At 47.4% G+C, this 72,089-nt stretch overlaps 1 protein-coding gene across 1 annotated transcript; it reads right to left on the bottom strand.

The window, feature by feature from the left end:
• Window positions 1-16,797: 16,797 nt before the first annotated feature.
• LOC142572985 (uncharacterized) lies at window positions 16,798-50,513 on the bottom strand. The gene is made up of 10 exons (XM_075682468.1): window positions 50,305-50,513; window positions 49,355-49,512; window positions 41,938-42,063; window positions 38,365-38,580; window positions 34,080-34,229; window positions 31,862-32,006; window positions 26,561-26,785; window positions 24,749-25,119; window positions 23,214-23,316; window positions 16,798-17,893 (listed from the first exon to the last, which is right to left on the bottom strand). Exons 1-10 carry the CDS (start codon window positions 50,473-50,475, stop codon window positions 17,873-17,875), a joined length of 1,686 nt encoding a protein of 561 aa, XP_075538583.1. The 5' UTR covers window positions 50,476-50,513; the 3' UTR covers window positions 16,798-17,872.
• Between the last annotated feature and the right edge of the window lie 21,576 nt (window positions 50,514-72,089).

The following is a 72,089-nucleotide window of genomic DNA, read 5'->3' as shown; positions in this document are numbered from 1 at the left end:
CGTTTCGCCTGCGACACGTGGTTTTGCCGGCGCGACTGCGGCGGGGCGGCAGACATTTTGGCCCGATCGTCGTCGCCGCAACGCTCATCGGCAGGTGTTTCCAGGCGCGACTGCGGCGATGCGACCGCAAAGGATCACCCTCGCATTCCAGTCATTGTGCCGGAACCAGGCGCTGCGAAAGTAGGGATCATCCTCTCATTACAGTCATTGTGCCCGACCGGCAGCGCTACAACAGGGTGCTACGAGATCGTGCTCGACATGGTGCTACGGCATCGCTACAACAGGGTGCTACGAGATCGTGCTCGACATGGTGCTACGGCATCGCTACAACAGGGTGCTACGAGATCGTGCTCGACATGGTGCTACGGCAGCGCTACGACAGTGTGCGTCACCATTAGCCCATTGTACATTCACGTGCTCGTCTTTTGAGGGGTTCCTTCTTGCCCTCAACTGCGAGAGTATAAAAACAGCTGCCCCGGACGCCAAAAGGAGGGCTCCGATTTCTTCTGTTGAGTAAAGTGCTCTCCCGTCTCTCTACTTCGGTCAACCTGACCGCCAACTCTTTGCGATGTTAAAATAAACAAGTTGTTTCGTTGTTACCAGTCGACTCATGCTTTGCCGGGACCTTCGGATGCTTCCAGTTGTACCCCAGGCCGCCAGGCCAACGCTACCCTTGGGGCTTGCGACCCAGGTACAACCACGGGCGTCAGCGCCGAGTTCCCAACCGATCGCGCCAGCGGTGCGATCCAAACAACACCTAAGTTTTCTCTCTCTTTCACTCCCCATTCCCCTCTCCACGTGTAGGGTAGCAAACTGGACTCAGTCTGGTGAACCTCCCTGCCTTTCCTTCTTCCCTTCCCTTCTCTCTCTCTGCTGGACTCCTTAGCCAATAGTAAGACCGAATGCCACTCGAGATGTGTTCATCCGCGCCGCGTCGTCATTTCACCGCCACAGTGTCTCGCGGTGTACAACGTGCATATGCAAAAAAATCCTAACATGTCGCATATCGCTGTAACGTATCATGTACAAAGCAAAATTAAAACTCTATAATCTCGTCAAACAAGAGAGTTACTAGGGGAACTGTATATCGCTGCGCAAGGACACTACCTGTGTAGCCGCGTACCTTTGGCTGTGCTGCAAACGCCTTGTTACGTGGAGTATATAGGTGTGACGAAAGAACAGTTCAAAGCTCAACAATGCGCTTCTTTGACAGGCGGTGTCATGGCGGTGACCAGCGACGCGACGCTCGTGACCTTGTCATCTTCCCGTGGCAGTGACGACGGTGGTACGATTGTGTCTCCAAAGGGCGCTGCGGCGGCGCTCTCCCGCTCTCTACTTCTTGGTTGCTGCAAAAAGGCGGCGATCGCGGTCGGACCTGTGTTACTGGTGTGTGCCGTCGCCGCAGCTATCGTCGCAATGGGGCAGCTGCTGGCCTTAGGCGACGTCATGGGCGAGGACCCTTCGTTCGATCCGTCGCTGCCCCTCGTCCGGGGCTCCTTTCCCGAGGGCCCGGTGCGACACGTGGCCGGTGCCAACGTTGCGACCACGGCGACGATGATTTCGAGCACGTCGGACGCTGACGCTAAGCCGATAACCCCGGCGGCCACTCAGAGAAGTGTGAAGTCAACACGGACGATGATTGCGGAGGCGGAGCGCCACGTTTAAATGCAGTTTCTCGTAGCAATACACGAGGACAGGTAGCGCGGGACGCACGATTGTCGAAGCTGCGCGCATCATACAATTACGAGCGCAGTGGGTAAGGGTCTTTGATTGCTAAGTTCGTCGAGTGCCCGGGCCGTTACACTTCTTGGCTTTTGAAGCCTATACTTAGGCAAGGTGCACATAGCCGACGATCTAATTATGCCGTCAACGTATATCGCGAAAATAAAACGTTCTTTCTGCAACACGCGGGTATTTGGCGCAGCGAGATTAAAAAAAAGGGGTTGTTCGATGTCGTGACATGTGTCCTGGTTAGAAAACTAGGCATTTTTCGTAACGCCGCGTTATCAACGTCGCGGCTACCACGCTCTACTCTGATTGGAAATCTTTTGCCAGAAATGTTATTCCACTGAGATGGAACGGTAACTATAGACCAACCAAAATTTTATTTTCAGTCGTAGAGTTCAATATCTTGCTCACAATGTGCTGGGGTCCCCGTGACGACAACAGTCGTTTCTGTCAGCGTTGTAAGTTGCGGCTACGTGAAGTAACTTCAACTTTCAATGCAGACTCTGGATAGTAAAGAAGGTGGGGTTGAATGGACGGAATAAGGCTCACGGCGGGGATGGAGGAGGGGGGGGGGGAGTACAAGTGCTACGCATGCGTTAGGAAGCCCTCGTACGCCTTTTAATGGTTGGATCACCCTATTCAACTTGGATTCGACAAAAAGAGACAAGACCATCGTCATTGAGCGAAACATTATTAGGATAGCATTCCTGGGCTACAAAGCGCCTACACAACATTGTGTGGATGACATTGTGTGCAGTCAGCACCAAGAAGCAACCATAAATTCCAACACGGCAGAATAAGTAGATAATGTCTAACTATACCTAATGAACGACAATGAAAGAAATTAGACTCATACCACCCTGTGAAGGTGGTTGGCCAGCGAAGCTGCTATGGTGGCATAAATGATGTTAGTGTAGTGTTTTGTCGGCGTGTAACTATACATATAACTGTATACATTGTCGCAGGTCGCAAAGCACAGGGGCTTCATTGCGGCAAGTAGCAGTACCGTGTTGCACTCGAAAAAGACGTGCAGGATGCAGGCCAGCACAAAAGAAAGTCTTTTTCTTTTCTTTATCGGGCTCATACTCTCGAGCGGCCCGGTCGTCGTCTTTGTCGCCGTCAGCGTGTAGCTGGCATTTATGCGAAATACAAAGAAATATCAGGCGCGCACGACGTCGCGCACTATGTCATACATACACAGAGCTGCCACCGAAGGGCTTTTACGACGCCGCTCTAAAGACACAGGTGTTGACGACGCACCTGCGACGGAGCGCCGTTTAGACGCAGGTGGCCGTTAAACCGAGCCTAGACGCGAGCGACGATATGCGGTGACGGGGGCGCAGCCCAAAATAGTTAACCGAACAAAATACGTTTGTCTATAACGTGCGATTGAGCATACGTGTACCTAATTAGGTGAATGAAACTAGGAAGGAGTAGAGTTTCACTCTAACGGACAAACGTGGGGCTGTCCGTTTTCCTCCCATAGAAGTCTATGTATTGACAGCAGGCGGGATTTCCAAGATATATACAACTTCACTGCGACTTACGTAGTAATTAAAACTAAATGAAACTCGGCGTAATGTTAGAGTCGTCTTAGCGGCTAATTGTCATATAATTTTGTTATCACTTTCTTATGAAGCTGTGCAACTTTGATGTACGCCCCCTCCCCCCCTCCCTTATGTAGTACCTTCGGGCCCTTAAGGTTCAATAAATGAAATTAAATTTGTTACTGGAATTCTGTAACGTTTACACCTTTACTGTGAACTAATTATGACAAGTAAATGAAACTCGGCGTAACGATAGAGTTGTTTTAGCGGCCAATTCAGCATGATTTTTTTCAAGATAACTACAATCAATTGAGAGCTACACAGCATTCGCGAGAAAGTTATCTTTGCCACAAGGCGTTTTCTGTACGTCACCACGATTTTTCCGGAGGGTAGCCACGGGCAGTTGTAAAAATTGACTCGCCATCCCGGACCTGCGAAAATGGGTCCAGTGAAGCTGTTGAGAACCACCACAACTACTAAGGGGGGTACGCAATACTTTTATGGCTTTAGGATAATGTTAGTAACGGGAATTTAGAGTAATGGTAATTTTACCAGCACGGCGTCGCCAATCGTGGTGCTACAACAAGATTGAAAGTAATTGCTAGGTTATTTTGTATACGAAAGGCTATGGAAGTCACTCCCCACGTCGCAAGCTGCCGTCACCGCGGCAGCTTGTGCAACAGTAATCTTTAACGGGAAACGTATGCGGGGAGCGTTACATGCTTCGCGTTGTTATCAGGAGGGCCTTATTATCAATTATGTAGTTCGGATGCTTGTTTTGAGCTAGTTTTTTTATTGAAACACACGCTGTTCTATATTCTGCATGCGCGATTACAAAGAATGTGTGCGTTTTTCGCTTCATTTTGCTGAGTAGCCTTTGCCCTACCGGGGGTACGAGACGCTGCTCCTGGCCTGCGCTGCACTGCACTGCCGCCGGGATAGGCCCACGTTTTTGCTAACGGACGTGGGCACGAAAAACGCCGATCACCGAGAGGCGACGAGCTTCGCTGTACAATGACAACAGACTTGAGCGACCTTGCGGAATTTCAACAGAATTTGCAGCTAAGTTGTTTCGTTCGAGCAGTTGAATTAACAATTTCAGTTGCCTGTAACTAAGCCCCACACAATTTAAAGCTTTGCCCGCATATGATTAGCCCGTATAAAACCTTCTCCTTACGTAACGCTTTCGAGCACTTGTTAAGGAATGTTTTACAAAGACATTACTTCATCCGCTTCATCCGCATACATTTCGCTTCACGAGAACAGCGGTCACAATGGTTTCCCCATTTTCGCTAGACATGATCTCGGTGGCACTCATAGTTCTCCCAGGCAGAGGCAGTGTTGCGGTTGGGTACTCAATGAAAGGCATCAAAACTTAAGTCAAAAGTAGCCAAAGGTAGCCAAGTTCATTATTCTTGCGCCAAATTTGTCGCCATATTAGAAAAAAAAAACGCTGAGCACTGTAAAATGAGGGCTGTTAATGTTCATCATCGTCGAAGCTAGACGTGGCTGCTCAATCCGCAGTTCAGAGTTTATTCTGATTATTGCTGTTAACAGGTTCAGCGTCATTTTGTTTCTAAGCTTTGTTATTGTTGACAAATAGGGGTGTGCAAATATGCTAATATGCGAAACTTTCGAATAACGAATCGAATAGTGTCGTGTTCGATTCGGTCTTCCTATTCAATAGTCACTATTTTTGAACACGAATATTTTTTAATACTTTTCGAATATTCAGAACGTCAACTGCGCCCAAATAAACGTAAAATTTAGCAAATGTACAGTAAGGTTTCTCCCCTGCGGGTATAGTATAGACGTAGAGCGTGAGAACTTGCTTAGTGGAGCAGGCTACGTATCTTAGGTAGCCATACTTTACGGGCTGTACATCAATCATTCGCACTTTCTGAAGAGCTCTGCGCATGCGAAGAAACGAGTCATTTGCGCCTAACGGTCTATCTGTGTTTTTATTGAGCAACGCTTCATAATGTACCATATAATGACAGAAACTTGATAACTTGAAGAATACTGGGATTTCAACTTTGTTTTGTAGGTATTGTCATAACGGCTGGTCAATAGACACTTTTAGCGTGTCCCCTATTCCGGCAAACCGGGGCGGTTTGGGCGATTTACCGGATGGTCGGGAACGTAAACGTCAGCGGCCGAAGCGGTGCAGCCGCCTGGTGTTGTAGAGCTCAACCAGACAAACACAGAGCTAAAATTGCAGTAACCTACTTTATTCTGCTTCGCTGCTGGTGCAAGTCTTCGGCAGCGGCGTAATTATGTTCACAATTACGTCACTGTCGAAAGCTTACACCGCAACTAAGAAGAATATAGTAATTGGCTTTGTGTTTAGGTGGTCGAGCTTTGCACTACCAGCTGGCGCCACCAATCTGGCCGCTCACGTTTACGACCCAGACCATCCGGTAATCCGTCCACACCGCACCGGTTTTCCGGAATTGGGGACACGCTAAAAGTCTCTATTATTTGAAAACTATTCGAAAACTATTCGATCTGATTCATTTCTGGCACTATTCGATTTGTATTCTATTCGGTCTCAAAAATCACTGTTCGCACGCCCGTGCTGTGAAAAAACACGCGCATATTCAGCATTTGAAATCAGGAGACACAAGATCGCCTTACGCGAGGAGAGAAAAAGAATATGCGCCGGTGACATCACTGCAAGCAGCGGCCGCGTGCTGTAAGCCTAATCAGCATATCCGGTCTAATGTACTCACAACCATTTGTAAATACTGAATTTCCTACTGCAACACCAGAGGGACCTATTCAAATAAATGACGTGGTAGAGCCATTATGTCACCGCGGCTTCTTACGCTTCCTATGGTTACTGGGTTGATGGCATCCTGCCTGCGAAGTGTCGGCGAATCATTTGGCAGCATCAGTTACAGCTGTATTGCCATTTGCTTCAGAAAATGCAAACAGCGCTCTCGAATGCTTCTTTGAGTTTCACTTGAAAGACTACGCCCTCACTGAAGACATCTCCAAAGTCGAGCTCCTTCCGAGCTCGAGAAGATTCTTGCTTCTTGTCTTTGCGCCACTCTTGCCTGAACCTTCGCTTTGCACTTGAGTGTTTCTCCATGATCACTGCCGCAATAAATGTGTGCAACGTCAGTCTGTTCAATTTTTTTGTGGCTTAGCTCAGACCTCGGAATCTAGACTTGGGCAGTCCAGCAAGCTCGTGAGTCGGCGTTGAGGCAGGGCCTTGACGTTCCCCCGTGGGAGACCTGAGCCCGGGTAGCGTTAAACCTTGCCGGACGTACAAGAAAGTTGTATCCATCCATCCATACATCCATCCATCCATCCATCCATCCATCCATCCATCCATCCATCCATCCATCCATCCATCCATCCATCCATCCATCCTATCACCCTTTTAAATGCGAAGCATTTCTTGGCGAACATTTACCACTTTGACAGTATCTATCTCTCTAACCGCCTACGTCTTGGTACTCTCATGGTCATTTCGTTAACTTCGTATGTACCAAATTGGCATAGTATAACAAGAGTGTATGATGGACATAAATGATAGGTCATGACATCACTGTCACGACATGTGTGCCATGTAGGTCATGAAACAGCCGCCTACGTCTTGGTGCTCTCATGGTCGTTTTGTAAACTGTTGTTCAGAGTGCGAACGTTGAGGGGGTATATACTCAGCAAGCGGCGCAGCTGCTAGCGGGTGTCTTCGTGACTTTTGTAGCGGCTGTATGCATTTATTCTGATTCCGCTGAGTAGCTCGAACGGTGCTGGTTGACGGACAATGCCGAATACCTGTTATGTGAAGCAGTGTCTCTCCGACTACAGAGGGAGAGACGAAACGAGCTGCCAACCGTAGCGAAATCAACCGCTGAAAGAAAACATCGCACAGCCAACGCGATTGTAGAAGCATCTGTTCTTGTATAAATACTGAATGTCCCAGCTAACGGTAGCCAAGCTGTTCAATTGTATCAATAAGCGAGAATGACGATGATGGCACGATCGAGACGGCATGGCGAAAACAGTACGACAAAGGATGCATGACAGTCTAAGTTACGACGACGCAATGACGACAATGGCATCGCGACGGCGGTATTATCACCATTGAATAACGAAAGCATGATTACGATAGAATGACGAACAAGACTGATGTCGGTGGATCGACGACAGTTACATGACGACAATGGGATGCTGGTACTGAAGTTATGACGATGGTGAAACGACAGCGTGACGAAGACGGCGGGGCGATAATGTTATGACGGCGATGGCATAACGAGCATAACGAGAGTCGGATATCGAAGCTACAATGATGACGATGGAACAACCGCAAAGGCATCCTAACGAGAGTATGATAATGAATACGGGAAGACGACTGTATGACGATGATGCCTTGACAACGGCATGACAAAAATGGGGTGACGACGAATGTGTGATGAAAATTGAGTGAGGATGACTGTATCAAAAAAAACCTGTATGACGACGATGGCGGGACGACGACGGCATGACGAGAGTCAGATGACGAAGCTGCAGTGACGATGATTGCCTGATCACGATGACGTTTCGACGAAGGTCTGACAATGGAGGCATGATAGCGACTGTCTTACGATGGCGAGATTAGAAAGAATACATAACCATGATTGAATGACGTCGGTATAATTATAATTACAATGAAAAAGAATGATTGACGTCAATACAACAACGAAGGTGGTATGACGACGATGGCATGGCGAAGATGGGAGGACGTTACTGAAGTGATGACAATAATAAAAGGACAGCGGGACGACTACAGCATGACCACGACTGTGGCACGACCATGGCGTTTTGGCGACGTCATGACAAGACTCGGATGACAAAGCTGGAATGACGACAATGCGACGACCACGACGGCTTCACGATCTAGAACACCCATCCACGATCATTGAACGATGGATCGCTAAGAGGGTGTGACACCGAACGCACGATGGTTTATGACGACGACGGCGTGACGACGAAGACGCGACGAGTGTCGGCTGGTAAAGCTGGAATGACGATGGTGCAGCGAACACGACGTCATCACTACCACGTGCCCATACCCAGTGTCCCAAGCTATTAGACAACTTGGGCCGCTGGGTGGGTGTAGAAGGCATGACGACGACGGCATGTCGAGAGTAAAATATCGCGAAGCTGGAATGTCAACAATAGAACGACCACAACGGCATCACGACCAGAAACACATACGTAGTGGCCCAACCAGGTAAGCAACTTGGGCCACTGGGTCGGCGTAAGAAGCTAGATAGATAGATAGATAGATAGATAGATAGATAGATAGATAGATAGATAGATAGATAGATAGATAATAGTCTCAAACGACCGAAGTAGTCAAAAAATGCTATTCGCTTAAAAAAATTGGACTACACCTAAGCGCTTCTTATAGTCTAGTTGAATGCCGCTGAGCAGTCCGAGTTATCAACTGCTCGCGGGCAAGTGAGCGCGCTGAGATGCTTGGCGCGTTTCGATTTCTCCTGAACGAAGCACAGTTAGGACGCAGGCGGGAGCTTGCGCGGACAGGGAACACGCGATAACACATGCTTCCGAGAGCGATAGCGAGGGTGATTTGACGTCGCGGCGATGTCCTCTCCCCTCACGTAACACCTGCTGCGCTATTGCGACAGCAGGCGATTCCCTTCGCCCGCTTTGCTCCGTCGCGGCGAGCTCGTGACGTGACGTCGCAGCTATGGGTATGTATATAGGTGTTCTTTCGCTGTTACAGACGCCGAACGCCGGCTTTATCGCTTAATAGGGAGTTTTAGAATAGGGGCCCCAATAGTTTGGGGCCCCAAAGAGCTTTGCGGGTGTAAGCGTTGGGGCACGTAGGAGTGAAGAGTTTTAGAATAGGGTTTGACGTTTGCGGATAGCGTCTTGCGCTGACAGCGCCACTACGGCGTCAAAGAAAAACTATTAGAAATAATTAAATAAAATAGACCATTTTATGATAGGAATAATAATTTTTACTTGCGTGTATTCGCGTTTAAGTACAATTTAGAGGTTATTCTCTGTAAGCAGCAAACAATTAGTTGCGCTTAGTTTTGAGCAAACCAACTTTACTAGCCTTCACCAGCCAAGCTTAGCCGTGTTAGGCCTACGAACCATAAAATCCACAATCGAATTTAAAATCAGCGGTGTCTAATGAGTCAATCTTCATAACACACGCTAGTTGAGAGAAAACGATAACCGCACTCACTTCTCCTAGCTTGCGAACTTCACGCGTTACCGCGAATCGAACCCAGTTTTGTGCTAGGTTAGAGCCGTCGCTTCGATGGGTGCCGCCATGTTTGCCGACGCAAAGCTTTTGGGGCCGCTATTTGGGCTCCCGCTAAATCGGTGAAATAGCGTTCCCAACGCAAAACCCAAACGGAGTTTGCGTCTTGCGCATGCGCAGTGGCTTCGACGCTATTTCTTTGGGGCCCCAAAACGTTTGGGGCCCCTATTCTAAAACTCTCTAATGAGCCATTAGAAGCTTTCACATAAAAACTCGAAAACCAGCTATCAAAGAAAGTCCTCCCTCCCCCCGTCTCCCTGTGGCTGCTTTCAGAGGGGCCCATGCAGCCCCCGGTCGCTCACATTATGTCGCTCACATTAGACCGAGAAAACAAAGTACACGCCTCGTATAACGCAAGAAAATTGGGAGAAAAATTTGGAGGACGCTTAAGCTCCGCCTTTAAAACTAGAATACAATAGCATTCAAAGATCCCTGACTGCTTCTCGCGCCTCCCGGCAACTGCAGCTTATGTAACCGTAATGTTTACCGGGAAACTTGGGGGCGAAGGCTATACATGAAGACGAGCTTTCGGGTAGAAACGCGGCACCTTGCGTGGGGCGCCATGAGGTGGAGGCGAGTGCGATTTGGAGGTGTTGCAAGGAACCGGGTGCGCCGCTTTTGGCATTTGAGATTTGCGCGCGCCAGAACGCCATAGCGCTAAAACGGCAATTGAGCAATTATTTTAAAACACATAAATAACTCACACACTTGATACTTTCGGTACACTTCACCCATAAGATGGCTTTAATTCCCTAGAAATGTGAAATTAGTGCAGTCTTTGGTCTTTCAGAGAAGCGAGAAAACATTGTAAGCGTTTCATCTAATGCCCATAAACAGGTCGGAAACGAGGGTTCAGAAATTTTCGTTCCACACCTAATTAAAATAGACACTTGAAAATTTGGCTACGTTTTGCCCTTAGAGTTCCCCATTCTTGCCGAAAATATAAAATTCGTGAGTAATTTATTTTACAGAAGGCTTGAAACTGGCGTATAACCTGATGGAGGGCTTCTGGCCGCATCAACAGCTTCGATCATAAAAGAAATATCAGCTAGTCCAGCAGTTTCACTCATTCAGTTCGTGCTTCTTTGTTTCCAGTTTTCTTGCCGTACTTGCATAATCACGTGCCGGCCAGCCCGGCTTCAGGTTAACTCTTTATTAAAAAATTGTTTCCACAAAGGACCGCGTAAATTAAAATTTGGAGGACTCTTAGGGGTGGAACGCAATAGGGTTCAAAGATCCTTGATTACTTCTTACGCTTCCCGGCAACTGCAGCTTACATAATCTTAATGGTTAGCGGGGAAACGCTGTCGGCGAACCCTATGCACGAAGGCGAGCTTTCTGTTAGAAACGCTGCCTTTTGTGCGGACCGCGGATGCGCGAAGGCGAGCGCCATCTGGAGGTGTTGCAAGGAACCGGGCACACCGCTCTAAGAATGGTAGAAACGCTAGAAAAGAGGTTTGTGTTTGAATTTTCACGTATACGTTTTCTCGTATATTGAAGTTTCAATCCGATGTTATCATGTTTGTAGGTTATGTGTAAGTCGTACTTCACGATTTTTCTGAGGCATTTTACTTTGAGAAATTCAGTTAATTCAGTAACGTCTCTGCGCTACACTGTGGACCTGCGTGGTTGGGTATGCGTGGTTCAGAATGATTTTTCGCGAAAAAATGGTCCACGATGGACGCGGGACACCGACGCCAGATTTTCTGCTACACGGGGCCCTTAACGCTATCGCGTTAGAACAATGCTGTGATTTTGGTATTAGCATGACATGATAACAGGAAAAGAACACTCCATATAAAAGAACTTGTTTGTTTTGCAATAGGAAAATAGCGACATGTTCACGAATAAAAAAATTACTTGCTTTCCCGTAATCGAGAGTAGATGTAAGCATAAAGTGGCAACCAGCACTGCAGAGTGTTTGGAAATTATACTAGCCACAGTCTTAGAATGGGTGTAGTGCATGTTCGCGAGAGCACACCCCACCACACTTCACCACGCCATGCTGTGCAATGGTACACATGCACGCTGCCTAGCAAGAATAAAACCGGCTTAAGGTGGTACGACAGGCAGCGAAAGTCGCCTGGGTGAAAGAGCGCACTGGCCAGCTAGAAGAAGACAAGCGCCTGAAGCGTGGCGCCATCTTTCGAGGTGACACGCAAAACCCGCGCCTCGGAACTCACGGACCGCTGGCGTTCAAAGGAGCACAGGCAACCCTCTCTCAGCGCCAAAAGATGACAATCAAGTGTACTGTATCTTGCCTTTTGAACGTCGCCTATTGGAAATGAGGAATAAAACTTCAGCGTAATAGAAGTTACAGCTTGAGTGACTATATGATCAAAGATTAGGAAGAACTCGGTATCAGTATTCTTGTAATTTATTTGGGCAGTAACAGTGACCGGATTTTTCTTACGCTTTGACTGGTTGCCCGAGTGTTCTCGTATGTGACGGAAATTAGATGGCGCCGACCAAAAAAGGAAAGAAGGAATCACGTTTCGGCTCCCCCACGGGAGCCTTGTCCACAATGAGGCAGAACGATTTTGCGTCGCTCTTAAGTGCGGCGCATGAGCGGACCCTGGCATCTTGCATAGATTGGAGGCAAGTCTCAGTCATTGCGGTTAAGCGTATGTGCTGTCGTCTGGATGATCAATGATTCGAAATAGAGCCGCGAGTTTCTGTCCTTTTCTTGTGCAATCACACGTGTCTCTGCCCAGTTTATTTTGTGTGCGGTAATTATCGAGTGCTCAGCAAGTGCAATTTGATCCGTCTGTCGATTTCTGAAGTCCCTTTGGTGATCGCGTAACCTTCGTTCATAGTCACCTGATTGGCCGATATACACAGATGGGCAGTCGGTGCAAGGAATAGAGTACACCACACCAGGAAATTTTTCTTTCTTGAGTTGGTACTTGACTTGGACTAGCTGATTCTTCAGTTTTCGAGCTGGCACACGTGCGGTCTGTACGTCATACGAACGAAATACAAGCGCCTGAGTTTCACTGATGCCTGGAACATATGGAATGGCAGCTTGCTTCCGGGTACCTGGTGTTGGTTGCAACTTTGGATGGTCAAGTTGGCGTTTTACGGATTCAATTAGATGATGAGGATAGCCATAGCTGGACAGATCACGGCATACGTGCTCAGCTTCAGCCACCTGATCGTCCCGCGTGGAATAGAGATTTTTTCGACGGAGGAGTGAAGAAACAACCGAGCGTTTGTGACCATCAGGATGCACAGAACTGAAGTGAAGGTAACGTTTGGTATGCGCGAGTTTACGGTAAATGGTGAAATTTAGACTTGAGGATTGTCGGGAAACTAGCACATCACGAAAGGAGAGGCGGCCGTCAGTTTCCTGTTCAATGGTGAACTGTATGGCAGGCCCCATGCTATTCATGTGAATTGTAAAGTCATGCAGTGCGTCTGTCTTGACAGTACAAAAGCAGTCGTCCATGTATCTGAGGAAAACTTTGGGAGCCGGCTTGAATGATATAAGTGCGCGGTTTTCGATGTATTCCATTGGTAGGTTGACGACCGTAATGGAAATGAATGCCCCCATAGCCGCTCCGTGAATCTACTTGAATGGGACATTTTCAAAAGTAGAATAGGTATTTGATAGGCAGAAACCAAGAAGTCGGGACAGATCATGCACGTCGATCGGAGTTCTTGCGGGTGGCGTTGGGTCGGCCTCAAGGGCGGTGGCACAGACTTCCATGGCAGGTTCAATTGGGACGCTTGTGAAAAGGGATACTACATCGAACGAAACCATCACTTCGTCTGAGTCGATTTCTATGTGTCGAATTCTTTCGATGAAGTCTTGGGTATTTCGTATGTGTGTAGGGCTCCTTCCGACGAGTGGAGCGATTACCCGATGCAGAAACTTCGACAAATTTTGAAGAGGTGGCCGCCTGAAATCGACTATGGGACGCAACGGGACATCAGGCTTATGAATTTTCGGCAGTCCGTAGATGACAGGGGCTGAACCATGTTGGCACAGCGAGTAGTAGTACAGTGACTGGTGCTGCGGGGGCACCATACGAAACACGTCAGGGAGTAGTTTTTGCATTTCTCTTCGCACCTTTGGCGTCGGATCACGGGAGAGTCGAGCGTACGTGTCACCGTCTTCCAAGGGGGCCAACATTTCGTTTTGGTAATCGCACTTGCCCAAAAGCACCGTGGCATTTCCTTTGTCGGCCAGTAATATCACAATATCTGGATTAGTACGAAGGCTTGTGATAGCTTCTTTGCCTTGGCGTGTCAGTGCGGGAACAGAAGGCTGCGAACGTAGCTTTGAAAGGACGTTGACCACGCGTGTATGCGCTTTGTCTCGGCGCGACGGCTCGACCTGGCTCAGAGCATTCTCCGCTGCACATATGAGCTTCCTTCGTCGGAAGCGGGACCAGTGTTGAAATTTAGGCCGAAGGATAATGCAGACAACTTTGCCTTATTCGGTTTATAACAAGACAAGTTCCGCACAAACGTGTTTGGGCCATCCGAATACCTGTCCTTGCGGCATGTTTTCAGTCTGTCCAGTTTGTTGTCGTGAGTAAGCTTAGCTTGTCGCGATCATAATCCTGCTTGGAAGTTTGCGTGCAGCTGAATGCGGAAGAATTCTTCAGGAAAATTGGGCTCTAGCCATCGTCTTGCGACGGCTAGAGCACCCGACCAGGCGGGATTCTGTCATACCCTTGACTTCAATGTTCTCGTATGAGTGCCCCGATAACGGCTCTGGCTTTTGGCTCAAGGTCACTTGACGGTCGCCGACAACGGTAGCTAAAAGCATTTCATGTTTAAAAATAAGAATGATAACCTCAAATAGCAGTAAAATAGCACAATTACATCGTAATAATCCTAGCTGCCACCTTAGATGGAATTCGCGCATTAATTTTTCCACTGCAAAATACCTCCTTATATGGAATATTATCTTCAGTGACTCTTTTGTTAAGCTTTTGTTAAGACGAGGTGTCTGCGAGCCAGGACGCTATTTCTATAGCTCAGCTGTTTTCTCCTTATTTCTGCGTACATCTTTGGAGAGCCATCTCATCTCTTACATCTCATACATCTTTGGTTCGTGGCGCGGGTGTAAGTTGACGTCCCCATGCCTTTGTCGGTAATGGAGACTTCAGCGGCGGCAGCGTCTAGTAAGCGGACCGGCCTCCAGAGCGACACCGACGGCGATGACACCAGCGTTTACTCGCTCAGCAGTGAGGACTTCTCTGATGACAACTTCGAGCTTGTGCGGAGCCGCAAGGCGAAACGAAGACTTGCCACCAGGGCATCCATGTCTTCGAGCACGCCGACGGTAGGACCAACTCAGTATACCACAGTCCGTACGATTCTCTTTGTACGAGAACTCGCTACAGACAACCTGAGGCGACTCAACAGGCAATCCGTATCGGTGCAACTTGAAGCGGTGGCGCCAAATCAGATAACAGACGTTAGAGTCAACACACGAAAAAAACTGTTGGCTATCAACGTCAAACATGACACTGCGCTGAGAAATTTGGCTAAAGTTACAGAACTAGGTGGCGTTAAACTCCGCTCATACATCTCCCTGAAGAATGGTTCCACTACTGGTGTCATCTGTGACGTGGACGTCTCCATCTCCAGCGCTGACTTGCCGATTCTAGTGAAGCCTGCCGTTGATGGCGTCGCCATAACACATGTGTATCGCCTCGGCACATCCCGCTGTATGAAAAGTATATTCAAGGGCGAGACTCTCCCTTCACACGTCAAAGTGGGCCACTTTAGACACCCTGTGCGACCATTCATCCCAAGGCCACTGCAATGCCGCAATTGTATAAGACTGGGACACATGAGCGCCGTGTGCGAGAACACGAGAGTTTGCTCACGCTGCAGCGTGAGCAAAAGCGGCTGTACAAGAGCCGCAGTCCCATGACGCTTCCTCGAAGGACTGCCTCAAGATGAAGAAGGAAAAGACGATCTTGAAGCAGATGGCGAGAGGCCATTCGTCTCGTCGGGAAGCTGTTGCGACCGTTAGAAAGCGACGCTCCCGGCGCCGTCGGACTTCAAAGAACGCTGATGCCTCTGTGAAGAGTACGCCCCATATCGACATCTCCTCCTCTGCCCCCTAGGCCTGGGGCCATTCAATATAAATCTGACAAGGTCATGGCGGAGAACAATACAACTTGGTCCTCACTACTAAAGCAACAGGCAAAGCTAGAACAACAGCGGAAGTCACAACCGAAGCCACAGATGATGCCACAGCGGATGCCACAGTCGGTGGCACAGCCGAAGCCACAGCTGATGCCACAGCCGGAGGCGATGCCGCAGCCGATGCCACAGCCGATGTCACAGCCGGAGCTGGAGTCACCTCAAGGAACACAGCTGCGCGCGGCTGTAGAGTGCACAGCGCGGGTTCCTGACAAATTGCCCGAAGAAGACCGGTAAGTGGTTATGATGCTCCGGTCTCTGATGGATACTTTTCGAATGCTCTCTCCTGCACACTCCGTCAGCGCGAAGTTCAATGTAAGTGCTGGATGCTCTCAATTCCGTACTTGCAACTCTTGAGTAAGCATCATGGCTCATCCGCATCATTATATTCGCACTAAGGCTGTGGTTTAGCTTAAAAATATACTGCCACGCGCTGCAACATACTGCTGACGCCCACCGGCTCCTAGGTCTTCACTGGTGACTTCAACGTGCATCACCAGCTATGAAGCACCAAGATTACCTTCAGACAGCAGAATGACGGCAGCCTAACGTATCGACGGAGCACTTGCTTTGACTTGACTGATTTTCAGGCGCTTTGCTGCGTGCACAGACAGTGTTCTCTCTATCCCGCTTTCCTCTTTCTGTTCCCCCTTTCCCTTCCCTCAGTGTAGTGTAGCAAACCGGTCGCTCGTGTGGTTGACCTCCCTGCCTTTCTTCTCTTTGCTATCTCTCTCTCTCTCTCTTCTTCGCTCAGGACCAAGCAATAACGGTTTCGTCACATCAACCACAAGAAGGCAACATACAAAGTAGGCATAGAGAGCATCGGAGAAATAAACCGTTCTTTCTTTAGGAAAACAGAAATGAAAGTAGGACAACAGCTGCCGGTTGGAAGGCCATACTTACCTTGTCGCTTGGTTTCATGTAGTTGATAGTAACGGTAGAATTGGTTGTTCTCGTCCGATGAGTACAATAATGCATAATAAACATAGCGAGCTACGAATAAATAAGCGACTGATCAAGCAGCTCCTGTTGCTTTCGTGCCAGTGAAAGCAACACGTGCGCAGATAAATGATGGCCGACCTTTATTGGTTACTCTCTGCCAGTCAGATCAAACAATCTCAATGTCAACAACTATCATTTGCTCCACGGGCAGTGTATCTTGTCGAATAGCTTCATCCAATACCTTGGGCTTTGATCCAAATATATTCGCGCAGTCATCAGTTTCACAGCTGTCCAGACGACATCCACACAGCTCAGCAACCGCGTAAAGTACATTCAAAGGAGAAATCCACGGCCTGTTATAGTTTCTACGTTCAAAACAATTTTATCTTTATGACAACTTCCGTCCTGTTGGCACTTGTACTAATACGCATGCAATGCACCCAAGGGCATCTTGCAGTGTGAATGTAACATGAAACAGCAATAGCTTTCGGAGCATGAAGTCGCAAAACAATCATCATAATGGTTTCCCCACTCAGCCTGTCCTTCAGCAGTGTGATATGGTGGTAGGAGAATATTATTATGCAGTGAACCCTTCTGTTGTAGCGAGAATGAATTGCACGGAACAAGACGACATTTTTGTGTTCAAAGGTGTTGCTTCGAAACAACTTAGGTCAAAGGCTAGTGTTTAAGCCTACCCATTCTTGCATGGCATCTCATTTTGTTTGCCATTGGATGAACAACAGATTATAGTTCAACAAAAAACTAAAGTCTGACATAGCAGGGAAGCGGTAATTCTGCTGTTATTCCCTTTCATAGCAAAGGTGCATGGTAACCAAAAGCATACCACCTCATTTGTCTCAGTTAAGATGCTCGCTTTCAGGGGAGGAAAGCTTCGATGCAGGCACTGCAGCATAACTACACGGGGCTCGCGACGGGTATGCCGTGGGCGAGCAATGTTCGCGTGTTCTCCACTGGACTGATGCTAGTTGTGAGCGTTGTCCTGGTGTGGTGGTGGTTGCAGCCCGCTTCCGGTGGTACGCGGCCGCGTAGATCCACTCGTAAGTCTCTGACAGGCCTTGGCTTCTTCTCTGGCCTGTGAATGACCGGTACGGTCAACAGGTGATGTTGCTGGGACTGCTGCTGCCGCTGATTTCTAGTGGGGTCACTGCCGAGACGCGTATCACTGCACGGTCGTAGATCACTGCATCCTCTTGGTTTTCTGGAAGGATCGCTCTGGTCACAATAGACCAGAGGGAAGGAGGAAGGAAAGAAAGCGGAAGAAAACAGAGGAGAACGCGTTGACATCCGTGCTGTATTTCAGCAGTATCTGTTAAGACCACAACATGCCACTCATCTAGGCTTGATTAGTGACAGCTTTTTTTCAGGCGCTCAATAAAAATTTGCTGCTGGCAGAATTGTATTGATTTGTTATTTGTTTGACGAATGTTTGGTCCATCTGCCATGTTATCTTGTCTTAATAATATTTTTTTAATAATAAGGGAGAGCGGTGTCAGTAGCAGACATCAATCTTTCTACAGGGATAAGCATTAAAAACAGACAAAGAACTTGAAGATGCAGCAATTTTTGGTTTGACTTCTTTTCTTTGTGAGAAATTACTATGTATTTAGGTATACTAATAACTACCATTTTGTCTTTTTGTTGCTGTAATTTTTTTAAACGATGGATTTCTCAATCTTGTAGCGGCCTGCTACAAATTTAGGCCCACCGATGTAGAATATTTAATTAGTTTTCAAGAAAATAGCAAAGAAGGCTTCACATTTCAAGTGACACTCCTTTAGGCATTCAAGCATCAATGCTTTAGAGAAAGCGGGATGTAGCATTAGTATGTATAAAGCAAGGAAGTTTATTTACATACTCAGGGTGCATTTGATGCGTCACGCAGACTGCTTCACAGAACAAAGCCCATCGGCCGCCACAACACACCACAAGACAAGCGCCACTATAACACATGCGACACCCAGGGTAGAGAGGAGCATGTCGATGGAACGAAACGCTTGCAGGCATTGCTCTTTGTAAGGGTTGTGATGCCGCTGAATGCGCGCATAAACAAACAGGAAAAATCGATATTGCTTGGTTTACTTCTGCTATGGTCTATTCAAGGGCGCGCAGGATGATTTAACATTTCATCTGATCTCTGTGTATGGAACTGCCACAGTTCGCAGGAGGTAATTTATACTGCTCGATAAAAAGAAAAATTACGCCAGAACCCATCTTACGATAACTGTCGGCGTTAATGCGATATATAATAAATTTAGGGACAAGCTGTATTAATGAAACCATGTTTATTTAAAAGCTGCAGCGGTCATCCTGAGATTTTATTTGTTGCTTCAGCTACATGCAGCATACGCACTTGGCTATGACACTCGCTTGCAAAAGTGGACGTCATGACGACAAAGGTGTTATGACTACAATGACATGATGATTCTCAAATGATGACGATGTTATAACGACGACAGCGTGATGACGACGACTTGATGACAATAGAATGACGAGCGTATGACGATGATGACGTGAGGACGATCGTGTGACGACAACTGGTTGACAGCAACCACACGTATGACGACAATAGCTTTACAATGGCGGAAAAATCACGATTGAATGATGACAACATCATTACGATAGAGTGATGAACGAGGAATGCCGTCGACGAAGCGACGAAGGTGGTATGACGACGACTGTGTAACAATGATGGATTGACCCCGATGGCATCACGACAACGGCATGGCAACGAATACATGACGACGACTCTATGACGACGATTGCATCAAAACTAAATAAATGTGGTTGTAATGCTAACGTCGTGACAACGGTAAGATGACAATGGGATGACGAGGGGTGTATGCGACAATGGCGTGACGAGGACTCGTATCATGAAGACTGCATGACGACGATAGCGTGACGGCGGCGGTACGATGAGAGTCAAATTACGAGGCTAGAGTCACGGCGATGGAACGACCACGACGGCCTCACGACGGCGGTACGACAACGAATGCGTGATGACTGTGTGACGACGATGGCGTGAAGATGACAGCATGATGATAGCCGGATGGCAAAGCTGGAATGACGACAATGCAACAGTTACGACGACATCAAGACTAGGAACACATGTATAGTTTCCCACGCTATTGACAACTCGGGTCTCTGGGTCGGCGTAGAAGGAGTGACGACGATGGCATGACGTGTGTCAGATGACGAAGCTGGAATGACGGCGATGCAACGGCCACGGCGGCATCATGACCACTAGCTCATATACTTCCCCAAGCTGGCAGACAACGTGAGTCATTTCGTAAGTGTGAGGGGCTAGATAGATAGGTAGATAAATAGATAGATTCAAAACGCCTACAGTAGGCAGTGAATGCTAATAAAATTAAAACGAGCGACTAATAGAACAGCAGAGCAGACTGCTTCAAAGCCAACTCATTCCTGCATGCAACCAACATTGACTCGATTGAAATGTTCGGGCAGTAACCGAGGAACACGCGATGTCTGGAGATTTCCTATTGCTTTTTCTAGGGCTGTTTTTCTTTCAGAGCTCGTTATCACTTCTATATCTGACTAACGAGTGTGCGTGACAGCGCTAAGGTCACACATAGGCGCATCTAATTACCTACGGCGTGTTCTGAGAATAACATTACAGATACTTTCGTTTTGCTCAGCGCACATCTGCAAGATCGACACCTTTGCCCATCGCATTTCCTCTATTGCCTCTTCTTGAGCGTTTCTGTTCGGTTTGTGCTTCGCCCACGGTGTGCCTAGTCCAAATGACCCTACACTTCCACTGTGATTTCTGAATAGACTGACGATGAAGACAAAGCCCGATGGAGCATGAGTTACGGCTGCTTCAGCGTCGCCATGAATTGAATTCTACAGCACAATTCGCTAATGCAAAGTTTTTTGTACGCTTTGCTGGAAGAGTAGGAGAATTTCACTGCAGCAGCGGTTTCGATACCGCATTGAGTGAACTTGGAAAATGTAAAGTTGATGTTTTTATTAATTTTCAGCACAGCTGATAGCATCGCACTCATCAATCTCGCTCGACGCACAAAGAAACGTTGACGAGAAGAATCGAGGACGGCAGAATAGTGGCTGCAGGACGGCCACTGCTGTCCCCACCAAAATTTACCTCGTCGAATGTTTCTTGTGCAGCGAACAAAAGCAAACCGTTTCCAAACTGCTCATTTTACCATTCCTTCGCATACAGCCATTGTTGAATATCTTCTAAGATATTCGCTGCCGTCGCTTTACCTCCGGCGTACACAGGCATCGTTTCTCGTGGGTACAGTCTGGAATTGTTCACAAACTGGGGGAAGGCACACAAAGAGCAGCCACGCAAGCTACGGGAGCCAAGCCACCGACAACACCATGCGACACGACCGTGCTCAACACACAGGCGGGTAAACGGGGGCTCTCAGTGCGTGCGAAGACTCACTCTGGACCGAGGTGGCAGCATGTCTACGGTCAACTCATGCCGAACCGAGTTCAGCTCCTTAAGTATGAGGCTGCGCTCTGACCTCGCCCTCATCTGTGACCCGGGACAAAAAGCGTGCACGTTCTGGTTACGCTGCTCTTTTTTCTATTGGTATTAAGTTTAGCTATTGTCATTGTTAAGCACACTGACATTTTTGTAAAGTTTGGGGTGGTCACTTTGCGTGAGCCAAGAATGAACGAAAATATATTGTTCGAGACTTAACGCATACATCCGTGTCAACTGACGTGCACTGGTTATTTAAGTATTCAATCATATTTCTATGAATGCCTCAAATCTCCGTCTAGCTTTAACTTTGGTGCTGCAGTTCACTGAAGCAGTGGATTATTACAGCAGTTCTGTAATTATTCAAAAATACTGATGTTTTCCCGTAACAATATGAGGAAAGGAGGTTTGATTCAGGCCGCGTAGTGAGAGAGAGATAGAACCGGATTTGGGAAGTGATGGAACGTCAATAAAGTTTAACGTAAGGTAATGACATATAAGCGTTACTCTAGTCGGCCCACTGCTTCTACTTTGTCATATGTCCGCTTTCACGAAAGGTCTACAGTACGTAATTAGGCTCCAGTCTATGTCACCCTCAAATGGCTTTGAGGCAGGCGCACTCTAGCGTTTCAGTGGATGCACTATGTTCTTGCTGAGAACAATGTCGCAACACTAAATCCTAGCTTCGGAGGGACCCCACTGCATAATATGGCATTTTTCTTAGCTGCATGTTGGCGAATACAGAATAGCCAAAATTGCGTTAAAAGGTTACTATTTAGAACATCCCTGCGCCACCCAAGAGGCTCCTTTGAAATCAAAACCTGGCCAAACTATCAAAAGTGTTATGCCTTTGAGGCATCCTTAGTTTGAAGCCCAACGTATTGTCGCTTTTCAGGTGATTATTATAGAATTTATGTTAAAATCATGCGATCAGTGTTCTACCATTCGGGAATCTACTAGAGCTTATTTCGCCATGAAAGTGCTTTAGTTATGTACTTGTCTACTTTACGTATACATTCTTCAAGCAGCAATAATTCAGATGGAAACAGTAACTTAGGTCACAATGCCTACCGAATGCGTGTCACGATTTAATTTGTACCACATCTACCCGCCTCCCCCCACCCCCCCCCCCAAAAGAAAAAAGGAATTTCAAAAGTGCTTACAGTAAGTGTCGCTAAGACCTCGCTAACTCTTTGCCAGCTTATGACAATCTGCATGGTGCAGCCCGAAGTCACATTGTTCTGGTTGTTCTTCACGTCGCAGTCCTTCACTTCACAGCACCGGCTGAACATTAGGAAGTAATAGGTACTGTGTGTTGCGTGTGCGTGTATTTTCACTGATCAGTGCTCCCGGACAGCTAACAAATAAACAGGAACGTATTTTAAATCTAGTAAACGCTTCGATGCGGTCTCGTCTTCGCCTTTTTGCGTTACCTACAGCGACAATGCCAGGCTCACATCGGGCGATGACTGATCAAGCTAGTGCGCCCTTCGTTGCTCTGACAGAGGAGTAGTTTTCGCGTGCTAAATATTAACATGCCGTTTAGCTATTTAAGACGGAATCGAGATGGTATTTCCTTACTTCCGTGAAGTTCAAGATCGTGTGGAATGTTGCAAAAAATATTATCCGAGAATCAATGGTAGGAAACAATTTTTTGCTTCCCTGCTTCTTGCGTTCTGCATTTTACCTGGGTGTATCCAACGCAGCGTGCATGCGATGCCAGTTACGCCTTAAAGTAGTAGTCTGAAGTTTTTTTCTCTGTTGCATTTACAATTCTTTTGTTCTTCTAGAAACGGCTCTACAGGAATAATAAGTGTCTATTTTTCGCCCCTGCTTTGCCGATGCCGCGCTACTTAGAAAATAAATCTCCAGTTCAAGATATAATTGTAACATAAAGAAAAACTGCTGACGGGAAAGGGCCTGGGGATGCACTTCGCGAAGTGGTCGATAATGGCAGGCCATTGTGATCTTTGGCCGTATGAGCCAAGCAGACAACACGTACAGAAAATAAACTGCCGCGTAAACAAGCTGAACTCTGCCCACTTGCCTGTAATTGGAGTTTTTCTAGCCTCGCCTGTTCCTGCTTCTTCTGCTCGGCTCGTAAACGGTCACGTTGTTTCTTCATGGCCAGTTCCTGACGAAACTTCACTCTTGAAAAAGGAAAACAAAGCAAACGTCACAAGCATTCTGTTCAGGCTTCAGGACAACAACAATGACAACAATGCGATATTTGAGACAAAGTACAAAGTATATCACATTTTATAATGATGGCATTGTTCTACTTTTGAAGAACAAATACTGAGCCTTGTTCAGTTGCGTAACGTCGCTAGAGCAATTCCAAGTTTCGGAGGTAGCTTTTTACAGTTCAGACAACAAATCTAGGACGTCCTAAAAAAAAAAAAAAACATTGTATGAATAATAGTGTCAGGTTTCCGCCTGAGTGGTGATCTACCATGCAGAAAAAAGAAACTGACATCTTAGGGGCATTCGGTCAGATTCAGGAAAAAAGGTAATGTGTGTACAATTGGCTGAATTATTTCGGCAGATGCGGCGTCACTTTATACCCGTAATCTAAAACGAATCTGCTACAAAAACACAAATTCGTTTTCATGCTGTTTCTTTCAAAGAGCTGCAAAGCATTTTTTGACTATCCCCATGTTCAGTTATTTACCAGGTATATAAGTGTTTCATTGTCTTTACGGATGTGCGGATTGAGTGCGCTGATCTGTTTTGTGAATTTGGTTAAATTGTGCCTCGTACTCTGCTGCTCTTGCTGTTTACCCTTGTTTATATGCAGAGGCCAACAGCTGCCGCATTAACATAACTTTTTCCATTGTTTCCCTCGAAACATTCGTTGCAGTGTGTTCGAATACCCTTCACCAGTTTATGCAGCTATTGCATTAGAATGTCTGACGCACACATGTGTAGTCACTAGAGAAGGGAGTATGAAGAGACTATCAATCATCTAATCTGCCACTGTTCCCGCTTTGACGAACAACGCCAGGCTGCCCAGTGCGCCTTATGCAGACTGGATGATCGGCGCTTCACCGAATAAAAGTCCTGGAAGCCTGGTTTGACAGCTCTTCAGCCCGAAGAGCCACACAGAGCCTGACAGATACAGACTTGAGTGTCCGGCTGCAGACACGTTACGCCTTGTCCAATACACGCGATTAATGTTAACTTTTGCCTTCTCTCACTTTTTCACTCCCCCATCAGACTGCCAAAATGTATAGTAGCAAACCGGATAAGGTCTAGCTACCGTTACTGCCTTTCAATACTTCTCTCTCAGCGAAATTCGCAGATAAAGGCGTACCTTTTTGTATTTTTACTGTAGTCAGAATATATAACGATATACTTCTAATACAGAGCACGCGCCAAAGGCAAAGTAACATTACTCTTCGATCGAACATCTCTGCTGCGTTTGACGGTTCTGATCACGCGTAAATATACTACGCCAGCGAATTAGCGCATTAGCACTAGTGGGCACCATGTCTCGCCTCGTTAAATCGTATACGGAACCGCGTCCAGACGACTATCGGAGCTATCAGTATACACCCGCTGAACATTTCTGACGTAGAGTACCTTTCCAGGTTGAGCTTTCGCTGAACCTTGGCCAGTTCCTGAACTTCGGACGCGTCGTCCACACCGGCCACGACGATGGACTGCTTGCGGCGCATGCGCAGCACCTCCATCTCTCGCACCGTGGACAGCGAGCGCAGCCGCCACTCGCGGTTCCGCTCCTCCAGCGCCTGCCTCTCGGCCTGTCGGAGCTGGTCGGCCTTCGAGCCAGCCGCAGTTGCAGCCGCGACGCCGTCGAGACCGGCTACGGCGCCGAGATGCGGCGCAGATGAAGACGACATGGTGGTGGGATTGGGCGCGATGCGAACACGGGCCCTCGGTCGTGGCGCCCTCTGCTCCTTGAGCTCGGGCTCAATCGGCGGCAGACGGTTCGGCTGCACAAACCGAGCAGCGGAGACGTCCCGTTAAAGTAAGGTTCAAGGCGGGGAGAAACATGGATGAGGAGCGCCGAGCAAGTCGCAAAGTTGTTCTCTTTGAATGTTGATGGCGGCCAGAAGAAATGCATGACAACGCTTTCAAATTGGCGTCGGTCGTCGTTTGATATCACAATTTGCTACATAACGACAAGGCGCTAAGGGTATAGAAGCACCATTGGTAATGTTGTAAAAGCAGAGTAGTACAGCAGCACTACTATCAGGTATAGCAGTCATACTACTATCAGGTTTCCAAATTAACAGCTCCAGGACGGTATCTCTGGAGTAGCATAAAGGCCATTTACCCCTACATTGCCCGTATAGTTCAGCAAGTAACGAGAGCGATTATGACGATGCAGAGAGCTTTTTCTTGATCGGAAAGCAGCTATGAAGAACACTAAGCAGGAGAAGCAAGATTCGACATCATCTTGTACTTTATTGCAACGCTTGTAACAGGACACTCAGAAATGTTTTCGTTAAAATAAACCGCGGTCAATTTACAACGAAGTCACCAAGCTATTTGGGTGATATCAAGTCTGCTATAGTATATCACAATACATCACACATCTTTATTATATTTCATACCAAGTATATAAACGTCACTGCCCCCCGATCTACCGTCCAATCATAATCAGTCGTAATTACGTTTTATAGGTACACCGACGCCATATATACGCATGTCACTGAGGCATGTATGTGAATGCTTGCAAACTTTTAGTATGTGTTCCCACATGAGTGATTCCTGTTTGCAAATAAACATTGGTTTCAAAAACTTCTGTTCCTCCTATCAGTGTTCTTTCTAGTGGCAATTGTTGCTGGCGTGCGCACCAAAAAAGAAAGCCACATAAACTACTACTTAATCAAGGGTTCGCGAAAGTTCCTCTGGCCAATCTTGTAATGAGGAGAATCACGGTCACTGACCAAGTGTGATGAAATATATGATGTTTTGGAACCGGGTACGGGTTCTTTCTTCAGTGAATAAGGAACCTGTACGTGGTTCCGTAACGTCAGATATTTCATCAGACTTGGTCAGTTACCGTGGTTCTCCTCATAAACTGCTACTGCGTTATCGGTAGGAAGGTAGCAGTTGGCACACCGGTGTGCCTTCGCAATGAGACTTCTTCAATTTAAATTTATCCATACTGATATTTTTCGATTTCTAGCCTCGTAGGTCGCATTTCTATGGGGGACGTAATGCGAAAGCTCTCGTGTAAAGTGCTTTGGGCACACGTTAAAGAAAGCTTCAGTTGGTCAACATTAAGCTCGAACCCTCTACGAAGAAGCCCGACGCACTGTGCAGGTTAGGGACGTCAAGGCCCCGCAATTACGCTTTCCTTTCCAAAAAAAAGAGAAAAAGAGAGGACCTTGGAACAGGGGTGGTTTTTCGCTCAGATGTGGTTACCTTCCTTTGTAGCGACGGGGCAGGCGGCAGTGCAACGTGGTGCATGGTCCTTCGTCTCTGTGGTGGGCCACTGGACGCAGCCCCTGTGCCAGGGCCGTTCCGCGTGCTCGTCGTCTGCTTCGCCTTGGCAAGCCACTGAACGCGTGCGCGCTCCCACTCCTGCAGGCATGACTGCACCTTGTCCCGGTGGTAGCGCTGGTTTTGGCACCACGTCATGTAAGTTGACTGCGCAGCGAGACAAGCCAGAAACGGATACAGTTTGGCGAACCTGTCATAAGGTACGCGTTTACGAGGGCCATTGTAATACGTATACGTCGCTGTCGGGGCTGCAGCGCAACTTTTCCGGCAGGATCGACGTAAAAGTAGAAGGCCTTTGAAGAATAAGGTTGGATGACCCACCCTTTGCACATGTCACTTTGCCTTGGCATGCATTTGGTATAACTTTAAAAAACAGCTGCAGGTCTCCAGCATGTCGTCGTCGGCTCTAGAACAACGCAACGTATTCAGGTTAGTCCTCTACTACCTTCTTGCGGCACATGATCCATTGTAAAGCGAAAAGCGTGCCTTTGAAGCAGTGTGATCAAACAAGACATGTTTTGTTCAGCTTTTTCAGGTAAATTTATGCAATGCCTTGCTTATGTGAACAAGTATATGCCGATCCCACGCGCTGTACAAATTGATGTTGTGTGAAGTGTTTTGCAGCTAGCTGGCTATTGAGCATCATTTGAGCGTTGCGAAATGGACCACCATGGTTGCGGAAGGCGAGAAATTGTGTGGATGACGCTATTGCGATGGTGTGACGACAGTAGCAAGATGACGGCGACGGTGACAGTACGATGGCCTCGGCATGACGACTCATTAATTATGATTTTTTGTCGCGTTCCGGTGAAGGAACGTTATAACATGTCCGATTACGACCTGTGCCGATATCGAAGGCAGGACAATATCATGCTGATCATTTTTGAAAACTCAACGTTGCTCTTCCCTAGAATATGTCGAATTCTCAAAATGTATTATAACACGATGCTACCCTTACCTGAACATTCAAGAATTTCATCCTTGTTCAGACTATTCAAAAATAGTTTTCTTTTCGTGCAGTATAGACAAACAATTGGAATTTGATGCCTGGCAGTATTGGTGATTTGTCGCTTGGAGTCTCTAAGATATATTGAATGTTAGTGTATGGAACTTGTTTTATTTTACTTGGCTGCATCTCTTATTCCTCTGGCCCGCTTTAGGCCGTTGTATGTAGAAATTAAAAAAATGAGTCACTTAAGTATCCTTACGTGATTTCAACGTGAAATCATTATGACTTTTCTAAATAATTGGTTACGTCCATGAGAAGTGACGTCATACATTGTCAAGTGTCCTTCACAACTCTACCCTAATTCACCTTAATCCACTTTAATCCACCTTCGTCCACCTTGCTCTAATTTGTACCAAACTTAATCCACCTTGCTCTAATTTGTACAAACGTTAATTAACCTTAATCCACTTCAAATCAACCTTAGTCTACCTTGCTCTAATTTGCACCAACCTTAATTTGCCTTAATCCATTTCATTGCACCTTAATCCACTTTGCTCTAATTTGTACCAACATTAATCCACTTTAATTCACCTTCATCCAGTTTACTTCACCTTAAATCTCTTTACTCCACCTTAAGTCACCTTACTCTAGCGTGTTCTAGCTTTAATTGACCTTACTTCACCTTAATTTACTTTAATTCACATTAATTCACATAAATTACCCATAATTATTAACAATTGACGTTGCTATACCATTTACTATCTTCTGTATTACTGCTGACGTCATACAAGACCCATACCATTTACTAACTTTTGTATTACTACTGACGTCGTACAAGACGCTGATGACATCTCTGATGATGATTTCTGGTAAAATTGCTTGATCACGCCGGACTTTCTGCCTCTATTTCTGCCGAAAACATAATTTTTTTGCATTAATAAATAAAAATAAGTTAGCTGCTACGAGAAAAGGACTGGGGATTGCGGGCCAATCCAGAAAGCGGTGCGCCGTCTAACACAGCGCATTAACACACTAAGCGTCACGAGGTGGAATGAGAGAGCCTAGAACAGTCTCGCTTCTATTAGCAACGGTAGTGCTAAATGCACAGCGAAATAAGAACAGACGCGTGTAATCTCGCTCATGTTGTGTCACGTGACGCACGCACCAATGGCTTAAAGAATATGGAATTTTGGTGTTTTACTTGCCAAAACCACAAACCCGCCGTGGTTGCTTAGAGGCTGTGGTGTTGGGCTGCTAAGCACGAGGTCGCGGGATCCAATCCCGGCCACGGCGACCGCATTTCGATGGGGAGGAAATACGAAAAACAGCCGCGTGCTTAGATTTAGGTGCACGTCAAAGAACCCCAAGTGGTCCAAATTTCCGCATTCCCCGACTACGGCATGATAATGAGATGGTGGTTTTGGCGCGTAAAACCCCATGATTTAATTTAATGAAAAAAAGAACACGGTACGATTACAAGGCACATCGTAGTGGGGATTAATTGTGACCAGCTGTGGTTAAAATTAATAAGGTTGATAGGCATATCAAACCGATCGTGTGGTTATTACGTGGCATATGTACGTAGTGTGTACTCGGCTGAAGAGCCGCAGCATAAATGGAGGTATTGTTTGTTTGATTTCCCGCGTATTAACAATGCCTGGGCTTGCACAATATCCATAGCGATGTGGGCGAGTTGATTTAAGTCCATGATGGAAAATTTCTGCAGCGCTAATCCCTGAAGTGCGGAAAGAAAGTTAAAAAAAGGACGAAGGAAAGAAGGAATACAAGAGGACAAACACGAACACAAAGCAACTGGCCCACATCGCTATTGTCAGTCAGTGCATTTCTAGTACAGAGGACCCTTCCGCGATGTGTAACCTATCTTTTCAAGGCCCCTGCGCTCGTGTTTGTCCTCTTGCGTTCCTTCATCCCTTTTTACCTTTCTTTGCGTACTTCAGGGCTTCGCGCTGCAGAAAGTTGAACAAGATCTCTCGTGCAGCGATAGTGTATTTTTTATGCAATAAATAGATAGAAAAGTGAAATATTGTGATCTAGTGGTTAGAGCACCGGATTGTTGTTATGGAAGACCGACGTTCCATCCTACCGTCGGACAGAGTACATCTTAAGCGATAGTATTTCTTTCCTTTTTCTATATTTCGCGTGATTTAGTGGTCTTTCGTCTTCTGATTGCATACGCGAGCCTTTCATTGGATAAGAGGGTGACGGAATCTGAAGAAGCTAGCCTAGGGTGGGAGGAGAGCAGGATAGCACAAGGACGGAGCTGAGAAGGATCGATAGCAGGAAGGAGTAAGGGCGTGTTTACGTGGCGTTTGAGGTGGACAAACGTGGCGGGAACGGCGGCGTCAAGCCTAATTCCAACGTGAAGCATAGTCAGGAATTAACCCAAAATTAGTCCCAGTAAGCCCACCTGTTTTTGGGCGTAATAAAACATTAATCCTGACATAAAACATGTACCTATAGGGTCGTTTTATAATAATATTTACACCTCGAAAGCATTTCAATAAAAGAGAGCATGATATTCAACGACTTTATCTTTGCACGCCCGCGCGTGCGTCACTCCCTATCACGCCAGCTGTTTCCCTGATGTGTCGTGCGCTTATTCGTCAGTTTGCCCTTGACATGATCTATCAAAGGATGTGCACTAAACTCTGAGTTAGACCTGCTGAAATAGAAAACAAGAAGAATCATCGTGCGGAAGTAGCTCGTCGTCACCTTGCTAAAAAAGGCCTAAGTTAAGCAGTGTTGTGGGAAACCTCTGAAAAAACAGGGGCAGTGCCCCGTGAGTCAAGAGAAGTAGCGTCAATAAGTGATGAGTGATCGTTATCGCGATCGTCAATAAGCGGTGAGTGAAGAAAATTCTGGTAGTACTCATTGCTGATGGCCGCCAATGTCAGCGATAGCTTTCTTGATTTCCGATGGTTAACTATGGCATATTACGGTTGAACAAAACATATGGGTGGTGTTTTCAAGTTTTCGTCGAACACTTGACAACAAAAAATGTGGCAGAAACAACACGGAATAGTCCAAGTACGCGTGAGCACTGCACCATTTGCCCATCTCCACGCACGCCAGTGTCATTATAACAATCTTATCAAACTTGATCCAATCCTTACCAACTCTTACCGGTTGTTATCAACCTTATCGGTATAGATCCGAGCTTGATAAATCCTTATCGGTCGTTATCAACCTTATCTCAATCGAACCGATACTTATCAACCCTGATTTGTCTTTGTCAAACTTATCGTACTTGATATGACCCTTATCAACTCTTATCGGTTCTTATGAACCTTATCATACTTAATCAGGCCCTTATCAACCCTAATCTGTGCTTTAAACCTTATCAGAATTGCTCCGACCATTATAAGCCCTTATTGCTCCTTATCCATTAGCGTCGAACCATTATCAACCGTAGTGAGACATATAAGCCCTTATCACTCCTTATCAACTCATTGACTGCTTATCTATTTGTGTTGCGTGCCCAACGCAAAGCACATCAGCCCTCGGAAATTGGCGCCACATCGGTCGGTAAAAGAACGCCCCAACGGAAGGTGCATCCGACCGAAACGCATCGCGGATGTTGTGTTTTGCATTACAGTTTCGCAAATTCGCTATTTTCCTAATGTATTCCATGCTTCAAGTCGGGTCTACATGCGGTCCTAGAGATGGATTTTATTCCACCATCACCAAATCTTTCAAGAAAACCTTCACAGAAACTGTTCTCCTTTGACATTTCTTTTGTACCGCCAGTGCAGCATATTCATACGGTTGAGGTATAATCACCTTCTGCAAGAGTTTGTGCCTAGCCCAGTGCGTAAGACACTCGGCTTTTGAGCGTGGGGCTGCAGGTTCGAAATTTACCGTCGCTAATATTTTACCTTTCCAGTTGATTCTGTTTTCTATGTATTAATTTCTTTATGGCGATTCGTATTACCTGACTGACGGACTGGTTTCCTCGTTGAGTGGGCACAGAGATGCTTACGCATGTAAAAGGAAGCCCCATGTTAACGCAGAAAAATTCGCTTAGAAGTTATCGCGTGCTTTGATAATCTTAGGCCAACTTTCCACTGGCATTTTTTTTATTCAGGAGATAAAGGATAATGCGAGACACGAACCTACATACATATCGTAACACTGCATCGTATGAGCGAAACAATGCTCTGCTCTAAAACCGCATGGCTGTCACTTCGCTACAAGGGCATATATGTGGTTGGGCTTGCTGCATGGAACCAGTTGTAGAAGCAGCTGCGACTCACGATGTCCAGGATAGAGCGCTTTTTGAAGTGGCGGCGCAGCCAGTCCATGATAAGCGCCCTCCGGTTGCCCAGGTTGCTCGGGTATTGCTCGAGCACGTGGTTCACAACCGCAAAGTCGTCGGCGGTCCAGTCGGCAGGCTCCTCTCTGCGCAGTGCGAGCAGAAGCAGATAAAAAAAACAGTAACATTAAATTTTGCAGTTTTTTTTGTGCCAAACAAACGATATGCTTATGAGGCACGCTGTAGGGGAGGGGGGGGGCAGGGGCGTTCCGTATTAATTTTTACCACCTGGGGTTCTTTGACGTCCACCTAATGCACAGTACACGGGCGTTTCTTCGCATTTCGCTCCCATCGAAGCGCGGCAGCCGAGGCCGGGATTCGATCTTGCGACCTCGGACTTGGCAGCGCGATGCCGAAGCCACTCGCCACCACAGCGGGTAAATAGAAAGAAGAGAAAACGAAGGAGGGAGGGAGGGAGGGAGAGAGAGAAATTGAAAAAGTACGCGGAACAAACTTCCCTAAAGGAACTGCCGTGGTGCGACGCATTTTACGTATGTATAGTGGCTTCTTGTTTGCGCGTTTGCGGGCTAAATGCTCCTGCTTCTCTTCTTCCGTTAGATTAGGGTAGCCATACCTATCCCCGGCTGTTCTGGCGCATGACGTAAAAGCAACGCTTACCTCCTTCTCTGGTGAATGCATGTTTGCAGTCCTCGCGAGTGCAGGGGCAGCTGCGGAGAGTGGCGAGCGCAGTGCGGCGTCCAATCATTGCACCACTGAGCGCGCGCCTCTACGCCAGGTGCGCGCCAGTTCGCTAGCTCGTGAAGGGCGCAGAGCTCCGGACTTTGGTGCGGGCGGTGTGGCCTTCGTGCCCAAAAGACCCAGGACTCCCAAATTATTGTACGGTCACGTGACCCACCCCAAGCGAACCCTTGCTGCGTAGATAATTCAGATTGGTTATTTTCAAACGCTTACGTTAGCTCACTACCTAACACTCCTCACGAAACCTAGAAATTGAGATTTATTTAAAATTCAATAATTAGCTACTGCATGTATACTTTTGATTTTTCATTATTATACACGCTATTAGGTCTAGGTTAAGATTGTAGCATTATTTTGCCAGATATGTAAGCGTAAAATTAATTTGTTAGGCTGAACAGAGATACCGAAATTGGTCATGCGTGTCCTTGCCGAGAGCTTCCTATAGAGAGGTTTGCATTAAAATCTCGAGTCAGCTAAAAAAAAAAATGTCGCAGTTTCACCCGAAGGGCTATGCACAGCCAGAGGTAACAATGTTTAGAGTTGCGCTATGAGTATTTCTGTTAGGGGCCTCTGCTGCGGGATTCAGCTACAAATACATTTGCTTCACAGCCCAGTAATTTTTCACGGAGTCCATCGGAACAACCTGTAGAATTGTATACGTTTGTTTTTTGTGCGCTTTTCAGTTATCGATTACTTATTATTCCCACTGTCATTGCTTTCATTTTAACATGGGATTTCACCTTTCAACAGCACTTACTCTGCAGCAGTACTGGAAGTTTAATTGTGGTTAGAACTTGAAATATTCCGCTTATATCTCGGCCAATCCCACATAGTGAGTATGGGCCATAAGTTTGACGGCAGCAGCAAGAACGCCGTCCCCTCGAACCAGTGTTTAAACTACACGCGTACGCGAGTATGTTGGCGCGAGGAAGCACGCAACGTAACTCCAGCTGGGTTAGGAACAGCGCATCAGCAGATGCGAAACGTCTCTTGCATGCAGGGAAAAGGTTAAGGGTGTTCTATTTCACCTGCCAAAACATCCATGGCCTAATGGTTGGAGTGCCGGGCGCCTGTGCTAGATGAAGTACTTTGTTATAATCTAGGTGTCGGAGAATTTTATTCATGTTTATTTGTTTAAACGCGCACTCACTTACGCACGCACGCACGCGAAAATTCGAAAATGCGCATGGAGTGTCTACGTATTTGCTATCGCAATAGACGTCGTTCATTAAAAAAGATTTTTGAAACTCAGTGACAGTAATCGTCCTCGGAAGCAGTTTCAATTTGTAATGTGAAGGTATCTAGCTCCCACAAGCTTAGGTTTCTCCTGAGCACGGTTACAGTGCGAAGTAAAGTGAAAGCAGGATGACTTAGTTTACGAGGGACTGGCTCAGGTCGTGCAACAAACGTGCCAACATCGATTGAAAACTCAGCCACTGAAGTTGTTCCGTGCCACTCACTCCAGTTTGTGCGCCTTGTCGATGTCCTTGATCTTGGACTCGAACTTGTGATCGATCTGCTTAAGTTCGGCCAGCAGAGGGCGACGCATCCGCTCGTCTCCGTTCCAGGACGCTTGAAAGTCGTCCTCGACGTTGCGTGAGAAGGTGAACCTGTGCCGCACGCAGGACGTGTTGAATGCAACTATTACATTTCTTCTTGTGTCGTCAAAGAGCATTTTACTCGTAGCGGCAGCGCAGCGTACATTTTTGCTCAGCAGAGTTTTGCTTAGTGTGGCTGGCCGTCAGCCTTTCCTTAAATCCATCTGCACGTTTCTGATTACGCCTCTCTGTCATTATCATGATTTAGCCTACATGTTTTGAACCACATCGAGTCCTCATCTAGTGTTTTTTTTTGGTTCTTACTATCTTTGTGCTGGCTTTAGTGAACTCGCGACGTTTCTTAAACCTGAAATAATTCTTTCTTCGCTGTCAGGTGAGAACGAATAGCCTTTGTATTTTTGAGGTGCATTAATATCGTTTTTCTCTGTCATTCGAAAATTGAAATAAGAAGATATGTTTCATTGTGGAACAATGATCAGGGTAAAAATAAATTGCGCAAAAGGAATAGATATCTCACCCGATACGCCTCGTGAAGCGTACGGTGCAACTAAAACAATTTACGCTGCGCAAGAGCCGCGGAAAGATTAATGTCGTGCACGTACGTGCGCCTAAAAGAAAAAGAACGACAGCGCCGGCCCGATACCGTCGCTAGTTTTCTATTTATTGGACAGTTGTGCGAGCTGGTGCACCTTCAATGAAAAGCAAAAAAAGACAGCATAAAGCGAGCGAGCGTACTAGAAAGTACAGCCTAGAGCACGCGATGCCTTTGCTGCGCTTGAAACGGCATCTCGTGATTCTTATGCTCACGAATTGCTAACGGCATTGAAACAATCGTAGGCGAGATTTATAGTGTTTCTCGTTTGTAAAAACCATTTGCCACTGGCCTACAGCCTTCGCAAATAATGTGTACGTACATCACGATTCGATGGCGCCTATCTTTAGGAACTGCTCTAGTGCACAAAGGGCCATGAACTGACGTTAAATAGACCCAACTCACTGCGGAGCTTCGCTTGTGAAGATTCAATAAGTGAGCAACACTTAGACCACTCTCCTCGTTACACACTACCCCGAACAGGGCTCGAGCCATCATTCAATTATTAGCTCTCTTTGCGAGCATGTCGAAAATTCTGGCGCAAGCTTCTTTGGTTTCTTTTGTTGGCGGTGTCTGCGTACTGTCGTTGCAGCTACTATGGCTGATACGTTGTAGAAGGAAGAGCGCCCACTATATTGCTCATCAATAAAAGTGCGCTGACGCATTGGGCCCATCACGGCCTGTATGTATCTTCTTATTCGCTAACTTTTCCATGTCGTTTCCACATATTCATTTAAACGAGGTAATAAAGCGTTTTGGAAACGCATGGTGACGAATGTTTCCAACATTCACAATACAGTAAATAAATAAATAAATAAATGGACGACGTTGCAATAGAGCTACGAAGATGCGACCTGTGGAAGCCTGGTTTGCGCGAATGACACCCTAGATTTGCATCCCGATTTTTTTTCGCCGCGCATCAATATCAACCTTCCAAACTCTAGCAGTCCTGCTTATAATTTCGTTCCATTAAGCAGCAACTTCTGCCAGGTGAAACTCTTCGTTCCGAGCACCACGCTGTATCACTTGGCAGTCGCGTTCTTTTTCCCAAACTTCGATTATTGCTCTTGCCGATGGTGCGCCTCGGACCAGTGGTCCTTGAACTCACGCCGATCGCACGCTGTACGTTGGCTATGTGGACGAGGCATGCTCCATCAATGCACTTCCTTCGAAGTATTAAAGACTGGACACTTCGGAAACACAGTGCATTTTTGGAGAGGCTTTTCAAAGCATAATGTATGTCGCTCGCATCCGTGCCCTGCTGTCGGGTTATATATACTCAGTCTACCACCTCGCTTTCGACTCCTCTGGTTGTTTTCTTCTGACGCTGTGTATAGCGCTTTTCCACTGGGCGTTTCAATGACCTCTTATTTCACTTTTTCACGGATGTTTGAATCTGTCGGGTAGCTATAGAGGCACACGCACACTTAACGGACAAAGCTCGGATGTCGCAATTGCACATTCGTTTTGAGCATCACACTCCGAATCCGAAGGGGGGAAAACGAAGGAGGCTTGCCCATGAAAAGAATGTCCAGCGTTCACGACGTCAGCACCCATATCGATGGTTTGGTACTCGTGAGACGAACGCACGTACCGGAGATAATCATTCAGCATCCTAAACGGGGCAATATATGCATACGAAAAACAAAGTTCGTTTCCCCCGCGCACGGAATATAATAACCAAGAAGAAGAACTTGCAATGGTTGACTTCAAACGGCTACTATTGTGTGCATTTCAGTACTAGAGGTGACAGCGGTTATTACAGGACAACGCCATAATAACAAGGGGTCACGGCACTACTGCTCTCATCGTTTGTGCTTGTTCTTTTCCTGCAGTTCGAGAACGTTCATTGTTCTCCAGAGTGTTCGTTCTGCGTGAGTCCGGCATAAGCCTTGGTCATTAACTTTGGCGGAAGCTTTCGTTGCGCCTTGGGAATAATGTGGGCCCGTAATCAGAGAATAGTACTTACGCATTATCTTTTTAGTAAGAGCAAATTCCAAGCAATATTGTTGTTGAACATAATAATAGCGGAGTGGGTCCGCCAACGACAAACAGTACTCTTCGTGAAATCGACTCCCGATTCGCCCTGTTAGCTTCTTGCTGTCATTGCGGTTTTCTGCGCAATATTACTTAACCATGTATTTACTTAACCTTTCATCAGGGCTTGCGCATTACAGAGAACAGGGCCACTATGTCACATGTGAGCAAGAACATGGCACATAATGTGAGAACAGTTTTATTAAAAATAAGAGACCAATCGGTCGAAATCAGTAATCAAACAGTGACATATAATGTGAGACAGGATACAAGGAACATTTCAGAACATTGGGCAATGCAGTCAAATGTATTAAATTCGCCTACACTTCCTGGTTTGTCGTGGCTGCTGGCTGGGTCACTCAGTATCTCAGGTGCCATATTTTTGGATATATATACAAACATTATATATGCACCGAACTAACGCACGATCGAACGCGCTAATGTGAAGTGCAAATATGATCACCTCTGTTCTGCATGACAAAAAGCAAATACATTCTTACACAGAACCTTAACATACAATGTCGGCTCACAGGTGTGTGCTAACCCACCGACTTGATAATTGAATGGTAAATTATATCGTCATGTTGCACACAGAAAACTGGAAACGAGGAGGCGTGTTACAAAACAGCCTGTTTAGGAGATAAAGCGCAGCGTTTTCTTCTTCGTCTTCGGATCTTTCACATTACGAGAAGGAGTCCACCAAAACTGTCGTCGTTGTCCTTTGTCGTCTACATAGAGCTGACGTGTCAATTTTTACGGAATGTTTCGATTTACTGCATATTTTTGTTTAGCCATTCGGTATGTGCCACTTGAAGAGTGCCTGTTCTTGGCCAACGCTTCAGAATGGGTATTTCCCACTGTGAGACAAGAGGTATAAAATCTCTGAGTGTTATTTGATACGTGTCGTACTTTTCTGTGCACACGCCTGTCATTGATATTCTTCCGTATAGACAAGCATCACACATGGCCTTCGTCCTCGTGACGTCGATGTGCGGACGTCTCACACTGTGCGTGCGCCTGAATGGGAGTTTGCATTTTGCCACAGCTTGCGAGCCATGTAGTGCTTAAACACAAATATTGGCTGAGAATAAGGTTGTCACTTTGTGGCGGATAAACATAAACATTGCAATATATTACACCTTGCATAGGATGGAAGTAAACAAAATTGTACGCATCGCCGTTAGCTGTGAAGCTTTACTTACCCACTTACTAAAGCTTCGCTTTACATAGATTGCAACATATGCATTGTATCTGCATATTTTTTAGCGTATAAAGCGATGACGTGACAAAAACTCGGGGATAAATAGGCAACACAATGACCGCTATGCTAGCTGTTAAACATAAATTAGTAGATTTCACAGTGTAGAATAAGGGGCGAGACACATTGGATAGCCGCACAAACTCAATAACTACATTAAACAATGTAGTAATCGGAAATCTTTGAAAAAATATCACATATTTATACACTGGGTATCAGGTTTTGCATTGTCGTGCGCGGTGTCGTGGCTAAGAGATCTCGGCTAAGGACTTCGCAGAGGAAGTTGGGTGTTGGCCCACCGTGTGTTGCTGAGGGGCGACGACTCGAACGCTCGCACCACCTGCTCGTCGGCCTCCCTGAACTGCTGCTCCAGCGTGGCGGTGAGCTGCCGCGTCTCCCGCTGGGCTTCCCGCAGGTCGGCCACCATCTGGGCCTCGCTGTTCGCCGAGGGCTGCGCGCCCTCTTCCTCGCCTTCCTGGTCGTCCATGAAGCCGAGCCGGCAGGCCAGGATGCGCCTGGTGGTGGGCGAAACGGCCACCTGCCGTGCGTGAACGGACACCAGGCTCAGTGCCGCGGTTCACAACACGGCGCACTGAACAACCGAGCCCTCCCCGGCGTATACCGTCGCCCGTGCGATTAGACAGGCCTTACTGTGAACGGGTGTCGCGAGCTTTGCTATTGGTCGGTCGTGTTTGTTCTTAGCGTTTGATTCTGGCACGGAACGACGTAACGCAAAGAAGAACACAGATAGGACGCTTGCGCGACAACACACAATCACGGCTATGCTTCTTGTGAGTAGTTGTATTAATAATATTGAATCCCTTAATTGTAAAGAACATACTTTAAACTATGCCCGCACATGGCCCGCAACAAGGCCCTCATTCCCTCCGACGCTACTACGTTCAGTTTTCCCAGGTCAGAGAAAACGAGAAAACTTGCGTATAATGCTCGTGCAACGCTTTAGGGTGCTGAAATAAGCAATTTATTGCAAGCACCACGAACAATTAGCATACTTAAATTTTTGCGCGCGCTTCAGGCGTAATGTACTCCCTCGTACCCTCCCCCCATCCCCTTCGCGATTGATACTAAATATGGATATGCTGCAAAATTTTGTTCGCCCAGGACAGCAGCTAAACGGTCTACGCCGTTCGGTAAACACGCGTGTAAAGCTTCCGAGCGCTTCTATAGTAATTTACTGCAATGCCCGCAATTAACCCACAGACTTTAAACTTTGCGTGCACGTTGCACATAACGTAAGCCCCTGCGCTGCCCCACATTTAAACCAAGGGAGAACTTAACACCAAATTCATTTTTCCTGCGATCGTGGGGGCAAACATTCTACGCGGCTCGTAAAGCATGCCGCTAACGGCCCCTAGTGCTTGCATAAGTAATGTTGAAGAAATGCCGCAATTAACCTGTGTCCGCTGTGAAAGTCTGCTGCTTTCGCAGGAACTGAGTTCCATGCTAAAACAATCACTGAATTGCAATGATGTTTCTTTCATTAGCTTTTAAAAGTTTGGGTCAGTGGTTTATAGATCTGACGCTAGGCAGGCACGTTAATTATTATAGACTTGAGGTTGCTGCACTCGTTAGGCTTATGCATCGAAATAATTTCATTCTTTCAACTAAAGTTTTTGTTCAAGTCATAAATACGTGTCACACTTTTGGTACTGCCCACTTGATTTGGGCCCCCGCTACTGAAACAAATCTTCAGAAACTTAACATTGGCCAGAAGAAAGCTCTGAGTATTCCACAACAAATCTAATAATTGCCTCACTGCGGACCATTTTGCTCAAGTCAAAAATAACAAAGGTGCTTTTCCCTGTATAATTTGCGGCTCTCCCTGTGGTAGAAACAAGAGATAATGCACGATGTAATGACACTGTGGTATCGACTTGCTGTTCAACGGGAAGACCTAATGTGATCATCATTGAATGACATTCACATACACTATCAATAATTGAATTCTATACGAGTATATTTCGCATAATTTCACAAAAGACGTCATGCAAAATAGAGTCAGTTTAGGCAGTTCTTTCGAATGCACATCAGAGCTCAATGCTCACTTCCTGAAGACATACACCATGAACTGACCATGAGAACGAGAATGAATAGAACATACGAGATGTCAACGTTGCAATTAACTTAATTATATTTTTAATACGAAGCCTCTACGCGGTTTGCTCGTTCACATACGGGCACTATATAGTCTAGCTCTTGATGGTTGATTGTCGATTACTCTGTTACGCCCCACAACCCCCTCGCCGTGGGAGCGAAGCGTATCGGGAACACGACGACAATAATCGTTGTGTTCAACGATTATTGTGTTCAGCCAAGTATCTGCCAGACACGCCAACGGAAACCCACCCGCCGTATGGGGGGCTGCCCAGCGCGTGGCTCGACCGAGACATTACCATATCAGAGGTACGGGTAGCGCTGCACGAGTACCGCGCACGCCCGGTACGTGGACGCCGCGGAATAAAAGCGGGAAGGCTTCGTGGCAGTGGTCGTTGCGGCGGCTAACGGCATCAAGACAACGGCAGCGAGCGTGCGGTGCACGAATGCCACAGACGCCGAGGAGGTTGCCATCGCTCTGGCGATCACCGAGGCCGAGTGTCGCACCGTGCTCAGCGACTCGAGGAATGCCGTGCGCAACTTTGCCAACGGGCGAATATGCGCGCCGGCGGCCGCCATCATCGGCAAGCTTCAACTTCAAGACCGCGGCAGCACCGTCCGTATCAAGTGGTTCCCGGCGCACGCCGGCGAGTGTGCATCCTCACCGAACCACAACGAGACGGCCCATTCGGCGGCGCGAGCGCTTACCTTCCGCGCCCCCGAGAGTGACCGTTCCGTGTGGTGGTTCGAAACCAAGGACAGATTGACTAGTTATGCCGAAGTAACCAAGTGTTACCGCTTAGCTCGACGGACAATGCCGCTTCCCCACCCGGCACTCAGTCGGGAGGAGGGCGTAATCCTAAGACAAATACAGACCGCGTCACTCCTCGCCCCCGCAATGCTGCACGTGCTTCACCCAGAGCTCTATCCGAGTGGGCTGTGCGGTGTTTGTGCAGCGGGTCCGGCGAACCAATGGCACATCATGTGGGACTGTACCAGGTTTCCGATGGCAGCTACCTCCAGGACTTACCCGCCAGAACTTCAAAGTGCACTGCAGTCTGCAGACAAGGACTCACAACTATGGGCCGTCCAGCAGGCCCGGGGTGCGCTCGAAAAGCACAAGCCTCATGACCCACTACAAACGGGCCCAACTGGGCCAGTGCAGAGTAGGGTATAACCCCGGGTCGACGCTTGGCCAGCGTCATGACTCGTTAAATCGTCGTTTGCCCGCACTTTATTAAAGTTATTCCTATCCTATCCTTACGCCCCACAACGGCGCCACGGCCTTACGTTTTGCTTTTGTTGGTGTTGTCAGGGCTAAACGTATTTCTGGAGCTGCGCTTTCCGGATGAGTTCTAAAACGGTGTACTGGGTTTTGTTCTTGTGGAATGAATCTAGTCTGGGAGGAAGCGTCGACTTGGTTATAATTTCCGTTACCCGCTTGCAAACAGCTCAACGGCCTGAATACTCGCAGCTAAGGAGCTTCAGATTGTATTCTTCTGCCGAGAACGAATACTGGAAAGATTTTGTTTAAGCACTTTAGTAGGTGCTTGTATTGGCGTTGTAGTTCATCTGCCGAGTTTGCCGGCCTATAGATTCTCCAGCCTATTGAATCGATCGACCGTAGAATTTAAAGTCGTCAAGTAAAGATTAGAGTCGGTGGACGTGATGCAAACGCTCAGACATTATATCTGTTGACCACTTTTGTGCAAGTCAACAAATTTTGAAATAGAGAAGGAGTGGCATCGCTTGCTCACCTGAACCACTCGACTCTAGAGTCGGCGCTGTCCTGGAACTTCGTGCGTCCCAGTTCATAGTCGATCCAGTCCTCAAGGCACTGGCCGGCCTCATCGTCACTAGAGATGCCCGTCGAAGATATGTACCTGCGAAGTCGAGACGAGCCACAGTGGGCACATTTTCCTCTGTAGAGCTACAGCGCACGCATGCTTTCTCGTTTCCGGCGTGTATCACATATGTGCGCTGCACGCGCAATAAATTGTGTACGTGCATGGAAAATAATAATGCTAGCCGTTTTTTTCTTGCGAAATCCTTGAGCATAGTGTATAAAATGTGCCTGTAGTATTATCCCTGAATTGGTGATAATACCAACATTTGAACAAACGGTGTATCTTGTAACATCAATAGAAATGTTTCACAACAAAAGCTGAAACACAGAACAAAGTAATCAAGGGGCTGAGGATTAAAGCTTTCAATTTGACTGCTAACATTTCCGATGAACTACAAAACGGAGACGCGATCGTATTCGTTTGTTTCTTCCTCCGTCACGCATTTGTTCAGGCGCGGCACAACACGACGCAACATAACAATAAACAAACTTACATCGAACCAGCGATCTCGTGTTTTCAAGGCAAGCATTGGAACCACCATGGCATGCCGATTAACTGCTCGTTAGTGTGAACGAGAACATCGGCCACATTAATTTGCTCTCTAATCCGCATTGCAGTTTTTCTGTCACTTGGTGGCGTGGAGTAAATGTGTGGCCCCTGAAATGGACCTCTGCGTTCATGCATGAGCATGATGCGAAAGGATGGGAAGTTGCACTGCAGCGCTCTAACATAAGGCAAGCGAAGATGTACGAACGCATGCACACAGCATGATGACACAGACAAGGCAGGCGTTCGTATTTCTTCGCTTACGTCTTGTTCAATGCAGCGCAACTTCGCATCCGCGGTAAAGAACCAACTACTCTGCACGCAACTGCTCACTCAAAGACAAGGTCATCCCGATCGGAGAATGAACCAGGATGATGCACCCGGGTGCATCAGCAATTGGAGTTTAAGGCGATTAAAAGAAGGGCTGTCAGTGGGGGATTGCGTGAGAGCTGGGCTTGACATCTGGTGTCGAAATCGGTGCTTGAAGACGAGAAGCCCACGCTTCAACCAATATGTGTCAATAAATGACTATAGTATAGAAAGGAGTATTTAAGAAAGTGTATTTGCAATACATCGTCAATTCCTTCATTGTAATTCGGGTGACATGCCGGATACTTCGCCGAAGTAGACAGTCGCGTATTGGGCTCTGTTTTTCCCGCTTCAACCGACAACATGTTGCACCTTGCGAGTAATATCGAGGCTGAAAATCACTACCTGTTCTCGCTCGGCACCTTGAACTCATGGAGGATCCATGTAGGGATCAGAAGGGCCTTGCAAGAACACCATGAGCTCACCACAGAGTCCTCATTGGACAGACACAAACAGGCTCAATGTTAACACCTGCCCATATTCGCCTACATACCTGGTCCCACACTTACAAGAGTCCTCCTTTCTCTCAGTGGGATCTAAGATCTAACATATCTAATGTATTTAGCAAGGCCACTAACTTCCTCCCGCACAGCCTCACAACCAACCCCCATAGCCTCTGTCATATGGATGGCTACCGCTACGAACCTACATCAAACAAGTGCACCGGACAAAATATAGTTAGCAGGCTCTCAAGCTTGCTCTTATAAAGGCCCTGCACAGAGCCATGTAAACAAGTACAATGCGCAGTTAAAATATTCCTGTGTAAGCATTCCCTCGATAACGATCGACGGAAGAACTTGTGCGGTAAGATATGCTAAGTTGATCATATATGTTTCTGTGTGCATGTTTTATCATTACGCGCGCTCTGCTGCAACTTGTGCTGTGGAGCGCATGATAGGTTCAGCATGACGGCGGTTACGGATGTGTATATAATGGCGTGCCCTTTGCAATAAATTTGCTGTAAACCGCCGCAGTATGATTCCACCCCTCTCTGTTGCCTTACAATTGTCTACATCTATTTTTGCATCACGAACAAACCCATTTTTATTGTGATAGCAATCGTACACTTCAGAAGCATTTTTGCCGTCGCCGTGGCCGTGATGTTCCGTATAAAGTCCAAGGACGATAACACCGTCGTCGCGTGAAGTGTGCTGTATGTGCGAATGAAAGCGTTCGTGGGTGAGCCGACAATCGCGGCTCTATCTCGCGTGCGCAAGGGAAGAAAGCGGGAAGGAAGCGCGCCATCTTCCATCGTGCGCAAGGAACCGGGAGATGGGGAGGGGAGGGGGAACTGTACTTCGGCAGCAATTACGTTGGCGCGGCCGCGGGTGGTCGCGCATCCTTTATCTTGAAAGCGATCTGTTTTTGGGCCAGATAATACGTGGGCCCACGGCTCGTAGCTTTGCGTGTGCTGTGTTGTCGCCGAGCGCTGAGTTTGCGTTGAAGTGATAGCACGGAGGTAAGTTCGCTCGCTGCTGCTGCCTCACTTCCTCATTCCAGCGATTTGTCAGCGAGTGTCCGCGGCCATCGAGTGTGATGTGTGCATGTTCGTCTGTGGGCGCTGACACCACGCCTGTTAATTTAGTTAGTAAGCAAGTGTTTACAAGTTTATACAGCCTGCAAAGCTACTATCCTTACTTATTATGGTTGTCTACTAACTTGCTATCGTAATCGATGGTTCGCCTTTCGGGCTAAACTGCGTTTTTCTTTTATTCTCCCGAGGAGAGAAGAATTTTTTTACACTCTCTTCCGCAGATCAAAAAGAGTGGATGAGTTAAGGAAAGACGAAGGAAGAAACAGAATATGGCGAAGTAGACCGCAGGAAAGCATACTATATTCACAGCAACATTACGCGCTCTTTGCTGCATGGGAGAGAGTACTATTTGGCTCTGGTCTTCAAGGCAGCATTGTCTGCCGTCTAGCATGGAATGGAATAGAATGGAAAACTTTATTGACTTTTTAAAGGTTTTAGCAGGTCGAGGCCGAAGCCTTCATTCTTGAAGCTTGGGTCCTCTTCAGCCATGGATGGGCCCCTAGTCCAGCGCTCCACTGAGCCGGGCCGCCTCGCACGCGTGCGCTATTAGAGCTCTTTGAGCCTCTAGCTCGCGGCTGGTGAGCCAGCTCTCCCATTGCTCCGCACTTGGTGTTTTGTGTTTGTGGAATGCCTGGTTTCTTGTACACTCCCATGTAATGTGGTATAATGTTGGTTTAGCTCCACACCACGGACAGGTTGCGCTATACTGCGTGGGGAACATCCTACTTAGTATGTGTAAGTTTGGGAAGGAGCCCGTTTGCAGTCTCCGCCATCCTGCGGCCTCCTCCTTTGTTAATGCTTTATGTGGTGGGGGATATTGATATCTTAGCCCCTTATAGAGGTTTAATAGCTCTGAATAGCTGTTCCCGCAGTTGATCTGTGGCCCCTCTGGGGCAGTTGACGTTCCTGCTCGGCTGGTCATCCCTCGAGCTAAGCTGTCCGCCCCTTCGTTGCCCCTGATCCCTGCGTGGCTTGGTATCCAGATAATGTTATGTGTGGGTTGTCCCTCAGCAATTGGAACTCTGCTGAGGATCTTGAGCGCCGTGTTACTAATTCTGCCTCTTATATAGCTCCTACAGCCTCTTGTGAATCTGTAAGAATATTGAGGGATATTCCTGTTCTATAACCTTCTTCCGCTGCCAGTGCGACAGCAATTTCCTTTGCCTCAGTTATGTTAGCCACCTCGGCCGTGAGTCCTGTGATTAATTCTCCTTGATTATTTACTACTACCGCTGCCGCGTTGTTTTTGTATGCTTGTGAGTATAGGGACGCATCGGTATAGACTATATTGTCCCGATGTCCCATCTTCTTTTCATAATACTCCGCCCTGGCCTGTCTCCTACTCGCATGGAGGTTTGGGTCCATGTTGCGAGGGATAGGTTGTATGCGTAGTTTCTTTCTTAGTGGGTCTGGTATTGTGGCCCTACTACTTTGTGGTTTTTCTACTTCCCGACCTAGCTTTGTCAGGAGCGCCCTTCCCGCTGTTGTATTGCTGAGTCTTCGTACTTGTGCCTTGAGCTGGCATTCCCTTAGTTCTTCAAAAGTGTTGCTGATTCCAAGTTGCATGAGTTTGTCGTTGGATATGTTCCTTGGGAGGTGGAGAGCTGTTTTATACGCTTTCCGGAGGATGGTCTCCACTTGCTCTTTTTCGGTTTTGGTGATTGCATGGTACGGCAGTGAGTATATGACCCGGCTGACTATCAGGCTGCTGACCAACCTGAGTGTGTCCTCCTCTTTCATGCCATATCTCTTGTGTGCCACTCTGCTAATCATTCTGCCCACCTGTCCTGCTGCTTTGTTTAGCAGGCAGATTGTGTGGCTGCATTTCCGGCTTCCTTGCAGCCACATGCCGAGGACTCTAATCATCTTTTGTTCCGGGATGTTCTGTCCTTCTAGCCTTACTTCGAGCGGGGCATCAGTGGGGTGTCTGCCCACCCTGAGGAGTTCAGATTTCTCCGTGGAGCATCTCAGGCCTCTTTGCTTTGTGTATTCTTCGATGCAAGTGGCAGCTTCTTGTAGTGCCTCTTGTTTATCCCCTAGTGAGCCTTGACTAGTCCAGATCGTTATGTCGTCCGCGCGCATTGCGTGACTGATTCCTTGGATCTTGCTAAGTTTCTAGGTAAGGTTGACCATTGCTATGTTGAAGAGTACTGGCGAGATTACTGAGCCCTGCAGAGTGCCCTTCCATGGCGTTTGAAAGGCGTCACTCCGTAGGTCTCCCAGGCCTACTGTAGCTGTTCTGTCGGTTAGGAAGCTTCTGATATAGTCATGGACTTTCTTCCCGCAATTAGTGGTATTAATCCCCTCCATAATGGCGGCGTGGGACACGTTGTCAAAGGCTCGCTTGATGTCGATGGCCATGACCACGTTTACCCCGTTTTTCGGCATTGTCTCGAGTACCTGTTCCTTTAGTTGTAGCAAGATATCTTGGGTAGACAAGTTTGCCCTGAAGCCGAACATGGTGTTGGGGTACCATCCTCCGTCTTCAAGATGCGTTTGGATTCTTCGGGTCACTATTCTTTCGTACAGCTTGCCTAGGCATGATGTAAGCGAAATTGGTCTGAGATTTTCAATTTGGAGTTTTTTGCCGGGTTTGGGAATCATCACCACTACGGCGTGTTTCCACTCCGCTGGTACTTTGCCTTCCTCCCATAGTTTGTTGAGGTAGAGGGTGAGCTGATCAATTGCTTCGTCGCTGAGGTTTCGAATTAGCGAATTTTGGATTTTGTCCGCCCCTGCTGCTGTGTTCTTTGTTGTAGCCCTTACAGCCTCGACGACCTCTTGTCTTGTGATGGGTGGGTCTGTAGTTGAATTTTCTTCACCCTGGTAGTCGCCTCGGTAGCCTTCTACCGAGATCTTTCCGTAGCATTTTTCCCGTACTGCTTGGAGCAGTTGTTCTTCTGTTCCTTCATACTGGTGGATTAACCTCTGAATGAATTTGCTGCTTTCCGCCTTGTTCTTGCTCGGATCCATGAGTGTTCTGAGGATATGCCATGTTCTGGCTGTGCTTAGGGTGCCATTCAGTGAGGTACTAAACTGCTGCCACCCTTGCCTTGCCAGCTGCGTTGCATACTCCTCTGCTTGCTGAGTTATTTCGGCAATTTTCTTCTTAAGCTTTCTATTTAGCTTCTGATGCTTCCACCGCTTGGTTAGGCCTCGTCGTGCCTCCCATAGCCTGAGGAGTAGTTTGTCCACTTCTGGTGCTTGTTCTGTTCGTTCCACTTCTTTTGTGTAGAAATCTCTTATTTGTCTGAGCTGTTGGCCCCAATCCTCTGCCGAGATTATGTCCCCTTTTAGCTGTTTACAGTGGACTCGAAAGGCATCCCAGTCTGTTAGACTTGCCTTGCCAATCTTCCTCCTGATGATTTCTGCCTCTGTGTTGACCCTGATGATGTAGAGGCCTCTAAAACGAGCGCAGGTTTGGATCAGAATCCCAGGGAACAAATAACAACACCAATACATCAACATGGCAGGACCAAACCAACTAGAGATTTGGCAGTGGAACTGCAGGAGCTACAAGCGCAAGCAAGGGCTCCTGCAACAGTTCATTAACACTAGAGGAAATCCACCAGATTTAATACTACTACAGGAAACAAATTGCATCCCAATCCTAAAAGGATATACATGTCAGGAAAATGGACGAACAGCGACTTTAATAAGCAACAAAATAACAACCATAGCACATAAGGAACTAGAAGACACACAGCTAGAACATATAGTGACCGAAGCGATTCCAAAACAGAAAAAGAAAGCTAAGAGCACTTTCGTAATCAATTTATATAGCCCACCTAAAAACAGAGGGAACTTCATTAAGCTTTTTGCGGAAGCGAAGAAGCTTGCAGGGCAAAACACCCTAATAATAGCAGGAGACTTCAATGCGAAGAGTCCGCAGTGGGGCAGTAGAATCGAAGACAAGAAAGGGCGCAGTATGTGCACAGCTGCAGAAAACATAGGCTGAGAGCTACTCACAGATGAAAGCCAACCCACCAGACAGGGCAACAGCGTAAGCGTGGACACGTGTCCCGACCTAACCTTTGTCAGGGGCGCTAAGCAAGTCGAATGGGAGAACATGCAGGAAAACCTCGGCAGCGACCACTACGTCTAGCATGAATCATTTACAACGTAGAAATAGTGTTGTCGGGTCCTTAAACTCGTATGACTAATGGAGAGTGATTACCCGCAAGCGAGCGAGGGACGCTTCAGCCTTGAGTCGACTTTTCGGCAAAACGACTAGTCTTCCTCAGACACACGCGCCATTGTCAAGATTCTGGCGCCAGGCCGAGACTTCCGTTGTGCCAGCATGGAAAAAGAACAAGAAAAATCAAACAGACATCGACGATGATTGTAACGTAAGCGAACGCCGAACACGTTTTATTATTTTAATGATGTGCTCGGAGGCATGTATGTGTTGCTGTGACAATGTTGAGCAAGCGTTGGTTGCTTAATTGCGTAATTCCGTAGAGAATAGAGCCGTTAATCAGCATATATGTAGCGGTAGCCTAGATAGTTCTACATAACCGCCGATCAGTCGCATGTGTGCTGTTTCCAGTGGCGTGAGCGCCAATGTGCAAGGCGACTGTGATCCTCTTCTCTCGCCACCCGCCGGCACCCTTTCCCGCAAGGTGCCACAAAGCGAAGGGATGGCCGAACAGGAGGAGGCATGTCTTCACCGAGCGCCCCACTACAGCCTCTAAAATCTTCAGACCCGCACGAGAGCACGGCATTCCGCTACGAACATGCCCCGCAACTCGGTCGCGCGAAAGCACGGGCCCTTTGCGTCGGCGCCTCTGTATCGGCGCTGAAAGCGCGACCGGTACGAAAACGGGAGCAAGAGCCAAACAAACCTGTCGTCACTTTGCGCAATGGCGTCGTGCCTACCTGAGCTTATCGACGATGTCGTTCTTGAGCCTCTCCTCGGCGTCGTGCAGCTTCTGGAACTCGTTGCGCCACACGGACCGGTGCTGCTGCATCAGCGAGGCTGCCTTGTTGCGTGGTGGCTGCAGGGGAGCTCCGCTGTCGCCTGCAGGCTGCTTGCCCTGCGGTGGGGACGAGGGCAGGAATTCGTTCAACTTCACCTCTGGTATTGCGGCGTAACAGGACGCGAAACAAGTTGGAGTAGGACAAGAAAAAAGCCTCCTTTCCTCTCCAAGTTTGTTCCACTTGTAACTACAAAGTGCAATAAGTATGAACCAGCTAGTCCAGCAACGACTAGCAATAATTTACGCGATAACGGCCGGCATTACTCATGGGCTAGAGACGACACTGAATTTTCAACGGAAGCATACACCTAGCTTTATCGCGTATAGTAATTAGTTATCCTGCATATATTATGTGTAAAATTTCAGCCCGGTGCACGATTCCCCTGTCTGCCGTGAAATGTTTACAAATCACAAACGCTTTTATGCAGCACGCGGTCGCTTCCTAAGAGACGATATGAAATTGCGTTACTATACGGGCTCGTTAAAATGAGGCCACCGAATCTACGAGTGCACCTTCAACCTGTCCGCACAGTAAATTAGATATGTGCAAACCGTCCAGGTCGCTATACGAATGCCTCTGCTCGTAGAAAACGTTTCAAATTGTCGAGAAAGTGACGAATGCACTAGGGCACGGGTCTGACGCGGACGTATACGAGGGAGTAGATGTGTTTCAAAAGTTGACTGTTGGCGAGTTAAATTTTTTACTTAACGGTATACAACCGAACCGCGCCATCTGCGCTAAGGCCACCCTTCGTCCCAGCAAACTGGAGTCTATACAGGGTGAAACGAAATACATGTGTAACTTTGGAATGCCCGTGCGTTGCAAGTAAATATAGGCGGGCCCGTTACCCTGCTGCTCTGCGAGTCTGGCGTCTGGTCGCTGCGTGGCGGAGTCGCCTCATCCCTATGTTCCTCCGTGGCTGCCACGATGGACTTGCGGGCGGTCTTTCTCGTAGGTCGCTTCTTGCGGCTGGCCTTGCCCGCGACCGGACTGTGGTTGGACTTCACCTCGACTTCCATCGTAGCGCTGCGTTTGGAAAGACACCGACAAGTGTGGTTCGAAATTTCGGCACTCGGGTAATGAAATGACTTCTTTGCAAGTATAGTTGGATAAGCGTGGGATCAGATTGAAGCTAATGCTTTCATGAAAGTAAACAAAACTGAAAAGAATTACGCAGGTTCCACGCACTGTGTGAATCGGCGTGAAACATGCGGCCGTACAACGTAAAACTATTCCAATATGTTTTTATTCCAATCTCCTGACGTCAAATTTGCGTAATCACCGACGCAAGCATCGGGGGGTCACCTGCAGGGTTGTCTGAACAAACCAATCAAATGCTTCCCTCGTTCATAGGAGGTCACTTTTGTTTGCTTGAAGAACGAATAACATTGCCTGCACTGAGCGGCTTGTCTTATATAATTGGCTCACAAGAGGCGAGGAGCATGCTCAAGTGGAGAAAAATTCGATGGGACCGAGCCACTGCCCTGAATATCGATAACCGGATGAACAGGGTGTTGCCGCCGTCTGCGATTGGTCCGCTTTCTCTTACTTAGCTTGCGGTGGCTCACTGAAAATTGCGGCGGCATGCAACGGAAACTTAAGAATGACGCTTAAACGGATCCTCAGCAAAGAAGAGTTGGCAGAACGAGGTCGTAAACCTGCCGAAAGTTCTCGAAAACGCTACACGGCCAAGCAAAATGTTTTATTACTCGCAAATAAACCCATTTCTCTCCGGCAGGGGCGAGTAGCGAGTGCCGGAGCGATCGGCTGCGGCCATATTTTATTCCTTTCGGAACGGGGCAGCCTGCGGCTATTGAGAATAAAATTCAGTTTCGTTCGGCATATTAATGCATCTTTAACGCGTACACGTCACTTTGACGATGTGAGTTTTTGTGTTTTTGTGACGTCGCTTGACAGGCAGGTGAAGTGGTTGCAACCCAAGAACTTTTGACAAATAGTTGGGGGGCTAATGGCAAAAGGCGTCGAATCAGAAATAACTATTTTTGTTTTGTTCGGTCAAATAACGCATAATCAGTTCGTACACGTCATATCAGATGGGGAGCTACCGCAGTTTTCGTGACGTCGCGTGGCAGACAGGTGAAGTGGGGGTGTCCAAAAAGGTTTTGACCAATTGCGATGGGCTGATTGGAGAATTGGAATAGAAAAGTTTGCAACAGTTTTACGTTATAGCGCCCATGGAACAAGAAGCCAGCGAATTTAGTGTGTCGGGGAAAAGAGGGTCGGGAGTGGTTGAAGAGCTACTAAAGATAATTAAGAATATGTAAAAAATAACAGTTGATATTTAAACAGATAATTAAAAGACTCATGTTATTAGGCAAAGACAAGCGCTTACATAAATCATGCTGTGAATTCTACTTTCTAATGTATACCGCTTCGTTCCTGTGTGATATAGCATTCGGCATGATTACTCTGACTTTATTATATTTCACAATGTCATTATTATATATTACTTTAAGTTTTATTATGTAGTTTTCAGAACTCATGAGCATTTAGGAAGGCTCCGCAATGGGATTATCTATCTGAGAGGCCGTAACTATTTCTGGAACCCACGTGGCGGGCCCATGGACGTAGTACCACTCACATGATTAGGGTGAAAAGATTTTTCTAATGCGGAGTTTCTTTTAGAGTCTTCCACCTTCATTGCGGGTGCTGCTGTGTTACCGAGTAAACACAAGCTCATTATCCACTACCTACTCCGCAGGGATGAGGTAAGATGGATAAGGCGGCAAAAGAATGTTTCCTTTCGAAGACTTGGCCTGAGCTGAACGGTTGCTATTGTTCTTTCGTTTGGGGGCTTCCACGCCGGAATTCAGCCATGCGCGATTGTCCCACCGTTCGGGAGCGTCTTAATGCCTAACCGATTGCCCCCTTCAATTAAAATTTATCTTATTGTGTAAATTTTTTGACTATTATTTATGCTCATCCTTACTGTTGTTTTTCTTAAACATATCATTTCGCCTTTCCGCATCTTTTGCTGTATGACAGTCCTGCTAATTAATTTCTAGTCTTAATTTGGGTTATTCAATATAATTCTTTGCCAATCCCACATTCAATTAAATTAAATTCTCTTTATTTACCCGAAAATATCCCGAAAACATTATAGTTGTTAGCCGTACATTTGTTCAGCAACAAGGACAACCACCACAACACAAGGAGCAGAGAAGGCGACCACAGCGTGCGTGGAGCGTGGAAGAAGCGAAGGCCCGAAAGAGGCGCCGACAGGAACAAGAACGCCTTCGTCACGCTGCGAAGCGTAGTACAGAACGCGATCGTTTGCTGCTTCATAAGTGATAAGCGGACCAACAGCGCTCGGCGGCCATTTTTCATTTATCTAGGTGTAGAAGCTGGAGAACGTAGGCTATGCCAGAGTCGGCTGTCCCGAAATAAGGCCATGTGCAACGAGAGCGCGACGAGTACAAACATGATGCGAAGCCGCAACGAGTGGTCACGTTGAAAGAGCAGCGCGTCTCATTTGCATGCGCAAGCAAGCACTTGGCCCAGTAGAGTTTTCCTGCTTAAATTACTAGAGGGAACTCTGGCACTGAAAGTCACTGAGGCTCGCAGTCACGTATAAGATACGAATGCACTTGTTAGAGAGTACGCTGAAAAATGAGTTGTTTCATAGGTCACGTAAGAATGTTCGAAGCCGAACACTTCGTAACGAGTCACACCGTGAGTGAGTGATGAAGCATATTACGTCGTTTCTGAAAGCTGCTACACAGCTTCAAAAACATAGATGCTTTAAACTCGGAGCCTGGCACAAACAAATCTACCGCAATTATTGCAGTCACGAATGATTACGTAGAAAATTAATAATTTTATAACGTCCTAGCAAAAACGTTACTGAACCGAAAACATGGCAACATGTAGGTTCCAAGCCCTTCGCAATTAATGAAGAAAACGCGATGAGCGAATGACGATAATCCTGTCCGAGAACAGTGGCTGAATATGCGTACCACTCTTTCCTGGAAAACAATTTCTAGCCCTGACTTCTTGTAACCGCACCACATGGCAGTGCTCGTAGCATTTGGTCAAGGCGTGATGAGATCGGTATGATAGATATATTACATTTACATGGTTTCTGAAGCTTTCTGAAGCTTTCTGAAGCTGTCGTTGTCGTTAACGCAATCATTGTCGGCAATAAATGCCGAAACATCGGTTTGCTGCGATGCACGAGCGTCCTGCTCTGCCGTTGTAAACAGAGGCAGTGAAGGCCGGCTGAGGCAAGCAATGGGCGCATCACCACGTGATCAAACATGGCGGCGCCCACGGAAGCACAGCGAAAAAACTCTATAGATATAACTGCAAGGAACTCTGGCCCTGCTGCGCTTCAGCCACTATGCGAATGATGACTACTACATCAAGTTGTCTAGTCTTCTTGCTTGTGACTTCAAACGTTCTAATGACGGTATTCATTGCGTTTTACATATTAAACTTACAGCAATATATAGTTTCCTAAGCACAGCAATGGAATGATACTGTGCGCACATGGTTTAATTGTTGCGAATTGTCGCAGTTATATCGCCAGGTGTGGTGCAAAATCGTCAATTTGCAAAGTCGCAATGCCAACGAAAGCTAGAAAGCAAGTTGCGGAAATTCCAGGTACTCATCCGTCGTTTCCATGCTGGCTGAGCCACCACAATTCGCAGCTGCGGCAAAGATTAGCGCCAGAGCTCTCCCACGGTAAGTTTTACAGGAAACTCTATGATTCTATACCGGCACGCTGTGATGCACAATGACGGCGCGGGATGGTTCAGAATACCGTCCTCAGGCTCGCGCGCGTGCCTCCAGTCACCGGCACAGCAGAGCATCAGCCAACGCAACGGCCTTCCGGACATTTAGTCTCCGTCGGTCGATCAACGACCGTTTTTCAGGACCATACAATGTTCCTTCGCATAAAGGCCAAACTGGACCCTCCACGATTCAGGGCTACGACGCGTTCATTTACTCGAGGCTTCTGCTCCTCAACACGTATTGACCGTTGTTCCGTAGAACTGACGCTCACCATGTGCGGCTATAGTGTCTTTGTAAGAAAGACACTTCCTTTTTGTTGAATCAGAGTCATTTTTATTGAGTTATTAAGTGCAATACAGAAATGAAGATACAGTAGCGGCCCCGATTTCTCTATCTAGTGTTCGCTTATCTTTGTGCCACCGCCAATACTTCTTCAGAACACTTTTTTCGCCTTTGGACTTCTTCTCCTCCATTAACATGAATGTAGACACTCTGTAGCAAGGCGACCTCACCGGAATATGTCATGATGCCAAACCGGCACTGATAGGGCGCCCAATATTACGCCTATAGCTTTTCTAAACAAGCATCTTAGATGCTGCGGTTCACCTCAACAATCGAGTTCGCACGTTGCATTCGTAACCTATCTCTGTCGTAGCGTTATGCATGCTGACCAAATAACTAAACGAATGAATGAATTGTGACCTGACTCTCTTCCGTGTTTCCAGTGCAGTCGTGTCCGTTACAAACGGGCGGTCTGATGTGCCCAATGGTTTCAATGGAAACCTTATGTACCGTCAATCGCCCGTGGGAGCTGCATTCACAGGCCCAACCACAGAGGTTACGAATACCTACATAGGAGACCACCATTTAACGTGGCCTCCCATGCGGTATCAGCAGTAAACCTAATCGGCGAAGAAAGAAATCAAGCGTCTACACGCCTGTCTATACCGTGTGTCCCTGTTGACGTTAGCTCAGCTGATCTAAAAGAAAATAAATATGTAAAAAACACGGTGCAAGATAAAAATATATAGCCTACGGTGTGCGGTCGTCAGAGGCCTTACGACCGAACGACGTAATTCCTGAGATCGGATCTTCCACGGTGTATTTTTGTTCTTTTTTTTTCGTTGGACCACTTGGCTGCAGCGTTAGTTGGTACAAATCTGGCAGACCGGGTGCAACGTGAATAAGGCCGAAGGAGCACCCTCGAGCCAACCATCCGCAGAAGATACTGCAGGCAAAGTATTCAATATTCATTGCTAGCAGCAACTGTCAGACTGAAGGCTTTCCTCGTCAAGCCCAAAAAAGTGTCACGCATTAAACGCGACTTCAGCCAATACCGGTCACGGATTGTTTTTGATAATAAGCGCGTCACATGATGCAATATCCGGGGACCGAAATGCTGATTTATCCGCGAGTCCGAACTCATTGTGTAGCGACAGGGTTTTGCGGGAGTGAAACAGCGGGGCTCACTCACCCGACTGACCACTGAACACCGTATAGCTAAAACGGCAACCAACAAGCGTGCATGCGTCGCGGTGCGCGTCGCGTCCACTCTTGCGGCGCTTCGCGCTCTGTTAATTCGCGTGATTGCGGGTCGCACGTTTTTGTCTGGCGCCGCTTTTTTTTCCTTTGATTTCTGGTGGAAGGCAGAACGAACTGCTAAATGCGGCGCGGAACACGAATGTCCTCATTATGATTACAAGCCTGCATGGCTGTCTGCTTGCGGTTATCACGGTTTCAACCTGACTAAGTGACGCAATACGCAGTGCCTGTGTCTCGCGATAATTGCATTTTTACTTTTGATAACAATCGTAAGTTAGAGAGAGTTTTTCTTTTTTTTCAGTGCAAGGACATAAAAAGAAACACGCGCCCGCGAGAGACAGACAGAGCCAAAAAAAGACAAATCTAACGATTGCTGCAGGATTTCTTCTTCTTTTTCAGATTTCTTTGTCTTTCGACATAAAATAGTGGCAAAAGAAATCACGAAATCTATGCCCGGAAATAGCACAGCAGTGGAGTAGCCAGGCATTTCTTTCGGGGAAGAAGGGGAGGAGGGGAGGGGGGAGGGCGGAGGAGGCGGGTGTTTTCGCACGCCGTTTTATGCCCGGTATCCTTGCTGTAGAGAAGTTTGAAGGGAGGGGGAGGGGACATAATCGGTTTACCCCAGTCTTATATACCGAATATGGTGCCAAAGGGATTCACTGAGGAGTGGCACATGCCTAGTGACACATACCGAAGCAAACGGCCCACATTCTGAGACTGCAAAACCTTCGGAATAATCGGCCCACATTTTAAGTGGGATAGGTGTGTGCTGGTCGGACAATGGTAGTAATGGTATTTGAATTAATATAGTATATATGGTCAGTGACTGACCAACCGATTGACCGACCGACCGGGTGACGCAAAACCGTGTTGGGTTAGGCAAGGAAAGGTTTGCTTTAAAAGTACCGACGTTTTTTTTTGTTGTTCAAAACTAGGTACGCGAATTGCACTGCGCAATAAAGAGCTGCAAGTTTTTCCACACTATGATGAAGCCTAAGATAGCACGCACTTTTTATAGCGTTAACTTCTTCTCTACAGTCACGTCGAGGAGGAAGAGGGAAGAGAAAAGTAGAAGGCAGGGAGGTTAACCAGAATAACGTACGGTCGGCTACCCTACACCGGGGGAATGGGAAAGGGGAAACAAAGATCACAGGGAGAGAGAGGAGGGAAGGAAAGAAGGAAATTGCGGCGAGTTCACTGACGCGTGAGGTCTTACAGAAATTGCATTAAAAGTCACAGATGGTCGCACAAACCCGTCGTCCTTAAGAAACACAAAAGCGCCTTCACGTCGAGGATTAAAAAGAAAGATATAACCTCACACCTCTGCCAAAAATGTTACGGGGTATATTATCTTTATGAGAACAGATTGAGAAGAAAGAGAGAGAAAATGATAAATGAAAGGTAGGGAGGTTAACCAGGACTGAGCCCGGTTGGCTACCCTACACTGGGGAAAGGGAAAGGGGGACGGAAAGATTAAAAGAAGAGAAAGTCCACTGGGGATATCAGCCGGTCACTCAGTCCGGATCACAGATGCTGACTCAATCCGGTATCTTTCAAATATCGCAGCAGCGCTTTTGTGGCCTTCTGTAGCTGCGATATGCGAGGCCATGGTCCCAAGATCTTGTTCAAGGTGAACGGCTTTCCATCTAGCTGATTGAGAACTGTGCAGAGGTCTTGCCTTTCATCTTTAAAAGATGGGCAGTAGCACAGTAGGTGCTCTATGGTTTCCTTGACACCGCAGGCATTGCACTCAGCGCTATCAGCCATTCCAATCAAAAATGCGTATGCATTGGTGAATGCGACGCCCAAACGTAAGCGGCACAGCACTGTTTCCTCATTTCGTGGAAGACCTGGTAACAGCCGCAGTTGCATAGAAGGATCGAGGGAATGCAATCGATGTTGAGTGAATTCAGGTGTGTGCCACTTCTCCAATGTCAAAGAGTGAGCTAGCTTGCCTAAGAGTTGGGCTGCGTCGGTCCGCGATAAAGGTATAGAAACAAGGGTTGCTCCTTCGTGGGCTTTCCTAGCAGCTTCGTCAGGGAGGTTGTTGCCGGAGATACCGCAATGACCAGCCAGCCACTGAATCACGACTTCGTGTCCTTTCGTGATCATGTGATGGTGCATTTCTCGTATCTCCGACACGAGTTGTTCTCATGACCCGCGACGAAGAGATGACAGAAGACATTGTAAGGCCTCCTTTGAATCGCAGAATATTGCCCACCGATTAGCCGCTTGGTTATTAATATAATCAACGGCACCTCGGAGGGCAACAAGCTCCGAACCGGTCGATGTTGTCAAGTGAGAAATCTTGTATTGGATGCTTAGTGATCGTGATGGTGTAACCACTGCGCTGGTGGAGCTGGTCTGAGTGGAAGAACCATCCGTATATATGTGGACTCGATCAAAGTAGAAAGTGTGCAAACAATCCACAGCTGCTTGCTTCAAGGCCAAGGTAGGCAGGTCGGTCTTCTTTCTTATCCCTGGAACCGTAAGACGCACTTGAGGTTGTTTTAAACACCACAAAGCTGAGGTTGAACGTGCTGAGGGTGTGAAGCCCGATGGTAAGGAGGCATGATGGATGCTGACCTTGTTGGAGAAGGACGCCTGTGGTCGTCGTTCTGGCAGGCACGCAAGAGAGCTTGACTGCATCCGTGAAACATGACGAATATGAGCTCTAAGCGTTTCGGTGCTGAAGTAAGTCGTGATCGGATGGTCTTGAGCTATTATTATGGTTCCTGCTGTTGAGGCGCTCCGCGGAAGGCCTAGGCAAACACGTAGTGCCTGCGCGTGCACGCTCTGAAGTTCTCGAAGATTTGACTTGCATGTTTTATCAAGCACGGGAGAGCTATAGCGTTGGAATCCGATGAAAAGTGCTCAGTATAACTGTAGGATGGAGCCCACTGACGATCCCCATGTTTTGCCGGCGATGAACTTGAAGACGTGAACAATAGATGTGAGCTTCTTCTTTAAGTGAGCAACCTGAAGGCTCCAAGTGAGGTTCCGGTCTACAGTGACGCCCAAAAACCGGTGATTTCTCTTGTAGGAGATAGGCTGACCATTGATGCATACTGGATAACGAGTCATCGCTTTTTGCGTAAAAGCCACTGTTGAAATGGTAAGGCCTTGTGTGTGAAGGCAGTCAGATGCCTGTGTTGCTGCTTTCTGCAGCCGTGCGCGAACCTGCAGGCGAGTGACCGCTGATGTCCAGATGCAGATGTCGTCGGCGTAGATTGAGACACTCACTGTTTCCGGTAGGGGTTCGGCCAGCCGAAGAAGCGCGAGGTTGAAAACAATTGGGCTCAGAACACCGCCTTGGGGAAGGCCTCGGCATGTGTAGTGGTCGGTAGTGGGACCATCTCCCGTACTTACGAACAAGGACCTTTGTGTCAAGTAGTTTCTGATCCATTGATATACTCGCCCGCCTAGTTCAATTGTCAAAAATGCGTCTAGAATGGTTTGATGGGAAACGTTGTCGTAAGCGCCTTTCACGTCAATAAGGAGTGCTACTGAAAATCGCTTCCGAGATTTTTGTTGTTCTACAGATGATACTAGATCGATGACACTGTCAATCGATGAACGACCACGTCGAAATCCCGCCATAGAGTCAGGGTAAATTTTGTGGTGTTCAAGGTACCATTCGAGACGCATGAGGATCATACGTTCCATGAGCTTCCCGACGCAGCTGGCAAGAGCTATAGGCCGATACGATGCCAGTTCGAGTGGCGACTTTCCTGCTTTTAGAAGCGGTACCAGGCGGCTGCGTTTCCATTCCTGTGGGACGACACCATCTTGCCATGAACTATTGAAAAGGCTGAGAATTTCTCTTCGTGCTTCTCGACCTAGGTGGCGCAAAGCAGTATATGTTATGCCATCGGGCCCTGGTGAAGACGAACACCTGCAGAGCGCCATAGCAGCTTCTAACTCTTCCATAGAGAATGGAGCGTCCATACTTGCATCTCGTGGGCCCGGGATGTTGCCTAAAGTCATGTCAGGGACCAAAAATGTGCCGCCGGCGACTTTCGTACAAAATTCCTCTGCGACGTCTATCTCACGGCGGTTTTGATGGAGAGCAAGGGCGTTGAAAGGGTGTCGTTGCTGGGGACTTGAGCAAAGACCCCGTAGGGTACGCCACACACGGGACAATGGCTTGCGGGGGTCCAGTGAGTCGCAAAAGCATTTCCATCTTTGATCCGCTAGCTTATCCATTCGGCGTTTGATATTCTTTTGCATGCGCCGAGCTTCTCTGAGGTCAAGAATTGACTTCGTGCGCCTGTACCTCCTTTCAGCTCGGCGACGTAGTGCACGAAGCCTTTCCAATTCAATGTCATTCTTTGTACGCTTTGATGAATGTGTGAAGCAGCGTGTACAGTCTTGCATAGCGTCTGCAAATATGTCTTCTAATCTGCGTGCGATATTTCTTGCATGTGTCTTCTACACGATCTTGAAAGACTGACCAGTCGATTTGGCGAGATAAAACCGGTAATGCGGCGTCTAGACCATCGATTCTCACATAGGTCGGTATATGATCACTTCCATGGGTTTCAATATCAGTGAACCACTGCAAGCTCAAAGTCAGGCAACGTGACACCAAAGTCAAGTCAAGGCAGCTGCTGTACGTAGTTCCTCGCAGAAATGTCGGGCTTCCGTCATTTAGAAGACACAGGTTGTGACCTGATGCAAAGGATATTAGTGACTTGCCCCTAGAATTTATCCTGGAGCTTCCCCATATATGGTGGTGAGCATTGAAGTCCCCTGTTATTATCCAAGGACCGGGAGTAGCAGCCATAATATCTTCCAGTCTTTTTCTATCAAACTGACTTGTTGGGGAAAGGTAGACGCCAATATGAGTAAAAGACAGCTTCTTCTTTTTCACAGTAGCACAGACGTATTGGTTACCGTCGTGTGGCCCTACGTGTTGGGAAAAATACGTAAGGTCCTTGCGAATGTAAACCAGAACCTTACTACTACGGACACACGTGTTTGAAACAAAAGATTCATATCCTGATAGTCTTATGGAGGCTGATAAGTTCGGTTCACAGATGACCAGTATAGGAAAGTGGTTTTCAAATACGAACTGTCGAAAATCTGAAATATGTGACCTCAGGCTTCTCGCATTCCATTGGAATATGGAGGCAGTTCTGACATCATCCCGGAACGATCGTTGTTGTTGTCGAAGAGACATGGTTCTGCTGTAGAAGTTCTCAAGCACTGGACTTCTGAAGGCTCGCCAGCATCGGACTGATGGCATCCAGCACTTGCAATGCACTTCCAGCTGTTGGCGTCTGTAGCTTGTCCAGGAGAACACGAATAGCACTCACCAGAGAGCTTATCATAACAACAATTTGTTGATCTTGGTCCGCCAATTGATCAGGAAGAGACGAAGTGTCCCCTGCTGCAGAAGTATCATTTTACTCAGTAGGGGCATGTAACTTCGGGAGTGCAGGCCATGCGTCAGCAGCCGTGCTGTTCGATGCACCTTTGTCCTTTGAGCTGACTGCGTTTGGCCTGGGCGGAAGAGTAGGTGGTAATATACGTGTGTGGCGTTCTGCAGAGGCTTTGGAGGCCCTTGATCAACGTCGGCGACGTGATCGTCGTCGCTTAATAGATGTTGCTGCTTCTCGGTGAGACGAGTGGTCTCTAACCATTTTCTTCAATATTTGTATTTCCTTTCGAACCAAAGGGCATTCCTTCGAAAATACATCGTGAGGGCCGATGCAGTTTGTGCACTTCAGCACACTGGCCTCGCACGTGTTTGTGGTGTGGGGCCCAGTGCAGCGAGAACAGACGGTAGTGTTATTGCACACACTACTCACATGGCCAAGCTTCATGCACTTCCAGCACTGCAGCGGTTTTGGTATAAACGAGCGAACTGCGTGTCGGAAGTGGCCCACTTTTACATGCGATGGGAGGGATTCACCCTTAAATATGATCTTCACACATCGTGACGTGCCGAGACGAAACGCGTTTGTGATGATGGTGTTTTCCGTAGCTGGCTTGATTAAGATTGACAGATCAGAGTCGACAATGGTCTCGTCAACATCGTAAATTATGCCAGTACGGACTTGTTTGCCCAGCGGAATATGACGGCCGACTTTCATCCCGCCAAGTTCCGTGACCTTGCGCAAAGAATCCTACGCAGCCGCGTGTTCTACGTCAATCGCTAGCACGTTCTTACGGGTGTTCACTCTGATGTCTGATTTCGTTTGGAACCAGCGCCTCTAGATGTGAAGACACGGCTTGCCTGTTGATGCGTCTCAGGTTGTCAGTGGCGAGAACTGGCGAGAACAGGATGGTGAGCTCCTCGGTATCCCGCGAAGATCTCATGGTGGACTCACTCGAATTCGATGATGCGCTGATAAATCTTCGCTTTGCTTTACGACTCCGCACCAGCTCGAAGGCGTCGTCACAAGAATCTTCACTGCTGACATAGTACTGCATGGTGTCGTCGCTGTCAGTGTCGCTCTCGGTGCCGTTGCGCTTCCTGCAGGCAGCCGCCGCGGGCACTGCCGAGTCCGGCGGATGTGCGTGAGACTCCATCTCCATCGCAGTTCAGGAGGAAATAGAAGTTCGCTGGTAAACTCTAAGAAATTCACAAAATGAGTAGAGCTGGGAGACCCGGCGTTCTGGCTGAAAGACACTTCTTCGTCACAGATTGAGAAACACTGGCAAGATGGCATAGGTCTGCAATCAAGGCTAAGGTTAGCACGAGCACAGCGGACCAGCCAAAACCATTCTCGCCGCCTTTGTCGATGCGCAAAGCAACCCACCACAACATGGCTCAGGAAAGATGCGTGTAAAAATCGCCTGCTAGGCAGTCATCGCCCGTGTGGGTGTTATTCTTAATGTCACCAGTCTCCGAACATGGCATACCCCTTTTCGATGAAATGCGTACATGAAGTTCTTCTTTAAGGAAACATGCAAGTCTCTGACCACAAATTCAGAACAAAATTACTTAGCGGCACCTGTACGGATCCCGTATTCACAGTTTTAAAACAATTTCATTCGGCCATGGTCAGTGACCTGATTCTCTTCTGTAGCAATGATTATAGCTTATCAGATGGCTTTACGTCGAAGTTTCGACGACATACATGATGAGCTTCTATAACCCATTTTCTAAAGAGACGTCTCTTGTCACACACTAAAGGCGAATAACACTTGCACATTTTTAAGGCTGCAACAGGAAATGACTCACTATTTTGCGAGGTAAGCGCTCCCTGCGAATTTAATTGGGGTCTTCCCATTTCTCACGTGAGACCACCGAAATTAGCAAGAAGTCGCACCACAAGAACAGGCTACAAATAGACGTAAACTCGGTAGGATACGGGACGATTACAGGTGAAGCGTTTTCGTATCGCCGAGGAAAAAAAAAACCGAGAATCTAGAACACGAGAGCTGGTTATGATAGTTTTAATGGCATTCTGCTTAAACATAGGAGCGACGACAAATATTCACGTAGCATTTCTAATGTATTTACGTGATACCACATCGTAACTAGCTTTCTAATTACCTGCCTTTACTAGTAAATTTACGTATGCCTCTGAATATTCCACCCCTATCATTTCCATGCTTTTTTCCACCGATTCCACAAAAGTGTCTTGCATATCTCAATCGCTGACAAGTTATCGTTCCCATCCGCTTTAAGTCCAAGTGCCCCTAGAAGGTAGGCGTTAATTACCGGTTCTGGCTGAGTGAATACTAGTTATTTACCGACTCACCTGCGGATTTGTTTTATGCAGATAACACAAGCTTCATTCTGGTATTCGATTCGGTACATTTATACATTCTGGCAGCCCGCTCGGGCCTAAAGAAAAAAAAAACCAGGCACTGCAAATTTTATTGCTGTAGATATTTTCTTTCTTGATTTAAGCCTGCCCGCCGTCTTTCTAAAACTACATGCATCTTTTTCTTCATTTTTTTGTTTTCATCCGATATGGCGCTCAACCCCGCTCAACCCTCCATTTCACCAACTGCAAAACGCGTAAACGAAGAAAAGAAAAAAAAATTGAAGATGGCGCACTTTTAGTGCAGCTCCTACGAACAATTAGCTTACGCGAATCCTACCGTGCACGACTGTTCTCGACCAGGAACGTGCTTCTGGCCCCCTCATAACGGCCACACTTTTCCCACATAGAAAAAGCAAGCGTTTTATGGTCCTGCGACGCATTTCGTTTTCTCCTGCTCCACAGCATTTAGTGAACAAGTATGAGGGAGGCAGAGAGGAAAGTATTGTTCACGAAAGTAGTGGCTCTAGAGTGCGTAGGGAAGTAAGTGCATGTCATTTCTCAAAGAAAATGTTTTAGGTTAGTTATAGGCCTGAAAGCAATTATGCGAAGTATTCTTTCCTAGCTCTACAGGAATATTAATTCGCGCAGGCGACTATTTTTACCGTGCCTGACTTCACCAGCAATCGTTTTCAGTTTCTTTCAGTACTTCCAGAGAGAAGGTCAGCTGAAATGAGACTGCGTTAAAACTGAGTGAGACAATCGGGAAGACGAGGCACGCCCTGTCGATCGTTATTCCGAGCGAAAAAAAGTAAAGAGCAAGTGAAAGAGGTCAAGCTGGATTAATCGTTTCTGTAATCAGGTTACGCAAATTAGGACGCGCGAGGTTACGGTCCATTGTGCACAAGCGTGACCTAATGCCTCAGGACAAGGGACAGCCAATGCAGGTAAGGCTCGTTATGCAGACGGTTCGTTTTTCGATGATTGAAGGGAAATGTGCGAGGAAAAGCGTTCGGTACGATACGCATATTTTCAATTTTGCAAATAGCCAATCGATTAGTAAGAACGCTGGGTGGGTACGTTGTCTTTCTCTCTTTTTTTTTCCCCATAGGCCGCAACGTGAATCCGCTCCTCGAGAATAGGTAATAGGGCGGTGCGAACACGACAGAGCGCGCGTATTGTGGCTAGCTACATTACGGGCTTTGGAATGAGAAGGTCACGTTGCATGCTTGCAAAGCAAAGAAACAACGAAACGAAGACATGCCTTTTTATGTAGCATACCATCTGCATGAACAGTTAAATAATGCATGGTTGATTACAAATACTTAGCATTCAGGTAGTCTGTGGACCAACGCCGTGACAATTGAACGCTAGCAACTTGCGCCTCACTGAGGTTCTGCTAAGGGGGGTGATTGTTCGGAGCCCAGCTGAACGTCAGAAAGAAGTCGGCGGCTGGAAGTGCTCAAGGACAGCCCAAGTATGACTAATAAAACGAAGCAAACAGAGCTCTTTTGAGGTTAGCTCTTTTGCTGAAAATCCCCCCCCCCCCCCTTGATTGCTCACTTATTTTTTTTCCTGTGTGAGAGAGACATTTGCCTTCCCAAATGCGTTGTAGCGTCGCATCTGTAAATTAGACGTTATGAATAACGTGTTAGAACTTATAGTTATAAGTTTGTCTGGCTCTTAGAAGGCGGTCATTTCTCAGTCTCGAAATTACCGAAGCATTGTTTTTAAGTACTTCATGGACAACAGATTAGTTCCCCGGGTCTTGAATTTGTCCTATGTACGTTTTGTGCATACCGTCGTCTGCTGTGCACTGGAGCCATAGCCCTTGTCTTATTTAGGTAGGCCTTCATTTTACACATTATGGTCAAACAAAAGGTTACGGTTATTATGGACAGCGCACCCTGTGGAAAACGCAGCATGTCCTAAGGCAATCAGTTTCGCTCGAAAAAGAGCGCATGCGGTTGTTTATACCTGTTGTTTCTTTCTTTTTTTTTGAATTTACTGGACGACTGCGGGGAAACAGGTAGAAAACGCCGACAGACTTCTTTCTTAAGGCCCTACCACTGACACTTCAGCCTTGAGTGCGCACTGTTTTGGAAAAGAGCGGCAGCATTTAAGTTTTTCCATTGAAGAGTTCACACAAGGGAGTAGGAACGAGGGTGTGCTTTCCTTTTGTCTTAGCAAAACCTCAACGGAGGAGCACTAACAAAATTGAAAACAGTCAGGATCAGAATACTGGGTGGGAGTGACAAATGTTGTTAGATAGCTCAAACAAACCTTATTGGCGGAGTAGTTAGCGTTGCACGAATTGGTAACAGGGTTGGGATATTTTTGTTGCACCTGCTAAAGAACACTGATAAGATTACCACTTAGATAAAGAGGCCTCAAGCGGAAACTAGGCCGACAGAGGAAGAAAAAGAAAGGCAAGATAGTACTGGAGGCGTTAAAATATCTATTAGCGAAAGGAACAGTAAAAGGTGGGTCGCCTTAAAGAAAATAAACTTGTCGAAAAAGCTCGGCCACTCAGAAACCGGAAAGAGCAATGAAGGAAGACGAACGGCGATGCACTTTCGCGAGGCCCTCGCGGGAGCAGCGTGATTTAGGCTTAAAGATTTTTCCTCGCTGCGTACCACTAGCCCAGTTGCGTAGGTAAAGTGCTGCACGCAATTTGAGTGAGACCACGCCTGCGCCCGGGGTCACGTCGTTCTGCTCCACCCACGTGCCGATACGGTGGCCCGTGCGCACGCTCTGTCGGGGCTTCATCGTGTCACCGGGGGCGCATAAATGACGCGTGAAGAGAGCGTACCTCTAGCCCCGTTTGCTTGCGACGTAGTGCATGATACGAGGACGGAATTGAACGCCAAAAAGAACAAAAAAAGTTATCAGTAGACCAGGCAGGTCAAGGCTGATCGCACCGCCGTCACGCATGTGAGGGTACATAGTTTCCTTACGTCAACATTTGAGAAGAAGAACTAAATGATCAGATTTGCGAACAGTTCGAAGCTATAGCAAATCCATTAGATGTTCATCCAGTGTACGTGCTCTGCTTACTGGAAGGGAGCTACGCTGCTTACGATTTTGATATTATTCCGCGCCTCCACCTTTAGTTTTGTTATGCACTCACTGGTTGTCGGAATATGGAGACCTAGGACAATTTCCCAGTACTGAAGGTAATATCCTTCAGAAAAGTGTTTTTCAATTTTGCTGCCAGAAAATACTTCATATAGGCTTCAGATAGGCTTAGCTTCATAACCATATTACACAGCTACTTATTGAACAGAGCTAGAAACTTATAAAAAGTACATTTGTCTTTGTCTCTTCCAGTTGAGGATGTGGCTACATAACTGATTTCAGGTTTTCAGCGTTTTTAATATTAACCAAAAATGGCATTCCTGACCATTGGCGACTATGAGCCTGTTTGTACATCACCGAATTTGTCCCTCGTAGTGCGAATTCTCAGACTTTGAGCACTAACAGAGTTATTCTGTTTACACGCTACGCACAGAAGACAGGGATGCTTCGTTTCTCGTCATAACAAAAAAAAAAGAAGACAAAAAAACTCAATGCCCTTCCACTCTGTGAAGCAAGCTAACCAGCGAAGTTAGCTATATATGTGGGCCCCTTAATGGCGAACTCCACCTCCGCCGCGGGTCGGTCCAGCATTGCACTATCTTCTGTGCCGGTCCACATATGGGGATTGCTTAACGTCTGCTTCACCTCCGCCGCGGATGGCCCCGGCAATGCACTAGCTTCAGTGTCGGTCCGCGTGCGGGTAGGGCTTAACGTCTGCATCACCACCGCCGCGGGTTGGCCCTGCATTGCTCTATCTTGGGGATCGGCCCGCGTATGGGGGGAGTGCTTAACGCCTTCTTCACCTCCGCCGCGGGTTGGCCCGGCATTGCGCTAGCTTCACTGGCGGCCCACGTATGGGTAGGGCTTAGCATCTGCTTCACCGCCGCGGCTTAGCCCGGCATTCCTCTATCTTGAGGATCGGCCCACGCATGGGGAGCACCTAACGCCTGCTTCACCTCCGCCGCGGGTCGGCCCGGCATTGCACTAGCTTCAGTGTCGGCCCACGTATGGGGAGTGCTTAACGCCTGCTTCACCTCCGCCGCAGGTCGGGCCTGAATTGCACTAACTTCAGTGTGGCCCCACGTATGGGTAAGGCTTAACGCCTGCTGCACCTCCTCCGCGGATCGGTCCCACATTCCTCTATCTTGGGGTTCCGCCCACGTATGGGGGCGCTTAACACCTGCTTAACCTCCGCCGTGGGTCGGCTTGGCATTGCATTAGGTTCAGCGTCGCCGCGCGTGTGGGGAGTGCTTAATGCCTGCTGCACCTCTGCCACGGATCTGCCCGGAATTGCACTATCTTCAGTGTCGGCCCGCGTGTGAGGAGTGCTTAACGTCTGCTTCACCTCCGCCGCGAGTAGGCCCTGCACTGCTCTATTTTAGGTATCTGCCCACGTATGGGGAGTGCTTAACGCCTGCTTAACCTCCGCCGTGGGTCGGCCCGGCATTGCACTAGCTTCAGTGTCGGCCCACGTATCTGTAGGGCTTAACGTCTGCTTCACCTCCACCGCGGGTTGGCCCGGCATTGCTCTATCTTGGGGATGGACCTCCTTATGGGGAGCGCTTCACGCCCGCTTCACCTTCCCTGCGGGTCGGCCCGGCATTACATTAGCTTCAGTGTCGGCCCACTTATGGGTAGGGCTTAACGTCTGCTTCACCTCCGCCGCGGCTTGACCCGGCATCGCACTAGCTTCAGTGTCGGCCCACGTATGGCTAGAGCTTAACGTCTGCTTCACCTCCGCCGTGGATCGGTCCGGCATTGCACTATCTTCGGTGTCGGCTCACGTGTGGGGAGCGCTTAACGCCTGCTTCAACTCCGCCGTGGGTCGGCCCGGCATTGCACTAGCTTCAGCGTCGGCCCACGTATGGGTAGGGCTTAACGCCTGCTTCACCTCCGCCACGGCTTCGCCCGGCATTTCTCTATATTGGGGATCGGCCCACGTATGGGGAGCTCCTTAACGCCTGATTCACCTCCGCCGCGGGTCGGCCCCGCATCACACTAGCTGCAGTGTCGGCCCACGTATGGGTAGGGCTTAACAACTGCTTCACCTCTGCCGCGGGTTGGCCCTGAATTGCTCTACCTTGGGGATCGGCCCACGTATGGGTAGTGCTGAACGCCTGCTTCAGCTCCGCCACGTGCGGGTCGGCATTGCACCATCTTCGGTGTCGGCTCACGTGTAGCGAGTACTTGTTGGTCTATGTGCGGATGCGATCCGCCAGATCCTAGCTGTAGACAGGTTAGCTATAAAAAGGTGGTTCCACCCGAAAGGAGCAGCGCTGACGGTGATCGAAAGCTTTAGCGTTGCGTTTGAACTCCTCTGGTGGTGGTCTACTATACTCGTGTCGGATTAAGGGGTCTAGATATTTTAGAGCGCAGCTCTTAATGGCCTATTCCTGCATTTAGCGTCGACGGCGGCGGTGGTTGCATAACCGAGCTAACAAGCACAAGAGAGAAAGATGAAACAGTAAACAGGGGGCGGCAGATGAATGACCCGAGCCGCAGGCGATGGATACCCCTGCGAGCGACCTATGGCGGCCTCTTCAGTGACGTGCGCGCGCGCAACTGTTTTTGTGCAGACCAGCCCGGCCACACGATCCGCACACGTACCTGTTCTCAGCCAGACCGCCCGTGCCAGCTCTCGCTCGCGCTCGTTTGGCTTTCGTGGTTTGGTCTCGTTCGCGCTTGTTTCCATTGTCATTATTTGCAACTGTTTTATGATCTGATTGTACGCGCAACGCGACTCTTGTAGTACTTTCTGGGAGCCAAGTGGCATCGGCGATTACACTGAAACATTTGATGAGTCATGTAAAAATGCCGACGCACTTGGCCAGCAGATCAGATTTTCGACGATTGCCGACTCTGCTACAAGTCTCTCTCAAATTCTTTGGCTCAATATATCGCGAAATGAAAACACACACGAAGCTGCGCTAAAATTTCGCATTAAGGAGTATCATAATCGCCGATGAACTTTTTCTGTTTCTTTTGCAAAAAAGAAAAAAAAGGACGTATCTAGGATCATTAGGTCAGATTAACGCTTGCGCGACATACGCTGGTGCGTCAGCATTTCTGACACCCTTAAAAGCTTTAACGTGCCATTTAGGCCCTGCAATTACATCACACAGGCCGCACTATACGCTTCCCGTAAAAAACCGCGCCAGTCAAATGACATTTACTAGTTTGTTATTGTTTGCACTTTAAGTACATTTATCAGTCCGAGAAGATTTGAGACCAATGTTATGTTTGATGACATTTGTTTGCGGGCTGCCATCCTGAAAATTCTTAGGAATAACTCAGTCAATAACGTAGGACCTGGTTTGAGAAATTTGTTGGTTGGATAGTATAATATTCATGCACGGCCCATACGGCATTCATAAACAAATAGCATTCATATACCCAAATATATGTGCAGCTGCATGGCAGCGCCGACGGCGACACCGACAACGATGGTAAAAATTCGCCTTAGTGTCCATATAATTGCTATCCCCGCAAAAAGTGCAGATCTTGAGGAAACACGTATGCAACACTTCGTCATTATAGCATGGTCAGCCCGGGATTTTTCTCTAACGCACAACGCCGCCGACGCAAACACCGCATTTTCTGCAACACTGGCCCATTAACGGTGTCGCGTTAAAAGGGGAATTTTTGAAGAGGAGTTGAGTGCCAAAAGACTAATTAACAAAAAAAATTTACTTTAATTTTTTATTAGTGCCTTAGGGAGAGTTGTTTAAATGGCGAATGTGAATATGGTACACTTTAATACTACACCATCTTTTTAAACAACTTGAAACTCGCACCTAATTAGATATAGTTATCATCAAATTTCAATGGTGAATCCAGAGAATATCGAAACTGAGCGTCGCGGATTCGCAGAAAAGGCGGCCCCGCTATGGATGGTGGTTGCTATGAGCGTCCACTTTGGAACGGGGCGGTAGGTTGCCCCGCCAAGCTCTTGTTATTATATTGCCTAATGTCTTACCTATCTTAAGAAGAAAAAAGGAAAGGAAAAAGAAACCCACGATGAATTCCGATAACCAAGTTACTGAACCGTTCTTGCAAACTTTGTTTTTGTACGCCTCCGTTGTTTGTCGCTTCCCCACTTTTCTTCCACAAATCTTCCAATCGCCTCTTATTAATCTCTATTGCGGACATGTTTACTTTTCCCCTGCTGTCGCTGAACCGAAGGGCTTCAAGGAGGCCAGTGGTGCCTAAATCGGCCGCTGGGCAGATCTCTTCCCATTCTAATAAAACATGCTTCGTCGATTACTTAGCTTTGCCGCAGCCAGTACATGCTTCTTCTTCCTTCTTATATCTAGTTTTATAGGTGCGTTTTTTAAGGCGTCTTGATCTCGTTTCGAAAATTATTGCGCTTCGCTTTTAGTTATCATCACTTTTCTCTTTCCTGATTACGTTTTTTTCTCTTAAGTAGTTACTCATAGCAGGTTTCTTTCCTATGCCGCCATGAGATTGCCTCAGCATTTCTGAATTTCTGCTTGACGCTCTTTGTTGCCATACTGCTCGCCATACAGATCGTATACTTGCTGGTAAGTTTCCTAGTTCTTTTTCTCCACTGTGAATTAATGTTTTTCCTGTACAAATAATACCTAAAGACGCTCCCAGCCCTTATACCTTTTTCCGTACTCCTCAGTCATTCTTCATAATCAATTTTACTGTGAGTTTCTCCCACTTCAAAGCTTGTCCAGCCCATATCACCCTGCACAACTTGATATGTAGTATCATATCACAACTAAAAGCCTCCTGACCTCAAGCGCTAGGAGATTTGAAACCGCACGCCTCGGCAAGAAAATAAAAATAAATAAAAATAAAAAATAAATTGTGGAGTTTTACGTGCCAAAACCACTTTCTGATTATGAGGCACGCCGTAGTGGGGGACTCTGGAAATTTGAACCACCCGGGGTTCTTTAACGTGCACCTAAGTCTAAGTACAAGGGTCGTTTCGCATTTCGCCCCCATCGAAATGCGACCGTCGCGGGATTCGATCCCACGGATGTTGACGTTTGAGGTCCCGAGTGAGGTTGTTTAGTTTTTAGACTTGAGTTTACAATTTGGGAGACGTTGCCCTTGCTAAACGTAGGCACCACCGTCTGTGAAGACTGTTCTTCCCCTTGGGTAATTCGAAGGTAGTAAAGAATGTCCTTTCCATCTCCTGTCTAGATGCCGCCTTGAATGTGGCATGACCATACCGAATGGAAGATAGCTTCGCCAGGCACCTAGAGCAACTAAATCGATCTGTATCCTGAATATCATTCAGGTTTTGTCAGCAAAATGGTCCTACAAAGTGTAAAAGCGGAATAAGAGCTAAGTACCTGAAAGAATTGCTAGGAATTCGCAGGTTGTTATCGTTCGGCATCTGCACCGTGTCACATCATCAAAAGATTGTGGGGGGCACACGGCTGCAATGTTGTATTTTCGGCAAAAATCAAACTGGGTAACCTACGCGTTGCTGTAGACAGAAAGGCCGAAGGCAGCACGCAAAGCTCACATGGGTCCAGTATTAGGCGCCGCGAAGGAATCGTCGC

Source organism: Dermacentor variabilis, chromosome 2 (genome assembly GCF_050947875.1).
Source record: "Dermacentor variabilis isolate Ectoservices chromosome 2, ASM5094787v1, whole genome shotgun sequence".
NCBI lineage: Eukaryota > Metazoa > Arthropoda > Arachnida > Ixodida > Ixodidae > Dermacentor > Dermacentor variabilis.
This window is presented reverse-complemented; position numbering and strand designations above follow the sequence as displayed.

Bases quoted from the DNA above. Each gene is read 5' to 3' on its own strand.
- LOC142572985 (XM_075682468.1), bottom strand. From the start codon at position 50,475: ATGGAAGTCGAGGTGAAGTCCAACCACAGTCCGGTCGCGGGCAAGGCC. The intron at 38,581-41,937 runs GTGAGCAAGCGA...GCCCACCACCAG, and splicing joins TCTAGAGTCGAGTGGTTCAG to GCGCATCCTGGCCTGCCGGC. The intron at 32,007-34,079 runs GTGAGTGGCACG...CGCACTGCGCAG, and splicing joins GACAAGGCGCACAAACTGGA to AGAGGAGCCTGCCGACTGGA.